The sequence below is a fragment of the Miscanthus floridulus genome, chromosome 19, assembly GCF_019320115.1.
Source record: "Miscanthus floridulus cultivar M001 chromosome 19, ASM1932011v1, whole genome shotgun sequence".
Classification (NCBI taxonomy): domain Eukaryota; kingdom Viridiplantae; phylum Streptophyta; class Magnoliopsida; order Poales; family Poaceae; genus Miscanthus; species Miscanthus floridulus.
The window spans coordinates 94,385,354-94,450,150 of NC_089598.1; the positions used below are offsets into that span (position 1 = coordinate 94,385,354).

Here is a 64,797-nt window from a genome sequence, read left to right on the forward strand (position 1 = left end):
GAAGGAAGAATATCATTCTTAACTAGTCATTTTTTTAAGTTACTATAGTATTTGGTAATTCGTCAATATGTAGCAGGGTATTTTAATTTTATTTTCTCTGATTAATGTGGAGGCCTTTTTTGTTGGTCAAATATTAAGATGGCATATTGTGCAAATTTTTGGGAAGCATAACATCGTTTGAACATCTAGATTAGGTACACTGAGTCCATTTTTAACAAAGTCATCTCTAATACAGAACCAAGGTTCGGGCAGACCCGCTATCCACGTCATCCGATAACCCGCGATCCGTCAGATCGAGCGAACTCACGATACGAACTGTCCGATTGTGGATCGGTTCGGGTCTCATCCATTAAGTGGCAAGCACAGGCGGTCAGGAATCATCGAAACCCACTCGTCCATTGCGCCTGCTCAACTTGCCACGGGGCGCGCGTCTCCATCCTCCCGCTGCCCTCCGCTGTCCCGCGGCCGAGCTCCTCCCTAGATGGCACGATGCGGCGCCGGCCACCGACGACGGCAACTGGTGTAGCTGTCAGCTGCCTATCTCCTTGCAACCTTAGCCGCCGATATGAGTGCAGCCCCCGACGCGATGAGCTTCGACTAAACGGTGGTGAGCGAGTCGCGGCGACGGGAGGAGGCAGGCAGGCAGCTCATAGGTGAGCGCGGTGGATGCATGCTCGAGCTTGCTACTGTGGCCGTAGCGACGCCTTGTCTCCAGGCAGTGGGCCGCAAACCCGCAACCGCCGCAGCTATCTCCTCCTCATTTGATCTCTTCTCCAGCACAGAATATTGTATGCTCCAGCTATCTTCTCCATGTACTACCACTACCACCTTAACGCTTCCCCAAGAGGCCATGGCCATCTTCACCACTGCCGACATAGAGAGCAGCGCAGGTAGAGGCGAGGCGAGGTACAGAGTGAAGCGCTGGCCGCGAACACAGCAGCGCGCAGCGCCGACGGATGCCAGTGAGGTTAGGGGGCAGCAGCGATGGAGACAACGCGCAGGGTACAGTTGATGTATTTGCTCCATGGTCGCCATGTACAGTTGATGTCTCTGCTTCATAAATGCTCCCATAGTGTTCGAGGAAATGCCTATTCGGAACGCCCGAGTTAAGCTCACGCTTCTCCCACGCCTAGCGTGTTAGATAAGTTGATACAGATCATGTAATCTTTCATTCAGTTGGTGTCTAGGGGTGAGTCGGTTAGGATCGGTCGTGGTTGGAGTCATGCCTAGCTACGACACGGTCCGGTGGAGTTTGTCATGTTCGCGCCATGACGTGCCGGGCGCACGGGATAGGCATCGCAGAAACGGTGTTTGTACCCGATACGGCATGGCGTGGGATGAGGTCGTGTTCCTCAGGTGTCTTATATAAACATGAACAAAGGACTCAAAGGGCCGTTACATTGGCAGTACCTAATTCCCATCTTCCTCGCAAGTTTTACATCTGTCTCAGCCCTAGCTCTCGCCGTGGTCACCGCGCCGTCGTCGGTGTTCGCGTTCTAGGCCGCGTAGCTGCGTCGAGTTCCAACAAGTGGTATCAGAGCCGTAAGGTTGCCGGAGGAGACGTGTTCGGCAGAGTAGAGAGACAGGAGGAGCAGCCGGGCGAGTTAGATCGTTGTGTTCAAGCAGATCAAGCCGTGAACACTTGCCGTCGTGATGGGCACCAACAGCGAGAAGGAGAAGGAGCTGATGGAGCGAGCATGGAATCAGGCTTTAGGAAATCTGGTATGGCCGATGCTTTCCCGATCCAATTACCAAGAGTGGTCGACTCATGTGCAATGCAATCTCGAAGCCATGTTCCTGTGGGACGCAGTTGAATCTGACAAGGTCGAGCGACGTCGTGATCGGCTCGCTCTGGGCGCCATGATCCGTGGTGTTCCCCCCGAGATGCACTCGATGTTGCTGAACAAAAAGTCAGCCAAGGAGGCCTGGGAGGCGATCAAGTCAATGTGTTTGGGTGCAGATAGGGTTAAGGAGGTGAATGCGCATAAACTTCTAGCCGAGTTTGAAGCAATCTCTTTCAAATCTGGTGAAACAATTGAAGACTTCGCTGTGAGAATTGGTAAGATTGCGACCGATCTCAAGGGCCTAGGGGAGACGAGTGTCGATGATGCTCGTGTCATGAAAAAGTTGCTCAGAGTCGTGCCACCAAGATATAATCAAGTGGCAGTTATAATTGAGATGTTCTGTGATTTAAAAACCTTGTCTGTGGAAGAACTCGTTGGACGTCTGCGTGCTGCAGAAGATCGATTCGAGCCCATGGTGAAGGAGGTCACCAATAAGCAGGGACAACTCATGATGACGGAGGATGATTGGGCTACGAAGCACAAAGCGAGGATGATGACAGATTCGTCCTCAGCCGGGGGCAAGGGTGGTGGTGGCTATGGCCACCATCAGAAGAAGAGCAAGAACGGGGCGCGCAGTGCAAGAGGCGGTGGTAACCGTGACTCATGTGACTCGGGAGGCAAGGAGGCCAACAACACTGGTGCACCACGCCGCAAAGGCCGCTGTAATAAGTGCAAGGTTTATGGCCATTGGGCCAGGGAGTGCAAGAAGTACCCGTGGGATCAGGCAGAGGCAGCTCATCATGCCAATACCGATGCCAATCCACAACCTGCTCTTCTAGTGGCACAAGTTTGCAACGTGGTTAGAACTGCAGGAGTTGCAGTAGCACCCCATGTGTTTCTAAACCAGGAACGGGTCAATCCATCCAAGTATGAAGAAGGCTCATGGGTTTTGGATACAGGAGCTACAAACCACATGACTGGCTGCAGAGCTTCATTGTCCAATTTGGATGAATCTATGCGAGGGGCCATGAGGTTTGGAGATGGGTCCAAGGTTGAGATTTGCGGGATCGGGGCTGTGACGATCGCCGGCAAGAACCAAGAACACAGGGTGCTATCTGAGGTATATTACATACCATCTTTGAAGTGTAATATCGTGAGCCTAGGCCAGCTAGAAGAAGGTGGGTGTCGTGTCGAAATCGACAATGGCGTCATGGTGGTCATGGAGCGTCAGAACACAGGCAGCAAGAGCCGGAGCATTCTCATTCGAGCAGAATGCAGGAACTGGCTGTACATAATGCAGGTGAAGATCACGTCACCTGCTTGCCTATTGTCGAAGATGGACGACATCTCGTGGTTATGGCATGCCAGATACGGGCATCTGAACTTCAGAGCCCTTCGTGAGCTAGCAGCAAGGGAGATGGTTGAAGGCATGCCGATGGTGAAGACTGTCGAGCAGGTTTGCAATGGATGTGCGCTTGGAAAGCAGCACAGGACGCCATTTCCCAGGGCCTCGGCGTATCATGCATTAGGTTGTTTGGAGTTGGTGCATGCATATCTTTGTGGCCATGTCACACCGCCCACCCCGGGCAGGAAGCTATACTTCCTACTCATTGTGGACGACCACAGTCATTACATGTGGCTTGAGCTAATGGCCACGAAGGACGAAGCCCTCAGACACTTCAAGAGATTCAAGGCTACAGCAGAACTTGAGTTGAGTTGCAAACTGAAAGCTTTCAGGTCAGATCGCGGAGGCGAGTTCAATTCGGGTGCGTTTGTGGAATTTTGTCAGGAACATGGCATCAAGCACAACACCACAACAGCATATACGCCGCAGCAGAATGGGGTTGTCGAGAGGCGCAACCAAACGATGGTTGAGATGGCACGGTGCTTACTCAAGAGCATGGGCGTCCTGGCTCGGTTCTGGGGAGAAGCAGTTAAGACGGCGGTGTACTTGCTTAATCGCGCACTGACCAAGAGTCTGAGTGACCAGACGCCGTTTGAAGCATGGTTTGGGAGAAAGCCGGGTGTCAAACATCTTAGAACATTTGGATGCAAGGCATATGTCAAGCGTGTTGGTCCAGGGATCAGTAAGTTGTCTGACCGATCGGTGCTAGGAGTTTTCCTTGGTTACGAACCAGGAACTAAAGGGTATCGAATCTATGATCCCATGAAGGATAAGCTGATGATCAGTCGTGATGTGATTTTTGATGAGAAGGTGGTTTGGAATTGGGAGGGGACAGGAACAGCAGGTAGGTCGCATGGTGGTGATGCAGCAGCAACAGAGCCTGAACCTAAAACGTTTCAGGTTCAGTGTCTTGACAACACTATTCATGGTCCGACGATAGGTGCCGATGCAGATGATGGCCCCGTTTCTGAACCTGGAGATTGGGAACCAGTTTCGCCTGCAGTTTCAATTCCATCCACAGGAAGCGTGGCATCTCCACACACACCACCACATCAACAGATCCAATGGGCTACTCTGCCTTCGCATGACAGTGATTTTTCAGATGGTGCTCCACTCAGATACAGAACCATCCCCAACTTACTTGACACAACTGATGAGGTGCAGGACTTCGAGTATAGCGGCATTTGCTTGGTTGTTGCAGAAGAGCCGAAGTCGATTCAGGAGGCACTGTAAGAGCAGTGTTGGAGGAAGGCAATGGAGGAGGAGATGAAGGCCATTGAGGATAATAAGACATGGGTTTCTTGTGATCTTCCACCCAAGCAGAAGGCCATCGGCCTCAAGTGGGTATTTAAAGTCAAGAAGGACCTAGAAGGCAAAATTGTCAAGTATAAGGCACGTTTAGTGGCTAAAGGCTATGCTCAGCGTCAGGGAATTGACTTTGATGAAGTTTATGCCCCTATTGCCAGAATAGAGACTATAAGGGTTTTGCTTGCACTAGCAGCACACGGTGGTTGGGAGGTTCACCATATGGACGTCAAGTCTGCATTTTTAAATGGTGATCTGTCAGAGACAGTGTTTGTGCAGCAGCCTCCAGGTTTCATCATTGGCGATTCACATAAGGTGTTGAAGTTGAAAAAGGCTCTGTATGGTCTTAGACAGGCACCTCGAGCATGGAATGCTAAGTTAGACAAGGAGTTGACTGCTCTCGGTTTTGTGAGAAGCAAGTTAGAGCATGCTGTTTATAAGAGGAGCAGCAGTAAATCCTTTCTCATTGTTGGAGTTTATGTTGATGATCTTATAATCTCTAGACCTTCAGTTGGAGATATTCTAAAGTTCAAGGCAGAGATGAGAAGGAAATTCAGCATGAGTGATTTGGGACTCCTTAGTTACTATCTAGGTATTGAAGTTAAGCAAGGAGGTGGTGAAATCACTCTGAGCCAAAGTGCATATGCTCTGAAGATTTTAGAGAATGCTAACATGAAGAATTGCAACTCATGTGATACTCCAATGGAGTGCAGGCTCAAACTCTGCAAGTTGAAAGGAGAAGATGCAGTAGACCCAACAACCTACAGGAGTCTAATCGGCAGTCTAAGATACATTGTAAACACAAGACCAGACTTGGCCTATGCTGTTGGGGTGGTAAGCAGATACATGGAGGCGCCAGGAAAGAAGCACTGGCTTGCTGTTAAGCGTATTCTGAGATACATAAAGGGAACTGTTGGGTATGGATGCATATACACAAGAGGAGGAGAGCTTCAGCCGATGTTGTTGGGATATAGCGACGGTGATTATGCTGGGGATGTAGAAGACCGCAGAAGTACATCTGGTGCTGTCTATTTTCTCGGCAAGAGTTTAGTGACATGGTCGTCACAGAAGCAGAAGATCGTCGCACTCTCATCTTGTGAAGCAGAATACGTCGCGGCAGCAGCAGCAGCGTGCCAAGGAATCTGGCTAAGCCGACTCATAGCTGACATGTTGGGAACGAAAGAGGCGACGGTGAAGCTACTCATGGACAATATGTCTGCAATTGCTCTCAGCAGGAATCCGGTGCACCACGAACGAAGTAAACACATCGATACAAAGTATCATTTTCTTCGTGAATGCATAGAGGATGGAAAGGTGGAGGTGGATCACATTGGGACAACAGATCAATTGGCTGACATCTTCACCAAATCGCTGGGACGAGTTAAGTTCATAGAACTGAGGAGTGCTTTAGGAGTCGTAGAAGTGCATCAAGCTTAGGTGGTGATTTGTTAGATAAGTTGATGCAGATCATGTAATCTTTCATTCAGTTGGTGTCTAGGGGTGAGTCGGTTAGGATCGGCCGTGGTTGGAGTCGTGCCTGGCTACGACACGGTCCGGTGGAGTTTGTCATGTTCGCGCCATGACGTGTCGGGCGCACGGGACAGGCATCGCGGAAACGGTGTTTGTACCCGATACGGCATGGCGTGGGATGAGGTCGTGTTCCTCAGGTGTCTTATATAAACATGAACAAAGGACTCAAATGGCTGTTACGTTGGCAGTACCTAATTCCCATCTTCCTCGCAAGTTTTACATCTGTCTCAGCCCTAGCTCTCGCCACGGTCACCACGCCGTCGTCGGTGTTCGCATTCCAGGCCGCGCAGCTGCGTCGAGTTCCAACATAGCGCAGCTCTCGCTCAGCGGCGATGCAAAGTGATGGTGGTAACGCCGTAACTGTCGTGCCGTGCCATCCTTTGGCTGCCGCAGGCAAGGGCCCCTCCGGCTCCCCTCTCCTTGCACATCATGTCTTCTTCAGGCCCCAGATGCGGCTGCCTCGCCTTCGTCAATCAGTTCATCTCCATCTTTGCCTTCAAGAACTGCAACTTCAGTTACTCTTTTTGCTACCACCACCAAGTCCCAAGCCGATTTTGGAGAATGATATGCTTTCCTGTACATCTGAGGTCTTCAGGATGTTAGAAAACAGGGCAGCTGAGCTTGATACAAGCGATGAAGGCACACGCTTTCCTACCACTTCTCTGCGACCATGAAGATGTAAAAGTAGGATATATCCCTGCTGTAAGCCTGTAATTATTTCCTCGAGAGGCTATGACAACTCAGTGCTCAAATCTCTTGATGCAAACAGACTGCTAAGACCTAATTACCATTTCATTAATAAATTTCCTCCAAATTTTCTATATAGCTGCTACGAAATTGAGAGGCGAAAGAGACAATGGACTAATTAACTGCTTTGTCCATTCATTTGTTTTTATTATTTTTCAGTTTGCCTAACACTTCACAACGTGCTGTCCATCAATAGCTTGAAATAGATATGTGAAAAATCCAAGAATTTTATTTTTGCAGCAATTTCTAAATGTGAGGAATTTGATTTAAGAGTATGGTAACCGAAACATCATATGTAATGCAATACAGATGATCCTTGAAATTCTCTAAATGCTTCCTTTACCTACATTTTCTTATCCAAATAATACCTAATTATGCTATAAAAAGCTAAAATGTCGAGATCATATGATCTGAAGTATCTGATATGTCCACTCATGGTCTTCAATGTTCTCTGAATATTATTTCATCTACCTAAGTGCTATGCCATATTACTTCATACTTAATCATGTCGATCTTGAGTTTTTTTTTATAAACTGACTATAGCAATTACAGATCCGTTTCATGTAATATGTAGCCATTTACATCTTAATGGTAGAGTTATGTATCCCTATATTTAAGTGTAATTACAACAGCTTTTGTATTCTCTCCATATAAAGATAATACTGCCATAGCCTATATCTATATTAGTTCATACTGACCATCTTGATTTCAATATAATCTCTGCACAAAACAAGAACATGGCAAGGTTCATGCCTAATATATTTTTCAGGACCTCATGCCGAGCAACTAACCCGATTTTCATTATGTTGCAGGTTTCTATCTTTGCATATCAAAGATGCTAATGAGACTAATTACTCAATGAGCTTTAATAATAACAGAACTCTGTCCTATACCTTTATCAATATCAGCTAAAACTAAATATTACTGATTAGTACATCTTATGTTCAGAACAACATCACTCAACATAGTAGTCTATACACGAGATCAGTTAATAGCATTTCCATGTATTGTAGTATTGTATAATAATGTATACTATTGCAGTATCTAAAGTTTAAACTCTCTCAATATGTATCTGTCATTCATTATGTCATTTGAGGTTGTCAAGTTCCAGGCGCATGGTATATATATTGTACTAACGTAGGACCGTACGAATTTACTTATGTGATCTCTTAGTTTTTACACAAAGTTTTTTGCACATTCTTACCAGCATTGGGCACATAGATAAATAAACATGAAGTCAATTTTGAATTTATTTTTTTATACTAAGCTTCCTTACCAAGTATCCCTGTATAGTAACATACCTCATAGGCCACCAAATATATAATCAAACGGTTCCTTTCAATTTCAAATCTATCAGCGGTCATTTCCTCAGTATTTTATAACGTGCTTGTACTCTTCTACTATAGATAGATACCTTGGTTAGCTATTGCCATGTTAGCTGTTAAACAAATGGCTCCCTAACAAATTCATGCCTTGTGTTTACAAGGCAGTTTCATACACAATTAATGTGATGATGATCCAACAAAGTACAATCAACTACTACATCCACTAATATTCTTCCATGACGAATTGCCTGCTACCAGTTCTATTACAGTGCTAAAATTCACAAACTGTGCATCGATGATTTATAAAAAAAGAAGCAACCAATGAGATCACAACAACGCTATGCATCAGTCAACTGGCTCAAAAGAGGATGGACTCTACGGCGCATGCGCGCGGCAACGCCGCGCGTTGCTTTCTAGTTACGTTTCTATCCGTCAGATTCTTTTTGTGAGAGGAATGGTATCCGTCAGATACTCCTTTGTTGTCCATAATTTGGGCCGAGGCCTTCCCAAACCTACCATGCAATTATGGGCTCAATAAACTCAACTTTACGCGGGTGGGGGGAAAAACCAAAGAACACCCTTTTAGGCCCAAAATGGGAGTGTCCAATTGCAGCAGTGGGTCCATTTAGGCAGAGAGGTGTGGGCTTGAAAGTTCAATGGACAAATTCAAAATAATCTTCAGCTTGCACCGTGGCAAGAAAAGAAGGAAATGTTGCGATGAATTAGAGCTTTTTAGGAATCATTTCTTTTTTTTAAATACAGAAACATGAAAAATCCTCTCTCCAACAAAAAAAAAATAAAGACTTAGCTTAAACATGGCAAAATAATGGTGCAGTTTCAGCTCATGCTCCGCCAGCAGCTCGGCTCCGGATTGGAAGGAGTCGCACCAAACGACCGCGGACGGAGAAATACTCTGGTTTCTTGCCACTTACAGAGGTGGAAGCCTTGGGTACTCAGGCCCCACCGACGGAGCCCATATGCAGAGCAAAGGCGCTCTATAGACGGGAGTACTGGACGCTGCTACTTGAATCAACGTATGCTCTGTTCGCTATGATATACTAAAAAATTACGGTTTATAAACCGAGCGAACATGAGAGTACTAGCAGTATGATCACCCAACTACACTTGCCTGCGCTGCTGCAGTGCGGCCTCGGCGCCTCGCCATTGATCGGTGCATGCATCATCTCGTGGGGCACGCGGGGCAGTCTTCTTGGATGCGAAGAATCACGGTGGTGCAGCGCAGCGCAGCGGCGGTGACCGTGACTGCGGCGAGTCAGCAGGGGCAGCGAGCAAGCAATAATTGTACTGCCACCAACAACTCACTGGATGCAATCAAACGTTGCCAGCCTCGCCTCGCCCCCATCTCGCAGCTAGCTTCCGTCATCCCGGTCGCCACCAGCCCACCATGCCCATGCTGCTGCCCCATCTCGCCGTGCATCACTCACTGCGTCAGTCACTGCACTCGACTGGAGTAGCAAACTGTCCTGTGCTACTGTTGCAGACCAGCAGATCAGAGATCACTGACAATTAGCTTTTTTTTTATCCGGTTTACTAAAATTTAGACGGTGTTATGTGTCGCATTGGGTATTTGAATACTAATAAAAAAATAAATTACAGAATATGTCGGTACTTCATAAGACGATTTATTAAGCCTAATTAATCCGTCATTAGCATATGTTTATGGTAGCAATACATCGTCAAATCATAGACTAATTGGGCTTAAAAAATTCATCTCGTAAATTAGTCGTAAACTATACAATTAGTTTCGTAATTAGTCTATATTTAATACTTCACGCATGTATCAAACATTCGCTGGAACAACGACTACAACCGATGGGACAACGACTAAAATTTAGGACGAAGAACCAAACACCCCCTTAACACGGACCAAGAAGCTAATCCGGAAAAAGGGCCAAGGATCTGCACTTCTGCAGCATGCCAATTGCCATCTCGTCCACAGCTTTGCAAAAGTATGGTGTAAAACAAATTTCATAACTCACGAGAAAACTCAAGAGCCGGTTGATGGAGAGGGATGTAGACGAAGCAGCATTAAGCGTGTAATCTTTCGAAATTACTTAAGACATTTCCACTTGGCCGATTCCTCTCTGACTCTGTCGACCACAGGAAGAGGAGTCAGGGGACGGCGGGAAATTTTTACAACCATCACCATTCACCACCTCTCAGCATATAAACACATTCACAAGCTACAACACAAGATTAATAATTGTACAAGAACACCGCGCCTGCCTAACTCTCTACCACCACCACCTAGCTATCAGCTACCGCCAATGGCTGACGCGCCACCAGTGCTTGCAGCCCCCTAGATAGCTAGCTAGCTAGCTCCCGATCGAACCGGGAACGAGTCTGATTCTGATCTACTGCGGCTGCCGCGCGGCGGTGGAGGCGGCGAGCACGAAGCGGGAGGCGAAGGAGCAGGCCTCGTTGCCGTCCAGCGCGGTGCCGAAGTCGAAGTTGCGCGAGTAGCTGAGCGGGTCGTACTGGTGGCAGCACCGCGCGGACGACGACGCGGCGGCGTGGCGCGCCGCGCACAGCAGCCTGCTCTGCCGCCGCAGCTTCCGCACGAGCCGCCCCAGCGCCGGCGCGCACCCGCGCGAGGACGACGACGACGACGACGACGGGCCCCTCCTCGCGGCGGCGGCGCTGCTGCCGGCATCCGCCATCGCAGTCGTCACTGACTCACTGGTTCGTGCCGAACGGGATCTTGGAGACGCGGAGTTGCAGCGGTGGAAACTGGAGATGGTGGGTGGTGGAATGGTGGTGCCGCGGTAGAGTGAGTGACCGTGTGATTTATAGGGAGTTGAGTGGTGGAGTGAGTGGAACGAAGCGGGGAGCGGGTGGTGGGTGGTTCGCCCGGTACGTCGTGACAGTGGGCAGCGCGCGGTTTCCCGTTCGTGCCCATGTGGTCCGGACGTGGTTGCGCGGATAAAATACGGCGCGGCGAGTCGGGGGCAGCGTAGAGTGTAGAGCAGAGCAGACTAGGTGTGGTGTTTTCTGCTTCTTTTTGGGTAGGATAACGCACGAAATATATATAATGGCTGGCTCCAATCCAACAACTCTTCGTGGCTACTCGACCTAGTAGCTTTTGCCTCCAAAGGGGATGAACTCATGATTAGCGATGGATGGAGCAGCTCGCTAGCTCCTCCCCGGCGGCGCCAAAACAAGATGCGCTGCCTCCAGGAATCAAGGGAGCTTGTTGGCTACTCGTCCTACTCCTGCTGGTGCTGACAAGATTACTCTATTTGTGTGTTTGGGACTTTGGATGCTGTTCCGTTGGGTTTTGTGTGTGCGGGGATCAACTGTCAGCTGGCGGATCGGCCGGCCGTTGTGAAGCGGAGTACGCGTCCCGACGAGCTAGTCGGCAACGATGGTTTTTGGGAGTACCGAGGCCGCGCGGGGACGAGGAGGAGAAGGAACATGAACCTCGGCAGCCGCCGTTGGACGGTGCGGTGCGGTGCTCGCCGGCCTCGGAGCCGGACTCGCTGGCCGGCACGCCGTGTTCCGCGGGGCCCTGCGTCCGGAAGAACAACCACCTTTCAGCGATGCCGTTCGAGGTGATGCGTACCAAGTCCATGTCAAGTCAGCAGTCTGCTTTCACTACCGTCACAGGCTCACAGCACTGTCAACACACATCATGAGCTGATACTGATTGTTTTTGCCTTGTCATACTCATCATAATGTGTCTGTACACCAGACACCAGTCCATGTGAATGTGCTGCCGGAACGTTAGTACTGTATGTGTACTGCTGTTCTTAAAAATACTGCCACAACGGTCGGAAAACAACGTTGGATGAGATGCATGCATCACTTTCACTTTGGCTTCTCTGTTGGTTGTGCTGTTTCCACCAGAAATCCCCCGAAAAATGGAGAATCAAATCTCGCGTAGTCTAAGAGCAAGGAGCATGCGTGATCTTGGCAATCTAGATTAAGCCACGCTTAATAAAATTCAAAGAGTATGGAGATTGTTCTTAGCTTATGCAAGTGCATCCAGAACTAGTTTCAGAGAGATATACTACTACCAGAATTCCTGCTCACATCATCCACAAGAGGGAAGACTGAAACTGTCAATGCCAAATTGCCAATGTCGTCGTGGATCGGTCAGTGGTCAGTGAGAAGCAAGCACCAAGATTCCAGCCGACGCTGACACCAAGCAACTTACACGAGTTAAACAACAATATGTCCTGCAGTGTGCAAGCTCAAGGTACCCACGCAGCTCCTGCTGTCCTGCGAAAATTCTACTCCATCATCGTACAATTTGACCGGTCAGCGCGACATGCCGCTTGGTCGCCAGTTGCCACAGAATATGCGGCGTTCAACAGTGTATCTCCATCAGCATCTCACATTCTCATGCTCGTGGCTCATCAGTCATCAGAGGCTTTCAACTTGGTGCTAGCTCACTGCTCACCATGTGGGAACACTGGATGCACACATGGTGTTGGTCTGTAGGAGATTCTAAAAGCTCTCATCACATGCTTCCGCAGATGAAGACTGGTGACCCTAGTCAACATTCTCATCCGCTTTCTGTACACTTTATTTTCCTTTGGTTATTTACCCCTCTAAATTTGATTTCCCCCATCATATTTTAATTTGTTTTTCATGAGGATTCCTTGTCTGGTTTTGGTGTGATATTGCATAGTACAGTCTTCTATTAGCGTGTGTTTGGTTTGGTTGGAGGCGTAGTGGAATGGGATCAATCTGTCTTTGCTTTTTAAGGATAAGGCTGTCGTAGCTCTTGCTGTTGAACAGATGGCATCGTCCCAGTTTATTGTTTGATTGGAGGATTGGACTACATGGGATGGATGATGTTTTCAACACCGTTAGTAACTATATTAGTCAAGGGGATCACATGTCACCCATTGCCCACACCATTTTCTTCTTCCTTTCTCCCTTGCTGTATTCACCATCACATCGTCGCTGTCACAAGCACCACGTGCGTCGGGCCGTCCTCTTCCCACACCGGCGTCGCTCAAGCCCCATGGGTCTTGCGCCGCATGGTGTTGTCATGGCCCCAGGAGCGGAGCTGAGCAAATTTGAGAGGGGTGTGCCCGCCTTGTGAGTGTAAGGATTTTCAATGTGTTTGTGTATATATGGTAAAAATTCGGTTCTAACTATTTTTTTCATTTTTATGTGGGTGCGACCGTAGCCCCTAAAGTAAATATGGATCCGCCCCTGGCCGTACCACGCCCTCACCGCGTAGCTGCGCCCTACTCAGGCCCTGTTTAGTTCCAAAAAATTTTGCGCAGTACCCGTCACATCGAATCTTACGGCACATGCATGGAGTACTAAATGTAGACGAAAAAAAACTAATTGCACAGTTAGGTGAGAAATCGCGAGACGAAACTTTCGAACCTAATTAGTCCATAAATAGACACTAATTGCCAAATACAAACAAACGGGCTACAGTACCCAAAAACAAAAAAATTTGGCTTCTAAACGCGGCCTCAGTGCGACCGTAATTGCCACGAGCCGTGCTGCCCTTGGCCACCGGTCGCCCTCGCCGCAACCCACGCTGCCATCAGCCAGGTCATGCCCAATGCCACCCTCGTAAGTTCAATTTGTTTTTTTCATGAGTATTCCTCGTTTGATTTTAATTCGGTGTGCATATTGCATAGTACAGTTTGAAATGGTATATGATGTCTTCTCTAAGATAGAGTGGAAGGATATCTAGGCTGTCATGGTAGGATAGCACTACTAGTTCCCATCCATATCACTAGGATCATTGGCGGATCCACGGGGGGCTGCAGCCCCCCCTGTGAGCCTTAATTCTCGTTTAAATTACTGTAGCATCAAGCATAAATCATCATTAAATCTTCATTATCAATCAACATGTCCATTACTTAGCCCCCTCCTTGATCCCATCCTGAATCCGCCACTGACTATATATAACCGCAATGTGCTATAGACAGCTCATGGGGCTCCAGAGACCATCCAATATATTCATATTTTCATCATTCCTTTATCAAGAAAATGATGCACAACTTTTGTACTCCCTACGTTTTAAATTATATAAGCCAGATTGACTTTTCTAAATACATAGTTTTTACTATTACATAGACAAAGGGAGTACATGTTAGTGAAACAAGTTTGTTCCTAGGTTTTCTCGGTAAATAATGTCTTCCCTAGTATCATTCACTACTACAAAAACTTTAATGGAGGTGGGCACTTTAGATTAATGGAGGCGGGCATTACAATTGCCTGCAATCAAAGGTCACGGTTAATGCCAGATTCATGGAGGCGGTTGCTTTGCCCGCCTCCGTAAATCATATAGGAAATACAATAAAAATGAAAAACCATGGACAGGCCCGTCAAGCCCATCCACAGGCCCAACGAGCCCATCCACGGCCCGCCGCCGTAGCCGCTCGCTAGTGCCTGAACCGCGCGCGCGCACCGCGGGGATCTGGCCGCCCACTGCCAGATCCGGCCGCAGCCGTCGCATGCACCCTCTCCCGCGCGCATCCGGAGGTGGTGGAGGGGGAGCAGGCCACTGCCGCCGCGAGGAGGAGGAGTGCGCGCCGGATCCGCGTGCTGGGAGGGAGACTGAGCCCGCCGTGGTGGAGAGGAGGAGGAGCGCGCGTCGGATCCAACCTCCCCGACCACGCCACCGCCGGATCTCAGAAGGGTCGAGGAGGAGCGCTCGCGCCGTGGTGGATCCGCGGCTTGGGGGGAGAGGGAGCCCACCGTAGTGGAGAGGAGGAGCACGCGCCGGATCCGGCCTCCCCGGCCGCGCAGTAGGAGGAGATGGGGAGGGCCCTCCGCCCGGGGGGGGGCGACCACCGCGGCCAGGCCTTGCGCCGCTGGGAGGGAGGGCCGAAGGGAGGAGAGCGACGACGCGTGAGGGAGAGAGGGCGCCGCATCTGACTCGGTAGGGAGAGGGAGAGAGTGGAGGGGAACCGAAACCCCAACTCACCATATATATATATATATATATATATATATATATATATATATATATATATATATATATATATATATATATATATATATATGATGATGATGATGAGTGCGATATCAGGCCGAGGTATGAGCTGTTTGGACCACTATTTTTGGAGGCGGGCCATATTGCACGCCTGTCTCCGAAAATGTACCGAAAATAGATTATTTTGACGACCGTCTCCGTAAATAAAAAATGTCTACCTCCGTTAATCGCAGGCATTAACCGAGACGGTTGGATTTTGTGACCGCCTCCATTTATAAAAGAGCATCATCTTGCAAAATTATTTGTGTGGTAGTGATCGTTTTCTCACAAACATACTGTTAGATCTATCTTTGCGACAAGGGAAACGACTAATGTCCTATCTGATACACCCCACCTCACATTATGCGTTTGCACGATCCACCGACAACTCCATTGGCGTGTGTGATCAATTGATGCAGCAGGGTGGCGCCCCGGTTGCTCCCTCAGATCCTACACCATAACAGTAGATGGTGACTTAATTTCCATTGGACCAGTTCATCTCCACCTATATATTATTGTACATCTCTCCCTCCATAACTGCATGTTGGATCGGTGGATCCGTATCCACGTATAGCCATATTTGGATAAACTCAAATACATCTCAATTTACATGTGAATTGAGGTCAAAATTAGTTATTTTTACTCTAATATAGTTCAATACACGTGGATTAAAGTGGATACGAGTGTAGTAAAACAAGGTCTATATTGGACGAGAGGATGTTCGTCCTTCGTAGTTAGCAAACGTGGATCATTGGATCAACACGATCAATGGCCGAGACCACACGTAGAAACGCCGTCACATTTTTTTTTCTTGGCAATGGATTAAGCATCATGTAGTACTATATAAAACAAGCACTTACGTACTACTACCAAGTACCGCTAAAGTTGTAGGCTAGTCTCTGATCGAAAAGCAGTAGGTGATGGCAGTGCAAGAGGCCACGGCAAGTTGGTGCCATCACACATGGATGCAGACAATGCTGCATGTGAGATCTACCTAGTGGCCAAGAGTCTAAACGACCTAAAACGCTTAAAACTAGTCGACGCCTACGGCCTACGGGATAAAAAATCAGATACCAACCAGGGCCTGGTTTAGATCACCTCCAAATTCCAAGTTTTTTCACTCTCTTTCTATCACATCAATTTTTGGACGTATGCATGGAGCATTAAATGTAGGTAAAAAAAATAACTAATTACACAGTTTGGTTGTAAATCACGAGACAAATCTTTTGAGCCTAGTTAGTCCATGATCGAACAAAGTTTGTCAAATACAAACGAAACGTGCTACAGTGTCCAGATTACAAAAATTTGCAATCTAAACAAGGCCAGGGAGAAAAAGTATGGCTTACACTATCTCCAATAATAACACCCAAAATATAAGATCCATTTAATATTTAGGTAGTGATACAGTCAAAGGATTAAATATACATTCGACATCTTCTCCCACGACAGGACCTAAAAGAGAATCTTTTGTGCAAATGAGTTTTCAGGAGAGAGAATACTCATATTTGGGTTGTGCCTCCCGAACAATCCAAAATAAATTTCTCATATAAGTACTCTGTTAGAGACTAATTTTAAGTCTTCTGTTACCCATTTTGAGTTTAAATACCCAGACCGTCTGGTAGGTAGAGGCTGCGTCGTTAGGTAAATTATCTGAGAAAGCCCCCATCACGGCACCACCACCGCAAGCTAACAAAAGCAGCAGGCCATGTCAATTCACAGGCTCAAACCTTCAGTTTTCCAACGCAGCCCTCGTTTAGTTGGCCCGAGTCGACGCCGGCAAATACTGTAGCGCACATTTCGTTTGTGTTTGGTAATAATTATTCAAACGTTGATTAATTAGGCTTAAAACGTTCGTCTCGCAAAGTACAACCAAACTGTGCAATTAGTTTTTGATTTCGTCAACATTTAGTACTCCACGCACTGTAGCATTCGTTTGTGTTGGGTAATAATTGTCCAAACGTTGACTAATTAGGCTCAAAACGTTCGTCTCGTAAAGTACAACCAAACTGTGCAATTAGTTTTTGATTTCGTCAACATTTAGTACTCCATGCATATACCGCAAGTTTGATGTGATGAGAAATCTTCTTTTTACACCGTGCCAAAGTTTAGATTTTGGTGAAACTAAACATGCCCGCAAGCCACGGCACTCTGTCCTCTGTGCTCTTCACAGTAAAAGAGCAACTGTAGCTTTTGGCAGGGTAGTACATGCGCAAGGGTGTGGTCCAAACGAAAAAAGCAAGCTCGTCTGAAGTTCCAACGCCTACAGTTCGGTTGGCTGGTTCATATCGTTGCTGGTTTATGAAGAAGTACTACTGGCTGGTTTATGTAAGAGAAAAATACTATTCCAATTAGAAATTTACGATCGTTTACGACAAGCCACAGCCAAACGAACAGGCTGCTAGCTCAGCGAGTGCTCTGGCTTTTTGTCAGATGGGGCACTGAGCTCCTCTGCAAGATGCTATGACAACCTGCAGCGTATTTTTTTCACATCAAATCAGCTAACCGTATTTTCAGTTACGACTTATCCCTCAAACACGTCCAAATGAACCTGACGAATAACTCATCGGTAGGTACTCTGAAGAGTTTGCCAAATCAACGGATACAGCATTTTGTAGCCTTTTTTGCAGTACAGTGTTACACATGGGTTTACCACTTTTGGTGCCTTGTAATTGCAGGGTCAGTGGTCCTCAAACCACGCCTACGCATATGCATGTGACGCCAAAAAACGCTCTAGCCTTCACAGATCACAAAAAGTGCCGGTACGTATACTCGAGAGTAGTTCGGCTCCTACAGTACTCATGTGAGTAACATACAGTCATACACACATAGGAGTGTACTAGCTGAGTATGTTTGTTTGTTAATGATCAGGTCAGGTCAAAGAGCTGAGTATGCTTTGGACTTGACCGGCAGATTCGTCAGTTAAGAGTAAGGACGACGACGACCCAAATTTGGTTGCCCTGTCTTTGGCCTTGCAGTCATCTGAATCCGTAACATGCCGGCATGGTTTATACACTCAGGACATGCTTTGATTCGCATGTCAGCTTGCCTTTCCACGATTCGCTTCGGCAAGGTGAGGCGGAGCCGACAGAATCAAACAGAGTTTTTTTTTTTATGAATAGTCACCGAATAATTTGTTCGGTATAGTCGGCTGTGAAATCCGTGAAACGATCTTCTGGGCCCTGAATTATAGTCGCCCCGGAACGGATTGATGTCCACGGGCTCGTGAAATGCAGGATTCGAGGCCCATTAAACGGCAGCGACAGGGGTTCTTCGCATTCGGGCCGGCTGGTTAGGCTGGTCTAGGCTAGAAGCTTTCCGGCGGACGCGCCTGGCCCATGACTACACGTGACGGGCACGGACAAAAAAAAAAAAGTCCACATTATCTCATCAACTTTTGTGAAAATCTGTTTTTCCGCTTTGAACTCGAAAACCGGTTAAATCTTCTCCCTGAACTTTAAAACCGTTCATTTTACCCAAGGATGACAACGGGGCGGTTTCGGGTCGGATATCCGCGGGTTTCGGGTCTTGCGGGTTCGGGGATAATTTCTCACCCACGGTTTTTTGGTTCGGGCCCCGAAACCAATCGGGTTCGGTTTCGGGTTTTGTTTTCCACCCGTGGATATCCAATGAATATCCGAAATAAATCATTTGGAATTAAAACTCATGTTTTATAATATGCTAATAATAATTTATTTACTTATATTATTAAATTTATTCTAATTTGACTCATGAAAATATTCATTATTTGTTGCCTCTTGTTTATACATGTGAATATGTGTATATATATCATGCATATATTTATAGAAAGTCCTTATTTCTCTTACTATGTTGCCATACAAAGCGGGTTTCGGGTATCCGCGGGTTTGGTTTTAGGGACGGATTATCACCCGAATCTGTGTTCGGTGCGGTTTTGGGTTTCGATTTCGGGTTTCGGGTTCGGGTGCACAGAGACTCCACCCGATCCGAATCCGTCCCGTTGCCATCCCTAGTTTTACCTCCCTGGCCGGTTATAAAAAGTTTTAAAAGCTGGTTTTGTTTTTTTCTTTTTTATTTATTTTGGTTGAATCTTTGAAAATCATAGTAAATCAGAGAAAAATCATAAAATAGAAAATCTAATTTTGTTGGACTCTACATGAGTTGATATATATGGTGAATATATAATATGGTATGTTTTAGTATAATTTTTTGTAGCTTTAGATCTATGCTTTTTTTAATTAATTCATAGCTACAGTTTTTATGATCCAATTATGGTAAAATTGTTATGGTGGACTAATTATTGTATGCTTGAATTGTAGTAAAAATTTCATACTCATTGGATCGTGTATAACTTAGTTATAGATTTATTTTCTTTTTTTGCTTTTCTTTTCTTTTCTCTTTTTTTTTCTTATTCTTCTCATTTATTTTAATTTTTTCCTTTTGTTTTCTTTTCTATTTTTTCCTATATTTTTTTTGCTTTTTTCTTTTTCTTTTCTCTTTTCTTTTTCTTTTCTTTTGTTTTTCTTTACTTTTCTCTTTTCTTTTTCCTTTTCGTGCTTCATTTTTTATTTAAATTTCTATTTTATTTTATGTGAATTTTTATTATTCTTTTCTTTTTTCTTTTTTTATGTTTTTTCTTTTTTCTTATTTTTTTACGTTTCTCTGATTTTTTTTTTGTTTTTTGCTTCATTTGGGTTTTCATTATTTTTCATTTTTATATTATTATTTATTTTATTTCTTTTTTTCTTTACTATCATTAATTATTTTGTTTGTTTTATTTTATTTTATTTTTATATTGTATTCTTTTTTGTATTCATTTTTCCTTTTCTCTTTTCTCTTTTTGTTTTTCTATAGATTTTTTTATTATTTTTCTACTTTACCTTACTTAATTTTTTTTAATGTTTAACTTTTTATTTTCTATATTCTATGAGATGTGATGTTTTATGATGCTTTTTTGCGATGTTCACGTGTATATAATGTCATGTTCTATGATGTTTTATGCGATGTTCATGTAGTATGCATTTGATGTTCTATAATTTTTTATGATGTTCACTTGTTATACATGTGGTGTTCTATGATGTTTTTTTTATGATGTTTATATAGTATACATATGATGTTCTATATTATTTTTGTGATGTTCACGTGTTGTACATGTGATGTTCTATGATGTTTTTTGTGATGTTCACGTGGTATACATATGATGTTCACATAGTGTACAATGATGTTCTATGATGTACTTTATGATGTTCACGTAGTATACATGGGATGTTCTGTATTATATTTTATGATGTTCGCATAATATACATGTGATGTTCTAGATGTATTTTTATGATGTTCACATAGTATACATGTGATGTTCTATGTTGTATTCTTGTGATGTTCTTAAAGGCATACATGTGATGTTCTACGATATTATCGGTGTTTTCGGACCACCGACGAGTAAATTTGTATTTACACATCTAGCTCGGATGGTGTGCTTAGAGGACATGAGGTTTATATTGGTTCGGACAGAAAGTCTCTACGTCCAGTTCATCGCTGCTGGTCATGTTACTAGTACTGAAAGTTTGTAGTAAGGGTTACAAACAAGTGAGAGAGAGAAAAGAATCCTAAGTCTCTGGTGGAAGGAGTGAACGGTGGCTGAGAGCTCGAGCGCTGCTCAGCCGTGTGTTCATGTCGTGCTTTTGTGCAGATCTGGATCTGATCGATTTTCGATGGGTCGATCCCCTTAATGAGGCGTTCTGCTTTACCTTTTATAGACCAAGGGAAAGCGCGGGTTACAGTAGAGAAAAAAGAGAAGAACAAGAGAGAAGAAGGCTGCTAGGACTGCTGGGTCCTTCTCCTTCATGCGGGTCCCACCGATCCTATAGACGTCAACAGAGATAGCTCTACGTCGTGGCCATGTTCATCACTAACGCCATGCGCAAACGTCATCTGTCGGTCATGGCGTCCCATTCTATCCCAGCGGGCGTCGTGGTGAACTAACGCGTTTATCAGCGTTCGTATGAGGGTTAGGCAGAACAGCACTGGCACGCCCGACGTTGTTCTTGATGTGAATCTTTAGGTATGGCCCGTTATAGCCACGGGTTACATCGGGGCATACCGGTCTCTTCCTTGGTGTCAGAGTTTTGACCTAGGCCTATACACTTGGACTTGAAGTGGTTGGCGGTGGTATGGGTCCCTGTCGGGTGAGACGAAGCCCACGGCCTTGGGGTCGAGCGAGGTAGAGCCCGCCCCCAAAGGTCGGGCAAGGCGGAGATCGTGGCCTTGGGGTTAGGCGAGGCGGAGCCCGCACCCAAGGGGTCAGGTGAGGCAGAGATCACGGCCTCGAGGTTAGACGAGGCAGAGCTCACGGCCTCGAGGTCGAGTGAGGCAGAGCCCGCACTCAGAGGTCAGGCGAGGTGGAGCCCGCACACCTTGGGTCAGTTGGAGCTATAGTCACACTCTTGACTGCTCGGATGAATCAATGTTGATGACCATTAGCTCCTCCTTTTTGGATACCATAGTATTAGTCCCCGATAGTAGCCCCTGAGCCTGCGGAGGAGTAGAATACTCCTCCAGAGGCTTTTCTGAACATGAGGACTCTGAGGGCCTTGGTCTTCTTTTGTTGCCCACATCATGTCCTAGGGACGGCGATTCCCTTTTGTTGTGATCAGACCCCTCGGGGGTATAGCCATGAGGTTTGGTGGGTCAAAAAAGGTCTTTTCTGATTCTGACCGCTACGGGGGTCTATCGTTCTATGACCACGCGTTCGGTCTCCTTATGAGTCCAACTTTCCTCGAGGCCCCACCCGTAGCAGGGGTCCGGTCGAGGGTTGGTTCGTCTTTGTGATCGTCTTTCCTCAAGTATTTTTTTCAATAAAAATGGAGGGGCTGGGCCGTGCCATGATTTTCCTCTTTGGATGAATCATGGTGCTCGGTGAACTATTAACGGGCTAGTCTGAGTGGGGCCCTGGCATCCCATTCGTGGGGGCCCGACTTAGGTCAGCTGGTGACCGACTCTAGATTCTCAGCGATCAATCCATATAGTTCTCGGGTTCGTTCTACCGGTCCTGAGGGCTCTCTGCCTTTCTTCGAGGAAAAACAATGGATCGTATCCGGCCGAGACTCGAACGTGGGCTAAGATGCCCATGAGGCTCGTGCGCCTAGGTACTGACCGCTAGTGGGCCCATCCTTTTCAACCCCTCACTCTAAAGGTGCCCGGAGCGGTTGTCGAACCCGTCAGTGGGCCAACCTTCGAACTCCTAGGCCTAGACGGGCCGTAGGAGTGTTTTTAGCTCTGTATCCCTCTTACCTGTGATGGGTCATGGCCCGTTTGGGGAGGTGAAATGTCCGGCGCATTTTCTGAGGGGATGGCCATAGGTTGCGTGCGCATGCCCCGCGATGAGACGTGATGATAGGTCGTGGTAGGCACAGAGATCTAGGTGGGTGGTTGGTTTCCTCGCACCTATCGCCCCTATAAAATCAAAGGGTTATCCTTCCATGTTTCATACATACGCCTGCATCCTTACCTCCATAGCCACGCCGCCGCCAACGCTTAGGTTTCCTGCCTCTGCATCTCCGCCACCGTTGAGCTCGCCTGCATCCTTTCCTCCGTAGGATCCGTCGTCGATGTTTTTTACCCTTGACGACGCCACAGAGAGCATGGAGTGGGAGAGCCTCGACGTAGGGATCGTGTTCGTGCTCGAGGCCGTGGAACACACCATGGGCGCATTGCGCGACGTTGTTGTTCCCTTCGGGCGGGTATTGCTTGGTCCTGCTTCTTGCATTTTTTTCTTCCTCTATATACTTTTTGTATTCTGACCATCGTCTCCCTGTAGTCCCTTATAGCTCATAGCCGGGGAAAATCTTGGTTCCTTCGTCAATAGAAGGAAGCCTAGGACTGCCTCATTGGGGAGGCACGGCTACGTGAGGAGATGACAGCTCAGCTCATTGTCGCTTAGTATAGGGTGGTCGAGCTGACTCCCCTCGCCGAGGAGGCGACCAATCTTCGATCGCGGGTGGCCGAGGCTCATCGAGATGCGGACGAGGCTGAGAAGGCATTCGAGGCCCTATCGGCGAGGTCCCAGAAGGATGACAAAGAAGCCTCTAGGGTTAGGAAGGAGCGGGATGAGTTGCTCTAGAAGGACACCGAAACCCGCCAGCAGACCCTTGACCTTCTGGGCGAGGTTGAGAAAGAAAGGGATCTGAGGCTGGGGGTCAAGGAGAAGCTCACAACCCTAGAGAAAAGGGCGAGCATGGATGCCGTGGCAGTCATTCGGCTACGCAAGGAGCAGGATGAGTTGATCCAAACCATAGAGAGGCTCCGCTTGAAACATGGCGGGGCTCGCGAGGAGCGCGACCAGGCTTTCCGAGAGAGTGACTGGGCCTGCCAAGAGCACGACAATGCACAACCGAAGGTCGGCTTCCTCCATGCCGAGCTCAAAAGGGAGATGACCCAGAAGCTAGAGGCTAAGAGCGTTTCTGCCGAGCTAGCTGTGGATCTCACCGAGGTGAGGAGAAATCTTTAGGCAGAGAGTGATGAGCTCGGTACCCTGAGCGCCGCCCTTAGAGTGGTCTACGACGACCTTGAGGTGGTGCGGTCGAAGGAGACCCGCTCACTCACGGCTCGTGCCGTCGAGATCACGGCCTAGGTGTGCCAACTCGAGAGTGAAAGCTCTAGTTTGGTTTTGGTGAATTGATGAAACCCTAAGTGCTAACCTAGTTTATCAAGTGATCATGAGATAGGTAGCACACTCCAAGTGGTGAAGCAAATGAAGATCATAGCATGATGATAATGATGGCATGGTGATGATCAAGTGCTTCGACTTGGAAAGAGGAAAGAGAAAAACAAAAAGCTCAAGGCAAAGATATATTTTGTAGGAGCTATTTTGTTTTGGTGATCAAGACACTTAGAGAGTGTGATCACATTTAGGTTTGATAGCCATACTATTAAGAGGGGTGAAACTCGTATCGGAATGCGGTTATCAAAGTACCACTAGATGCTCTAACTCATTGCATATGCATTTAGCATCTAGTGGAGTGCTAACTCACTTGAAAATATTTGTGAAAATACGCTAACACATGTGCACAAAGTGATACACTTGGTGGTTGGCACATTTGATCAAGGGTGGTGAAGTTTGGGTGCAAGGGTAAGAAACTCCACTGGTGAAGTGTCCGCCCGTAGAGTGCGGATAGTCCGACGGTGCCACCGGCGCCCTAGACAGAAAAGACGGAGGTCACTGTGTGTGACCGGACGCTGGACTCGGTTGGACCAAAGCGTCCGGTCAGTGGCAGCAGAGGACACGCGTTCCGGTCAAGTGACCGGACGCTGGATCCAAAAGCACCGAACGCTGACTGCCTATGTCCGGTCACGCTGACTTGGCGGTACAATGGCTAGGGTTTACCACCGGACGCTGGGCTATGTCCGGTCGAGGTGGACCGGACGCGTCCGATTGAGGAAAACCGGTTTTAGACCCTTACTGTACTCGACCGGACGCTGAGGCTCCAGCGTCCGGTCAGTTTTGCCGGAGCGTCCGGTCAGCTTTGTAGCCATTGAAATATGACGAACAGCATTTGAAGCTAGTGACATGTGGCGTCCATTAGTGGACCAAACGCTGAGTCTAGGGTCTAGTCAGTTGGACCGGTGCGTCCGGTCAGAGCGCAGTATGCCCAGTGAAGGGGTATAACGGCTCTATTTCATGGGGGCTTCTATTTAAACCCCATGGCCGGCTATGGCTCATATCTTTGGCCATTTTCATTGACATAGCAACCTTGTGAGCCTAGCCAAAGCCCTCCCACTCATCTCCATCATTGATTCATCATCATAGTGAGATTGGGAGTGATCCAAGTGCATTGCTTGAGTGATTGCATCTAGAGACACTTGGTGTTTGTGTTTCGCTGCAGATTTCACTTGTTACTCTTGGTGGTTGCCGCCACCTAGACGGCTTGGAGCAGCGAGGATCGTTGAGTGGAGGGTGGTGATTGTCTCCGGCTCCGATCGTGGTGATTGTGAGGGGTTCTTGACCTTTCCCCAGCGGAGCGCCAAAAGGTACTCTAGTGGATTGCTCGTGGCTTGTGTGATCCTCATCTTGTGTTGGTTGTGCAGCACCCTATTGCAGGTTTGGCGTGTGATGCCAATTAGCGCGTGAACCTCCAAGTGAGTGAATCGCCACAACGAGGACTAGCTTGCCGACAAGCAAGTGAACCTCGGTAAAAATTATTGTGTTCATCATTGATTCCGAGGTGATTGGTCTTCATTGTTGTTTATCTTTGTGATTGATTGGTTCTTCATCTACACGGCGGTATAACCCTCTTGATCACTCTCTTTACTTTACCGCAAACTAGTTGACAAGCTCTTTAGTGTAGCTAGTTGTGAGAGCTTGCATGCTTGGTTGGTGTGGCTCTTTAGTTAGCCTTTGAGAGCACACTAACATAGGTTAGTGTCATTACTCTTGTGTGAATTGATACTATCTAAACTAGAATTGTGGTAGGTGGCTTACATTTTGAGTAGGCTAGCGCAACACTTGCTTCGCCTCATAATTGTCTAACCATTTTGTTAAGTATTGTTGTAGAAATTTTATTAGGCTATTCACCCCCCTCTAGCCATTAGGACCTTTCAAGTGGTATCGGAGCTGATGTCACCGTTATTTGAGGCTTAACAACTTTCAGTGTTAAAATGGCTCAAATCAACAATACCAAGAAGCCACCCTAATTTGATGGTATAAATTATCCTTATTGGAAGTTAAAAATGACCACACATATCAAGTCAATCAACAGAAAGGTGTGGAAGGTGGTAGAAACCAAAATTGAGATTAGTGATCCGGAGAATCCCACCGCGGCCGAAGAAGTACTTTTCCAAAACAATGATATTGCTCTAAGTGCTATTCATGATGCAATTGATGAAAGAACATTTGAGCAAATCAAGAATATTGAGATGGCACATGAAGCTTGGAAGAAGTTGAAAGAATCATTTGAGGGCACTCAAGCCGTGAAGGGTGCAAAGGCATACATCCTCAAAGAAAAATTTGCAAGCTTCAAGATGAAGGAGGATGAAAGTGTGCCGGAGATGTTCCATAGGCTTCAAGTGCTTATCAATGATCTCAAAGCACTTGGGGAAGAGGTGAAGGACAAAGACTTCTCCCACATATTCTTGAGATACTTGCCTTCAAGATTTGGTACATTGGTCACCATTCTAGTGAGAAGTGGTTTGAACACCATGACACCAAACCAAGTATTAGGAGATATAATGACCGATGATACCTATAGAGATGATGATAAGAAGGAAGAAAAGAAGGAGAAGAAAGATGAGAAGAAAGATGAGAAGAAGAAGAGCGTGGCATTCAAAGCCACATCATCCAAGGGTAAAGCTAAGCAAGAAACATCAAGTGAAGAAGATGAATCATGGGATGATGATGATGATGAGAAGATGGCTCTATTTGTTAAGAGATTTGGTAAGTTCATGGTGAAGAATGGTTACCATGCTAGAAGAAAGAAGTCTTCATCCAAGAACAAAGAAGAGTCAAGAAGATGCTTCAAGTGTGGAAGCAAAGATCATCTTGTTGCTCAATGCCTATACAATAGTGACAATGATGATGACAACAAGAAGAACAAAAAGGACAAGAAGGAAAAGAAAGAGAAAAAGGACAATATGGCCTTCAAGAAGAAGAAGGGTGGTTCATATGTAGTCACTTGGGATAGTGATGCTTCCTCAAGTGATGATGATGATAGTGATGATCACAAGACCACCAAGAAGAAGGTTCTTGCAAGCATTGCCATCAATGAGAAGCATTCTCTCTTCAAATCTTCATCATGCTTCATGGCTAAGGCCACTAAGGTACAATCTTGTGATGATGAAAGTGATGAAGAACATGATGATGATAATGAACATGAAAATGAAAATGATAGTGATAGTGATGATGATGAACCTACCAAGAATGAATTATTTGATATGCTAGAGGATGCTAAAGAACACTTTGACATTAAAAGAAGGGAATGCAAGAGCTTGAATAAGGAGGTAAAAGCCCTTAAGCAAGCCCTTGATGAGCTCAAAGCAACTCATGAGAAGCTAGAGGTAGCCTATGAGAAGCTTGGCAAGGCTCATAAAAAGCTTGAAAAAACTCATTCCACTTTGCTTAATGAACAAGATAAAAAGAAGCATATTGAAACTTGTGATGTAGGTGTAACTTGTGATTTAATTGATACATCACTATCTATGCCTATCATTGTTGCTACTACTAACCCTTCTTGTAGCACTTCCACTTCCACATCATCTAGTAGTGATGGTCTCACTTGTGATACCTCACTAGTGGTTGAGAATGAGAACCTCAAGAAGGAGATAACTAAGCTCACTCACACCTTGGCTAAGGCTTATAGTGGTGAGGACCGCTTGCTTATGATCTTGGGTAGCCAAAGAGCTTCTCTCTACAAAGAGAGATTGGGCTATACCCCCAAGAAAGGCAAGGCGACCTTTGCTCCTCACAAGACAAGTTTTGTGAAGAACAATGGTCGGTTTTGCACTAGTTGCAAGTAAGTTGGTCATAGAGAGCATAAATGCACCAACAAAAGCAAAAATACTAATGTATCCTCCATTAAGCTTAATTCTTCCTATATGCTTGTTAAGGGTACAAATGGTGTGAAGGCTAAGTTCATTGACAAACCATGGATGGGCTCAAAGAAGAAAGCCATTTGGGTGCCAAAGAGCTTGGTTACTAACCTTCAAGGACCCAAGCAAGTTTGGGTACCTAAAAAGAATTAATCTTCTTTTATAGGTCAATTACAAAGCCGGAGGAAGGCATTGGGTTCTTGATAGTGGGTGCACTCAACACATGACCGGAGATGCAAGAATATTCAACTCAATCAACGCCAATGGTAATGATGGTTATGATAGTATCATATTTGGTGACAATGGCAAAGGCAAGGTCAAAGGGCTTGGTAAGATTACAATATCCAATGACTTGAGCATATCCAATGTGTTGCTAGTAGAGAGCTTAAATTTCAACTTGCTATCCGTGGCTCAATTATGTGATCTTGGATTCAAATGCATATTTAAAGTAGATGATGTAGAGATCATAAGTGTAGATGGCTCTAACTTGATCTTCAAAGGCTTTAGATATGAGAATCTATACTTTGTTGATTTCAATGCTAGTGAAGCTAGATTGTCCACATGCTTGTTCACTAAGTCTAGCATAGGTTGGTTATGTCATAGAAGACTTAGTCATGTTGGAATAAAACAATTGAATAGATTGATTAAGCATGACTTAGTTAAAGGCTTGAAAGATGTTGTGTTTGAAAAGGATAAGCTTTGTAGCTCTTGTCAAGCCAGCAAACAAGTTAGAAATACTCATCCTAAGAAAAGCATGATGAGCACTAGCAAAGCATTTGAGTTATTGCACATAGATTTGTTTGGGCCAACACAATACACTAGTATCGGTGGAAATAAATATAGATTTGTGATAGTGGATGACTACACTAGATACACATGGGTATTCTTTCTAGTAGACAAAAGTGATGTGTTTGCAACGTTTAAATCATTTGTCAAGGGCATTCACAATGAGTTTGAAACAACCATCAAGAGAGTTAGAAGTGACAATGGTAGTGAGTTCAAGAACACTAGAATTGATGAGTTATGTGATGAATTTAGAGTTAGACATCAATTCTTGGCCAAGTACACACCCCAATCAAATGGCCTTATTGAGAGAAAGAATAGAACACCCATTGATATGGTAAGGTTTATGCTTAGTGAGTACAATGTGAGTCAATCTTTTTGGGCCAAAGCTATCAGTACGGTTTGCTATTGTAGCAACCGCCTCTATTGTCACCGATTGAAAGAGAAGACACCATATGAGCTCTTGAATGGTAGAAAGCCCAACATTGCATATTTTTGGGTCTTTGGTTGCAAATGCTATATCTTGAAGAAAGGCACAAGATTGGGCAAGTTTGATAAGAAATGTGATGAAGGATTCCTACTTGGTTATTCCACTACAAGCAAAGCATATAGAGTTTGGAATTTGGATAGTGGTACTCTTGAGGAAGTTCATGATGTTGAATTTGATGAAACCAAGGGTTCACAAGAAGAGAATGAGAACTTGGAAGATGTTAGAGGCATTCAACTTTCAAATGTCATGAAGAACATGAATATTGGTGAATTGAGGCCTAGGCAAGTGATTGATGATGAAGATGATCAAGTGCAAGTGCTCTCCAACTCAAATGTGCAAGATGATACAAATCAAGCTAGTGCAAGTGACTCTCATGACATTTATCAAGATCAAGTGGCTAGTACATCATCTCAACCCAATGATTAAGCAAGTGCAAGCAATCAACTTCCAATCCTTCAACCAACCAATGTTGCAAGAGATCATCCTTTGGATACAATCATTGGTGATATTTCAAGAGGTGTACAAACAAGATCAAGATTGGTATCATTTTGTGAACACTTCTCATTTGTGTCATCCATTGAACCGAAGAAGATAGATGAAGCTTTGAGGGATATTGATTGGGTGAATGCTATGCATGAAGAATTGAACAACTTCATAAGAAATCAAGTATGGGAGTTAGTAGAAAGACCAAAGGGACATAATGTGATTGGAACCAAATGGGTCTTTAGAAATAAGCAAGATCAAGATGGGATAGTAGTAAGGAACAAAGCAAGATTGGTAGCACAAGGCTATACACAAGTTGAAGGTCTTGACTTTGGAGAAACATATGCCCCGGTTGCTAGATTGGAAGCAATAAGAATCTTGCTAGCCTATGCTTGTGCCCACAACATCAAGCTCTATCAAATGGATGTCAAGAGTGCATTTCTCAATGGTTATATCAATAAAGAAGTATATATTGAGCAACCTCCTAGTTTTGAAGATGACAAGAAGCCCAACCATGTGTACAAGTTAAAGAAAGTATTGTATGGCTTGAAGCAAGCACCTAGAGCATGGTATGAGAGATTGAGGGATTTCCTACTCTCTAAAGGGTTGACAATGGGCAAGGTTGACACTACTCTTTTCATCAAGAAGATTGGAAAAGATCTATTTGTATTGCAAATCTATGTAGATGACATCATATTTGGATAAACCAATCAAGATTTTTGTGATGAGTTTAGAAAGATGATGGCTAATGAGTTTTAGATGTCCATAATTGGAGTGTTGAGTTACTTCCTTGGTCTTCAAATCAAGCAATTGAAGAATGATACTTTTATGAGTCAAGGCAAGTACATCAAGGACATGATCAAGAAGTTTGGCATGATTGATAGCAAAGTCATTAGCACACCAATGGGAACCAATGACAACTTGAATAGTGATGCAAGTGGAAATATGGTAGATCAAAAGTTGTATCGGTCTATGATTGGGAGCCTACTCTATGTGACCGCATCAAGGCCAGATGTCATGTTTAGTGTATGCATGTGTACAAGATTTCAAGCCTCACCAAGAGAAAGTCATTTGAAGGCTACAAAGAGGATATTGAGGTACTTGAAGCATATACCAAATATTGGTTTGTGGTATCCCAAAGGAGCAAAGTTTGAGCTAGTTGGTTACTCCGACTCGGATGATGCGGGATGCAAGGTTGAAAGGAAGAGCACCTCGGGCACATGTCAATTGTTGGGAAGATCACTTGTTTCATGGTCATCAAAAAAGCAAAATAGTGTTGCATTATCAACCACCGAAGCCGAATACATATCCGCCGGTAGTTGTTGTGCACAAATACTTTGGATGAAGGCCACTTTGAGTGATTTTGGAATCAAGTTCAAGAAAGTGTCATTGCTATGTGACAATGAGAGTGCAATCAAGTTAACCAACAATCTGGTTCAACATGCAAGAATAAAGCACATTGATGTCCACCACCATTTCATAAGAGATCACCAACAAAAAGGAGACATTTGTATTGAGAGTGTAGGCACCGAAGATCAACTTGCCGACATATTCACCAAGCCATTGGATGAGAAAAGGTTTTGCAAGATAAGGAATGAGTTGAATATATTGGATTTCTCAAATATGTGTTGATGCACCCCCCACTCATATGACATGCCTCTCCTTCGAGTAATCCAAGGTAAAAGTTGATTGGCATGGCATACATCCTTGCTAAGGACATGTTTAGTGCATCTAGTCATATTTTCAATCTTATTAGGACCTTTCAAGTGGTTCTATTTTATTAGACTCATTCATGAAAATCAAATAAATTTGATGTTTATATGGTATCACTATTGCTTCTATGCTTGACATGATCTAGTGATAGCATATGACATGTTTGTGGGCTTGTAAACCTAGTGTTTAATCTAGAAAATGAGCTATAAGTGTTTAACTCAACATGGTACAAGATAACCCTTATTTGGAGGTGTGAAGAAGCTTGTCCTTAGATCAAACCGAGTTAAATATCTTTGGTAAATGATCTAGACTACACCAAATTTGGGAAAATGATCCTCACCCCATTGATTGACATTGATAATCTCGACCCTACAAGTAATACTATCTATATTTAGAACCTTTATGGTCATTGATGACAAAGGGGGAGAGAAACAAAGATGTGGGGGAGAGAAACAAAGATAGTGAAAAGGGAAAGAAACATAGATTTCTCTTGACATATGACATAGGGGGAGAAATATGAAAAAGGAAAGAGATCAACTAAAATTTTGAGCACACAAGTAGGGGGGGCAAGCTCATGAACTTGTATGATGTATTTGAATATGCATTTCTTATGTTTGCTTGCATGACACAAGTTCTAAAATTCAAAATATCCATACTTGTGTGATATATGCTAGTTGTAAGATTGAATGATGAAATGAAATCACTAGACAACTTTCATTTCCAAGTAAGTCTTTACAAGTGGTATCTTTCTAAAGTATATTTCCAAGTGGTATTAAGCTAACAATGGTGCTAAGGATGATATATTGGTGCACTCCAATTAGTATCACGCTTCAAAGGTCCATCTTTTATACCTTAGCATCATTTGGTAGACATTGACTCCTATATTTCCTATCTAAGCATATGTGCAAGCTTCAATCTAAACTCTTAGCACATATGTAGGGGGAGCAATTGCTACCATTTGGGGTTCATGAAACTTGTCCATATCCTTTTACACATGGTAAATATGCTTGGACAAGCAACATGGATTCAATTGAATTTTAATTCATATCTTTGTATAAGGGTTGTCATCAATTACCAAAAAGGGAGAGATTAAAAGCTCTAGTTTGGTTTTGGTGAATTGATGAAACCCTAAGTGCTAACCTAGTTTATCAAGTGATCATGAGATAGATAGCACACTCCAAGTGGTGAAGCAAATGAAGATCATAGCATGATGATGATGATGGCATGATGATGATCAAGTGCTTCGACTTGGAAAGAGTAAAGAGAAAAACAAAAAGCTCAAGGCAAAGGTATATTTTGTAGAAGTTATTTTGTTTTGGTGATCAAGACACTTAGAGAGTGTGATCACATTTAGGTTTGATAGCCGTACTATTAAGAGGGGTGAAACTCGTATCGGAATACGGTTATCAAAGTGCCACTAGATGCTCTAACTCATTGCATATGCATTTAGGATCTAGTAGAGTGCTAACTCACTTGAAAATATTTGTGAAAATACGCTAACACATGTGCACAAGGTGATACACTTGGTGGTTGGCACATTTGATCAAGGGTGGTGAAGTTTGGATGCAAGGGTAAGAAACTCCACCGGCGGAGTGTCCGCCCATAGAGTGCGGACAGTCCGACGGTACCACCGGCGCCCTAGACAGAAAAGACAGAGGTCACTGTGTGTGACCGGACGCTGGACTAGGTTGGACCGGAGCATTCGGTCAGTGGCAGCAGAGGACACGCGTTTTGGTCAAGTGATCGGACGCTGGATCCAAAAGCATCGGACGCTGACTGCCTGCGTCCGGTCGCGCTGACTTGGCGGTACAGTGGCTAGGGTTTACCATCGGACGCTGGGCTGTGTCCGGTCGAGGTGGACCGGATGCGTCCGATCGAGGAAAACCAGTTTTAGACCCTTACTGTACTCGACCGGACACTGAGGCTCCAGCGTCCGGTCAGTTTTGCTGGAGAGTCCGGTCAGCTTTGTAGCCGTTGAAATCTGACGAACAGCATTTGAAGCTAGTGACACGTGGCATCCATCAGTGGACCGGACGCTGAGTCTAGGGTCCAGTCAGTTGGACCGGTGCGTCCGGTCAGAGCGCAGTATGCCCAGTGAAGGGGTATAACGGCTCTATTTCGTGGGGGCTTCTATTTAAGCCCCATGGCCGGCTATGGCTCATATCTTTGGCCATTTTCATTGACATAGCAACCTTGTGAGCCTAGCCAAAGCCCTCCCACTCATCTCCATCATTGATTCATCATCATAGTGAGATTGGGAGTGATCCAAGTGCATTGCTTGAGTGATTGCATCTAGAGGCACTTGGTGTTCGTGTTTCGCTACGGATTTCGCTTGTTACTCTTGGTGGTTGCCACCACCTAGACGGCTTGGAGCAGCGAGGATCGTTGAGCGGAGTGTGGTGATTGTCTCTGGCTCCGATCGTGGTGATTGTGAGGGGTTCTTGACCTTTCCCCGACGGAGCGCCAAAAGGTACTCTAGTGGATTGCTCGTGGCTTGTGTGATCCTCATCTTGTGTTGGTTGTGCGGCACCCTATTGCGGGTTTGACGTGTGATGCCAATTAGCGCGTGAATCTCCAAGTGAGTGAATCGCCACAACGAGGACTAGCTTGCCGACAAGCAAGTGAACCTCGGTAAAAATCATTGTGTTCATCATTGATTCCGAGGTGATTGGTCTTCATTGTTGTTCATCTTTGTGATTGATTGGTTCTTCATCTACACGGCGGTATAACCCTCTTGATCACTCTCTTTACTTTACCGCAAACTAGTTGACAAGCTCTTTAGTGTAGCTAGTTGTGAGAGCTTGCATGCTTGGTTGGTGTGGCTATTTAGTTAGCCTTTGAGAGCACACTAACATAGGTTAGTGTCATTGCTCTTGTGTGAATTGACACTATCTAAACTAGAATTGTGGTAGGTGGCTTGCATTTTGAGTAGGCTAGCGCAACACTTGCTTCGCCTCATAATTGTCTAACCATTTTGTTAAGTGTTGTTGTAGAAATTTTATTAGGCTATTCACCCCCCTCTAGCCATTAGGACCTTTCAGAGAGGAATACCCTTCGCGTCGGGGTCAATCAGTCCTTCACGATTGCTCATTCTTATTAAGGGGACAACATCGATCTGGAGGCGATGAGCCACGGCTACGCGGCCGGTTATGAAGTCCACGAGCTGGAGGAGATAGAGACAGCGGTGGATCCCCTTTCGCAGGACCTGGCGGACAGGATAGAAGGCATAGTTGTCCCCTGAAGGGGCTACTTAGTTAAATAGGTCGAGCAGTCGTTTTTGTAATAAGCGAACAAGTTCCGACCCTTTTGTTTAAACAAGCTTGTTATTTTGTTTCGTTTGAACAAATTTGTTCTTTCTTCCTTTTTATGTGTAAAAAATGGGTTAATGCGTTCTGACCCTTCCTATTGTTAAGATCGTAGAGTTCGAGGTGTGGGCGGGAAACTCTGGTCACGCTGGTAAGCAAGAGTGCCATAGCCGCTGGGGCGTAGGTTTCTCGCAGGCCGGGCGAGGTGGAGCGCAGACCCAAGGATCGGGCGAGGCGGAGCGTAGACCCAAAGGTCGGGCGAGGCGGAGCCCGTGGCCTTGGGGTTGGGCGAGGCGGAGTCCTCCCTCAGAGGCCGGGCGAGGTAGAGCGCAGACCCAAGGGTCGGGCGAGGCGGAGCTTGCGGCCTTGCGGTCGGGCGAGGCAGAGTCCTCCCCCAGAGGCTGGGCGAGGCGGAGCGCGGACCCAAGGGTCGGGCGAGGTGGAGCGCAGACCCAAAGGTCGGGCGAGGCGGAGTCCTCCCCTAGAGGCCGGGCGAGGCGGAACCAGCCCTTTAATGTCGGACGAGGCGGAGCTTGCGCACCTGGGGGTCGGTTGGAGCTGTAGTCGCGCTCTTGACCGCTCGGACATATTGACGTTGATGATTATTAGCTCCTTCTCTTCGGGTACCCTAGTATCGGTCCCCGACAGATACGATCTTCTCTGCACCTATTGTTAAGTGATCAATTTAATTTGGTAGTGTTGTCCAAGCATGTCACACGCATATATTGACATACTGTAACTGCAAAATGATAGAAGATACAAGTCCTTCGTACTTAATGTCCACTGGTATAAGGCAACAGCTATACACATAGGTTGTAAATTTGTAACCCAAGGTTTTCTCTGGGATATGGTGACATACTTCTCTTGTGATCACGTCACTCATGCCAACTTTGCATAACTCTTTTCTCCCCTGATGATTTTGTTGTATGGACTTGAATCATCCATTTCAGAGACCCCTCAGACATCCCTTGGGGTAGCTATGGAGCTGAATATGTTGTTGAATCGTCTGGAGTTTTCACAACTATTGAGAAAGCATCAGCACATTTGAAGGTTTGCTTACTGCCTTATACAAACCATTCTATGAACTACCCCAAGTGACTAAATAATCGTGTGTTCACTTGTCTATCTCTCTCTGATATAATGAGATTATATCTTCTATAGTGATGATTGGTTTTATTTTGGTTTTTTTCCTTACCATTTCGGTTTCTAAAAAGTTGCTAGCGACATAGAATGCCAGATTTAATAATTAGGATCCAGCAAAATGTGGTCTGGATTTTTCCTCTTCTTTTTTTGGGTGGGAATTCATAGCATACTTTTTGTTTCTTTGGTACATCAGCTAAGAAATATCTGCCATCATATTTTACATGCATCATAATTCTGAGATTTCCACTGTTGGTTAATAGGGTGGTGCAAAGAAAGTGGTGATATCTGCTCCATCAGCAGATGCTCCTATGTTTGTGGTTGGAGTAAACGAGAAGAATTACAACCCCAGCATGAATGTTGTCTCTAATGCAAGTTGTACCACGAACTGCCTTGCTCCCCTTGCCAAGGTTGTTTTCCTATTTCCCTAAATCGCCTCTCTTTTTTCTGGATTTGCGTGGAATATGCTAGGTACGAATCATAGCTATTTCAGTAAGCTGTTTTTTAGTGTTCCATGCCCTTTGGATGCCGAGTATCTTCCAGTTCTGCCACTGCAGTATCACTGCTCATCACTTGACATGCTAATATACATCCATGCTCTGCATGTTGTCAACGGGGATTTTGGCATTGTTGAGGGACTCATGACGACTGTCCATGCTACAACAGGTTCCATTCTCCTCTTCAGGATTTGTCATAAGAGACATGGGAGACTGCTGAGTTGTAAGTTACAATTACCATAATTTTGTTTTGCATGTGTTCAGCCACCCAAAAGACTGTTGATGGTCCTTCAACGAAAGATTGGAGGGGAGGACGTGGTGCTGGTCAAAACATCGGCCCTGTTCGCTTGTCTTATGAGCCGTACTATTTCAGTGAACGAATAGTGTTTTTCTCTCACAACAAATCAACGAATAGTACTTTCAGCCATGGCTTTTCAGCAAAGCGAACAGGGCCATCATCCCTAGCTCTACTGGTGCAGCAAAGGTTTATCTCTACTCAAAGGAAGAGACCGGAAACTTCTTTTGTACGGGGTTCTTAGGCCCTCCACAGCGTGGTGCTTGAGTGGTGCTAGAATAGGAGAGAGATGATTGAAGAGTTACTCCGCACGCTGCAGCCAGTGGTGCCAGTTCCAGAAAAATGAGGAGCGACGCAACTACTTGCTCCAGTGCCCAAACTGTAAAAAATCATTTCGTTGGCCTGCTAAACACACCAAAGCAGCTCGTGAGTCTTCGTCCTGGCAGCTTTTGAGTACTTTTTTTCTTACAACGTGGGTCCCAGAGTGATGCCTCCAACTCTCTACACATTGCAACAATTGGGAAGCGCTGCTAGTTGTACATGTGGGACCCGATTTTGTTGCTGGCTCCACTCCCACGCTGTGGAGGGCCTTATGTTCTATCTCCTTCCTATGTTCCAGGCTGTTGGGAAGGTCCTTCCTGCATTAAATGGGAAACTCACTGGTATGGCCTTCCGAGTGCCAACACCGAATGTATCTATTGTCGACTTGACTTGCCGGATTGAGAAAAGTGCTTCCTATAGATGTGAAAGCAGCTATCAAGTATGCAAACTGAATTTATTTTGTTCTTGCACCTTGCGATACTCAATTGATGATTACACTCTTTATTTGAGCAGTATGCCTTTGCTACATTCTTTGTAACCAAGTTTGGCTGGACTCACGTGCTCTCCACTGTGCCTTAGAAGCCTTTTAATCAATTAGGATTTAGCTATGCAATCGGTGAAACTAACAGACTTCACATTATTGATAAATTCAACTTTTCTAGACAAGTTGCTCTTCTATGCAAGGAAGATATTCAACATCAGTTGGCGACGAATCCTATTGTGGTGGACAATTAGGGCTAGGCCTTTTTTTTCAGTCTTGTTTGGGTATTGCTATTTAGGTGTCAGTGGGCGTTTCGAAGTCGGAGTTGTATTTTCCTTTGGAAGTCGGAGTGGATCAGAGGGGTGCGCTGTTTCGACGGCTGCCCCCTCCGACAGTCGTTGTTGTAAAACGTTTTTTTGTAACTTTCTCTCTCTTTTTCATCGTCTAATAAAAATCTGCCAAAGCTCTTGCCGCCTTTCTAAAAAAAATATAAAGATATAGGAGAGATACAATTTGTTTGACATAATTTTTTTTTTTGAGGAAACAGAGGGGCTTGCCCCTATTGGATTGTTTGAGGACATAATTTCTCTAGCTTACATACCACAGAAGATACAAGGAATAAGCAAAGGTATGGAGAAAACAAAAACGTGCAAACAAACCAGTAGCACGGGACGAGGATAATTACCCTGCTTTACACCCTCCTTGGGAAGACACTTTAGCAACCTCCTTGGGAAGACGAGTTGCGGACATGCTGTATATCAGAAAAGCTGTTGACTCTGCCACAGCACAGAGAGCCAAATACTTATATTTCTCCATCCATTGAGTGGTCACAGTTCTTGAAAACACTAGAATCAGAGCCAACACAACATGTTTTGCCACCGCGCCCAGGCCAAGTATGAAAAAGAACATTTTTTGATGTTTTTCCCAATTTTCTAGGGAGCTGGCCACATCAAAGAAGGGAGAAGATAGCAGTGGTATGTAAGCTAGAGAAATATAGAGCAATGCCGCGGCACTGAACTCCATAGGAAGTTTAGTGGCATTTGCCATATCTGATACATGGAAAAACTCATAGAAAAAATGCAGCAACTTCCATGATAGATATGACATGTAGAAGTCTTTGGTAGAAATAACTTCACCCACAGTACTCGACTCTCCAACTAGGTCCAGGTATACAATGTTGTATCTATCTGACCACACCATATCAGTAACCACAGCCCTTCTGCCAGCAACAATCCCAGTAGATTTGGGTATGTTTTTATTTCCCAGGTCTGATTGTCTGTATTCATGCCTCCTCACTTTAGAAATGTCAACCAGTACACAATAATCTTGACCAAACTCAGTAAATATCTGAACTGTCACCTCTTTAACTTCAGTAGCAAAAAGGCCACCACCAAAAGCAGCCCGTTCGGCAGGCTGGCTGGTGCTGGGGCTGGACCAGCCAGCCCAGCCAGCCAATTCCAGCCTCCAGCCGTAGCCAGCATCCTCCGGCCAGTAGCTAGTGTGCAAGCGTTCAAAAATTGGCGCCAACCAATTGTTACTCATGCTGATTTTAAACTTTCAAATTCAAACTACCATGCATTTCTAGATCATGCTGTTTTACAGTTTCAACCAAGAATTTGAACCAATAATTTACAGTTTGCAACTCAAACGTTATAACAGTTTCTCACGTAATGAGGCTACATGCCCGTCAGGTCCAATGTTTAAACATATGAAAAGGGACTGAGGTTTATGATCCATCCGAGACAACAGATGAAAAAATTATTTGTTCTGGGAACAAAGGCCACCAAAGATAGATTTTACATCGGCTACAATAAATACAAATGCTGGGGCGAGCTCAATCTTCCTCCTCATGAATCAGTGCGAAGGAGAATGGGGCGAACTTGTAACCATCGCCTTCATAGAACTTGTTCTAGAACTCCACCCAGTGAAGCCGCGGCGCGTGAAGGAATGCACTCTGGGTCTCCATAACAAGTAAGACACCCACCATGGCAAAGACGAAGACGACGCCACCAATAATAAGGGCGAAAATATTGTTAAGCCTACAAGAAACAATTGCATTTCAGAAAGTGCCAAAATGTAAATACGAAATAAATATATTGGTTAAATTAGCATTACCTTAGAGCCCAAAGGTATGAAGCTGTGTTTGAGACTGCACCAAGAACAAATTCGATCGTGTGAATCAGTTGGTGAACAAAAACTTCACTGAACTCAAACTCCCCGTGGTCATGTGCGTCCTCATGATGTTCCCCCAACTCTGCTCCCACTGATTCATCAGTGCCCTGAAGCATAGCGTACTGGTGACCTTGGTGCGTCTGATTGAAAAAAAATACAAAAACAGTCATTATAAAAGTAAACTGCAGCCACAAATCATCAAGTCACCGATAGAATAATACTATATAAACATGCTTGATGTTGTTGCATCTTTAATAAAAGAGGTTTTGGAATCAACATCCAAGGTACAGGCACCAAAGCAAGCAGAAGTAAAACAAGCTGCATTTCAAAAGGCGAATGGTTAGGCATGATAGACCACTAAACAACTGGTTCTCCGCAAGGTCATCTATTGGCCACAAAGAAATTTTTAACAAAACTAAGTACTGTCATATCCCAGATTCTTAAGTTTTTTAAATAAAAACAAACTCTTGGGGACTACAGCAAGGTTCCAACTCCAAACCATGTCATAGAATTGTAGTACTACAGATACACAGATAAGTGAAGCAAAATGCAATCAGGACTAGTGCACAAACCTGTGAAGCTAGTTTCTTCTCCCGGAATATCAGATAAAGCATTGCAAGTAACAAACAAATTCCATGGCCCCAATCACCAAACCTGACAGCAAATAAGAAAGGGAAAGTCACAATGGTGAATACTCCAGGATTTGCTTCTTGATATTTGGCCACATTGTACCACATGGAACACAGCATTAGCACTCATCCACCTTACAGTATTGAGCCAAACCTCATATATTGAGCCAACTTCGGATTTGCTAACAACAGTAGCACGCTGAAGAGTATTAAGACAAAGTCATTCCAAATAGATGAGCTTAAATCTTTCTTCATAATCTTGATAAGACAATTACTCACATGCTCTTTAGTTGTGTCAGACAAAAATTATCAAGACAAATCCTTCCACTTTAACAACCATGCCAGTAGCACCTTATGGTCCTACTGAAGCAGTGCTTGAAACTGATGACGACAAATCACAGTAAAGTAAAGTACAGGCTTGAAAAGAGGTGAAGAAAATTCATAGAAGGTGCACTGCTGTCCAGTTAAAAGGAGTTGGAAGCAGTTAAAAAAAGTTGGAAGCAGTTGCAAGCAGTTGGAAGGAGTTGCTGCTGGTGGCTTGGGAGCGCTGCTGCTGGGCCACTGCTGTGCTAGCGCTGGCCACATGGCCTTTGGGGGCTACTGGCACGCAGGCCTGTTGCCGCTGCTGCTGGCCACTTGGGCTAGCCCGTCGACGCCGTGGCCCATGTCTTGTCGCGTAGGCCCAGGTAAGCAGAGAAAGGGGCGTCTGGCTCCCGTGCTCGAGAGAGAGAGACGTGGGGTCCGCCGTCTGTACAAGAGCCTCCCGTTGTTGCTCGGCTTTCTGCCCATTGGTGCGCTGCCCATTGGGGGGCCTGGAGGCCTGGCCGAAGGGATAAGGGCAGTGCCTCCCTCTCCCTTTCTGCTCTCTGGTTCCTATTTGTATTCTTGCATCCTGTGAACCAAGAATAGAGAACATGCTCTCTTCCACCTCTCTCACTCCCAAGCATTTGTGCTCCGTTCAAGTGAGAGGTCCAGATCCAGTGATTGATCTTGAGAGCTTCAAGAGCGTCTCCTCCCTCTCCTCTCCTTCCTCAAGCGTGGTGCTCATTCTTGAGAGGATTTGAGGGAAACCCTAGTGTGTGCATTTGTGATTGCATATTTGGTGGAACTAGGTGGTGATTGCGACTGTGGATTTCTTGTTACTCTGGGCGATTGTCATCACCTAGACGGTTGGTGATTCAGTGATTGGTGAGGGGATTTGGTGATTGTATCCGCCCCCAATCAAGGATTATATTTGTGAGGGGTTATTGACCTTTTCTCCGGCGAAGAGCCTAAAGGTACTCTAGTGGATTGCGCGTGGCTTGTGTAATCCCCATCTTGTGTTGGCTGTGCGGCACCCGATTGCGGGTTAGGTGTGTGATGCCTATTAGCGCATGAACCTCTAAGTGGGTGAATCGCCACAACGGTGACTAGCTTGCCGGCAAGCAAGTGAACCTCGGAGAAAAAATCTTTGTGTCATCTTGTCTCCAAGGTTTTCATTGATATATTGATTAATTATCACTTACCACGACGGTATATATTTTTACCTCACTTGTATTATAATTCATTGATATACTTGTCCTGTGGTAGCTGCGAGTTTCTTTGCCTAGTTTTTTTTAACCTACTGTAACAAGTTGTAGCTTGCTAAAACCAGTAGCAACTAGTTGTAACTAGCTGCAGTCAGTTTTCTCTCTAGTTGTTAAACTTAGTCGAAAACCAGTTGCAGCTTGTTGTAACCGGTAGCAACTAGTTGTATCCAATTTTCTCGCTGGTTGTTTAACTTAGTTGAAACCAGTTGCAGTTAGTTGGAGCCTGTTGTACCCAGTCGCAACCAGTTTTCTTGCTAGTTGTTTAGGACAGCTGTAACTAGTTGTTTTATTCTTTACTAGCTTGCTCACTAGTTGTAGAGAGTAGCAACTTAGCTTTTGTGTGACATAGAGATTGTACCAACTAGAATTATGGATATGTGGCTTGCATTTTTAGTCGGCTAGCGCAATACTCGTTTCGCCACTTATTTGTCTAACCTCTTGTCTTAAGTGTTGTTGTAGAATTCTAAAATAGGCTATTCACACCCCTGTAGCCATTTCGGACCTTTCAACATGCTCCCAAGCGCTGACCCACGAAAAGGACGGGTGCTACCGTCTGACTGCAACTGCACGCGCCTCTTTTTTCTTTGTTTTCATGCCACGCGGGTCGGGGTCCGTCTAGACGGACGGATGTCCTCAACCAAGTATTACCGATTTTTTTAGGTTAAGTTTGAAAATATGAAAATGATGGAAGTAGATTCATCTCGAAATGTAAAAGTTTTATAAAAATATATATTGACTATATTTTATAAATATTTTATTGAAGAAAGTAACCATCAAAGTTATTTTTGAAGACCGTGTTAATATCCAAACGACTTCTTTAGGGATGTGGAGAGAGTAAGATACAATAATTACAATTAATATAGTTAGAAAACATATTTTTGTTAAAGTATTCTATCTTTTTTATAGTCGCTAAGTCAAACTATCCTAGTTTTGCTCAATTTTATATAAAAGGATAACAACATCTATTACATGAAATAAGTATGTTATGAAAATCTATTTTATAATATATTTAGAGATACTAAATTGGTGTCACAGATATCAATGGTATTTTGTATAAATTATTTAAATTTATAATAATTCAACTTAGAATAACTCTATAAGTTGATTTAACTAAAACGAGGAATAATAACTAATGAAGTATACCGTTCGAATACACGGACATATGGTGCCTGCAAATAGAAGCAGTATGAATAGCTATTCAAAGCGAATGAATATGCCTCCAGCTCATCATAGGTCCCAGGGTCGAGTGACAAATTAAATTACTATTCCTTTTGTTCTAAATTACAAGCCATTCTGTCTGTTTTTGTTATATGGCTTTTGCGGCACATATAAATATATATTATTATATCTAAGATACTCTCTTTGTCTCTCAATAAATATATTACTAGAGTTGTCTTAAGTCAAACTCTTTAATTTTGACCGATTTTAAAAAAAACGTTAAAGACTTATGGTATCAAATTAGTATTATTAGATTTACCATAGAATATATATTTTATAAGGTGTTCATTTTATGGCATAAATCTTTTTCTATAAAGTTAGTCAAAACTTAAAAGATTTGAGTGACACAAATTCTATAAATTGATTTATTTGGGGACGGAATGAGTATATAATAAAAGCTACATATCTAAAAAAGTTAAAATAGCTTATAATTTAGAATCGAGAGAGCAGTACATATGCTTATGATATATCGGTAAATTTTAATGATAGCAACAAAAAAAAACAAAAAAAAAGCCTTGATAACTTTGGAGACAACTCCGGCACCAGCAATTCTCCCTCCTTCCCTTAGTTCAAATATTTGCCCTGCATCACATGAAACAAGAAAATATATAAGGCAAAAGGGTAAATTTGTCCTCCAAATCTTTGACAAACGTGTACCACTCGGTCCCTTCTTTTACTCCATCTGTCCATAAAAAATGTAATTATGGGATCTGTGCTGGTCAAGCTAGCTCAAGTTTAACCAAGTTTATAGCAAATAGTATTAGCATTTATGCCTCCTAATAAATTTATTATGAAAATATATTCTATAACTAAGCTAATGGTACTTATTTTGTATCATGAGTGTTAGTACTTTTCTATATAAATTTAGTCAAAGTTCTACTTGTATGACTTCTCGAAAAACGAGAATCACATTCTTTTATGGATGGAGGGAGTACCAAATCACTAGCCGTGATTGACTGATTGTACACCAACATAAGCATTTAGGGGTGACCAAAATGCATGATACCCAATCTCTGAACCCGAATTACCCGAACCCGAAGTAACCGATCACAATTTCAGATAGTGACCATAAAAAAACTAAATTAGTTCGGGTTTGTTCCTTGGTACCCGAATTACCTGAAATATCTCAAATCTTTGCTCTCCTATTCCTAATATGAAGACACGAAGTGGTTCAATACAGTGTAAATATATTACCTAGTATGGTTCATTGTAGATCTATGCTAGCTTGATAATTGATTTGTGTTAATTGATATGAAGACATGACGAGATTTGAAGAACTATTGTTTATTCTTTTAAAATACTACTAGAATTCTGTTAAAATTAAGTGTTTTTGTCAATTTCAGTTATATTGGGTAAAACCTGAACCCGAACCCGAATTATCGAGTGCCCGAATTTATATTTTAGGTAATGCCTTTTAGGGGATGAAACCTAAATTTCCAGTTACCGAACCTGAATTTTTCAGGTTACCCGAATACCCAAATATCATTAGATTCTTCATTGATTATATTTTCATAGTATACCTATTTGATGTCATAAATCTTTATAATTCTTTGTAATTATCTCTATAATTCTAGTCAAACTTGAGATGTTTTGACTCTCTAAGAAAGTTGGGAATGACTTATAATTTAGAATGGAGGGGGTAACATATATAATAATGTTTCTAAAAACAAGAACAATACAGAAGTGGTTCTATCAGAATAGTGACTAAAAACTATTTTGTGACCAATCCATAGAATTGTGTAATTGCATGGCAAAAGTTTGCATTAAAAAAATCAGTGGTACTGTACAAATTTATAACAATATGTTGAAGCATTCATGTGCCGGTCCATTTTATATCACAACTATATGTATTCCAACACGCACAGGACAGCACGGGCACACGGCACGGCACACCACCAACAGTTGCGCTCCGACACCTGGCACGAGTCGAGCACGGAGCCCATCACCGTCGCCGGGGTCGGGCCGGGACGGACTAGACGAGCAGCCTCAGGCCGACGACGGGTCCGTACGTATTCTTTCCGAGTCGGCTACAGGAGGTGTTAACCCATCGGAACATAGTACAACACATATTTCCTCCCTATATTACTCCGTCTCCCTCACCAGGCGGCAGGCAGGTAATAAGTGGAGGCGTAGCCGGAGACTTGGAGGCTGGAGCGAAGCCAACATCGACGATTCGACGCAACAAACGCTGTTCGCTTAATCCTGTGCCGCTGCCCGCTGTCCCCTTGTTCACGATTTCCAAATTCACGACTTCGATTTCTGACGAATTGCAATCTCGCACACGGTACGTACGATCGACCAGCTTCCACCTTATTATCTATACTCCTAAGTCCGATTGTGTTAGATTTCCAATAGTTTTGAGGTAAGCTAGCCAACTAAAGTGGCACATGTAGGATTTTGGCAATGTATACCAAAACATCGTTGTGTGGAAAAGGTGACAGATTAAATAATAATAATAATAATAATAATAATAATAATAATAATAATAATAATAATAATAACATTCAATAGCAAACACATGCATGTATGATATTTCATTCAATTGCGAACATTTTCTTGAAATTCAAGGAATGAATGGAGAAAAATGGCTGCACGTCAACCATATCTACATATTACATTATTGTTCTTCGACCTTATATTTGTATAGTTGGGCTTTAATTTGTCTACTATATAATGATCCTTTGTTTTGTTTGTTACTTAATATTTGTTCTGATATTGTTAAACTAATGGCAGTACTACCCATTTTGCAGATGACAATGGTGTTCCGAATTATGGTTGCAATGTGTCTGATACTTTGGTTTATAAATTTTATGATGGAACTATACAAGATACTTTGTCCCAAAGATTGTTGGCTTTTCAAATTAGGTGTCATAGAAGTAGTAGTAGTAATGACCGGATGTGTTATTTATCTTGCCTAATGTAAAGGTAAGGTTTCAAATTCAAGTGGAAAATGGCAGTCATTGGATCTTGCCTGGCGTGAAGAGAAGAGTAGAGATTATTTAAGTCTGATCGTCTCTCTCTCTCTCTCTCTCTCTCTCTCTCTCTCTCTCTCTCTCTCTCTCTCTCTCTCTCTCTCTCTCTCTCTGGCTCTCTGGCTCTGCATAGTTGGATGTTTTGAGATAGACCAGGAAAAAAAGTTATGCACTTTGGTTTTGGGAAAGAAATAATATGAGATTTTGTTGGACGAAGGTTAGCTGTATGGAATGATCTACAACAGTTCAAGCTAGATGTTTGGTTGTGCGATGACATTGATGATGATTAGTATTTTTCATGATTGGTAGTATTTTTGTTGTCCCGTCTTTGGGCTCTCAAGGCCGACAAAGCAACAGTTTCAGAAAAAAATAGGCCGACAGAGCAAAATGCGTAGTGGGCCTCATTGATTCGGTCTGACTCAGGAATGCCAGAAACTATCCCGTCTGGATGACCTGGGATTCGTCTGTGAATCTTGATCAAAACTGGCTGAAAAATATTATTCTGACTGAATCGTTGTGAGAGAAAAATATTATTCCGACTAAAAAATAAAGTGAATAAGCTAAATATAGGGTAAGCCGAACGAGGCCTAAAAATCCAAATTATCTCACAGATGTGACTTCGAGAATCTCCCGTTTGGATGATTCACAGAATTTTTTTATTAGAATCCCAGAATCTTCCGTGGATTCAGACGGGACCTAACTTCATTCGTTATTCTTTCCCTGTTTGGCTCTTCGGCTCTTGGCTAGTTTTTTTCTTCTTTATTAGAGAGGGAAAAAAATGAATATGCAACTCTCTTGAGCTATGATCAAACGGCGTTGTAACATTACATCACTTGAACGCTACAGATGAGGTAAATGAGATGGAGGTGACCAATTCCTCCGGCCGAGTTTCAAAGAGACTAATGAGCATACATTAGGGTGCAATCTAAGTTTTTTTCTAAAAACATTTCAAATCCAGTGTCTCTCTATAAATGCTCAAATGGATTCACTTGACAAGAAATAGCAAAATCTCATTTAGGCCATTGATCTAGATTCTTCTTGAAATGAACTAGAATCACTGCAAAACATCTATTTGGGTGATTCCAATTCCTAATTAAAAACAGAGAAATTTTTTTGGACGTTCCATGGAGAATCACTTCACTAAATAAAGTGTTTGGTAGGGATTCGCAAAATTCACTTGAGAATCCGAAACATTTTTGACATCCAAACACATCCTATGCTGAGTTTATATCTCACTTGTAACAAAGAAATAGAATAGTTTCCAGTAGTGCGGGAATGTTTAATCGAAAGCCAAATAAAATTACTTTGAAGACCCAAAAGCCATTTAACAGTAGTGTTGTGAGCCCCTTATAAATTCTATATTTATGAACAAGATGAGCAATGTTGGCCTCATGTATGAGGCCAGATTCTGTGGAAGTTCCGACGAGACTCTACGGCGCCACTGCAGAGTGATGGACGGCGGAGGTGGGGGGTCGCGCGCTCGCCCGACGGCGCGATGACTGACCGGTGCACGCTAACTTCCACATAATGCTTACAACTAGCAGAGAATTATGTACAACAACTCACTCCTGTGCTTCCGAGATACTCCAAAGTCCAAACTCCGATCATGTGATGGTGTCGTTGCTGTTTAAATCCAGAGACTAAAGTTGACAGGTGTCACATTAGATGTCATATGGGGGTGTCACATCGAGTGTTCGGATAGTAATAATAAAACAAATTACACAAGTCCTCAGTAATCCACTAGACGAATTTATTAAGCCTCATTAATCCGCCATTAGCACATGTTTACTGTAGCACCACATTGTCAAATCATGGACTAATTAGGATTAAAAAATTCGTCTCGCAAATTAGTCTCGTGTATTTAGTTTCATAATTAATCTATATTTAATACTGTATACATGTATCGAAACATCCGATGTGACAGATGCTAAAGTTGAAGAGGAAAAATAAACACAGCCCAGTTGACTCACCATCCACCCGTGCTCCTTATCTCACAGAGTGTTTCTTTTTTGTTTTGTGACTCCTCATCTCACATATTTCAGACTCTTCAGAGTCCAGATAGAACTATGCTACTCCCTCCGTCCTATGAGTGTCATTTTTTTACTTTTAGATATGTTATTTGATCATCCGTTTTATTTAAAAATTTTATATAAATATTATATATTTTGTTATAACTTATTTATTATTAGAGATATTTTAATAATAATTTATTTATTTTATAATTTAAACAAATTTTTTAAATAAGAAGAACGGTGAAAAACGTTCTAAAAATAAAAAAATACTTTTTTTTACGGAGGAGCAAGTACTACTAGCAGTAGCGTATAAACTCTCAGCATGACATATCTGACCTTGACCTCGCTCGGGTCAGCAGGACGTCACGCCTGCAAGGTGCATTGCACCTCGGTTACCGCGGGCCCCACCGGACCCCACGGCACAGGAACACGACGGGCCAGCGGCGCGGGCGCGCGGCAGCAGCGAAAACAACATGTGATCGGTGTGGCCACAGGCCCCCTGGGCTGGGCGGCCGGCGGCCGCCAGCCCGCCACGCCACGACCTTTGCTTCCGAAACCGGGCAACCGAACGCAATCGGAACGAGATATCAGATATGTTCGCCTCGCCGCCACCGAATCGATATCATCACAAACCATAAACACGTACGAAAGGTATGCAAATCTCGGAGGATAAGAGAGAGCAGTAATTCACCTCCATGGGAGTGACTAGATGAGCAAACCACATCATCATAAAAAACAAGATATTTACATCTCTGCAGCTAGCGGAGAAACAAACAAAGCTGCACGAATTAAGCAAGCTGTGGTGAAGAAAACTAATTGAACACAACCAAGAGAAACTTAATCGACTCTGCTGATTACCCTTTTTTCTTTTTTGCTGCTGCTGCTGCTAATCTTCACTTCCCCCCTTCCCTCTCCATGATCTCTAGCTTCCATTCCATGCATGTGGCATGGATGGCCGTAGCCGTCGTACCTTGATCACTGGTCAGCTACTTTACTTTACTTATTGCAAGCAAAGAAGCCATTAGTGCTGGTGTTAGCGGCGGACACCGGCGGCATGTGCGGCATCTGGGCCGCCTGGATGCTCTGCAGGAGCATCCTGTCCTCCGCCGACGCGGTGAACCCGTGGCCATGGGAGGCGAAGACGTCGCCGCCGCCGCCTTGCAGCAGGCCGCCGTTGCCGTAGCCGAATGGCGACGACGACGCGCCGGTGTACTGCTGCTGCTGCCTGCGGAGCTGCTCGTGGAGCGTCGGCGCCGGGTGGTGGCTGTGGCTCCGGTGGAGCTGGTGGTCGAAGGACATCACGGCCGAGGAAGCAGGCGGGAAGCCGTAGTCGGCGGCGAAGTTGATGACCGGCACGCCGGCCGGTGCCCCGAACGCGCCGGCGGGGGGTGCGGGGATGCCCGTAAACTGCTGCACCATGGCGCGGAAGTTGGCGGTGTCCGTGTTGAGCAGCGTCACGGGCGCGCGCCGCGACGCACGGGGACCGCCGCCGCGCCGCCGCCTGCTTCCCGATCCGGGGCCCCTCCACCCCGCGAAGCTGCTGCTGTGCCGCTGCCTTGGTGGGGCTCCCGCCGCTGGACCCGCCCGACGTCGGGCTCGCCACGGCCGCGGCAGGGGTGGTGCCGAGGACGTCCGCCGCGGCGTCGTCGGGCAGGACCGCAGCCGGTGGCGTCGTGGTGGTGGTGGTAGAGCGCGACCCACTGCGCGAAGCTCGACCCGGTGTCGCTCATCGCCATCGACGCGCGCAGATCGGAGCCGAGCAGCCGAGCGTGAGCGCTGCTCGTCGTGTGTGTCGGAAGAGGAGTTGGACAGTGAGGCCGCGGGGCTCGGCCATTTATAGTGACCCGGCCCGCGGTCCACCGGACGTTGCCATCCGTCGGATCGACGTGCTCCTCCAGTCAACGCCCGAGATTCGCCAACGTGTCGGGCTCGCTGGACGTAACCCGTTGGAGCTCTGCTCCCATCACCCACCTTCCGAGAAGCGGAACAGGTGGCGGCACGTCGTCGTCGCCGGGTGCTTGGGGTTGGCAGCCGGCCCATGCGCGGCTGCTTCCGGCTGGCACGTCGCTGCAGCACGGCGAGGCGTCTTTAATTCCGGATGGGGAATTTCGGCTGCCGCACCGCATCGCATCCCACCCAATACGGCCGTCCCATCCACTTCGCAGGCGGCCGTGCGTGCGCGCGACGCTTGTCTTTTCCTCTTGCGCAGCATGTGGAGGCGGGCTGCGTGCAGGCGGCGATCCAGCACTAGCTCGTGCTGCAGGGAAGCTTCGGCAGAAGCCCGCGGAGAAGATGGATGGTCACGCAACGCAACGCACAGCCGGAGATGGATGGAGGCGGGCGGGCGCCGGCGATTCCGATCCATCAGTGTCTCGTGTCAGTCTTGTGTGATTGGTAGAGTCGACGGCGACGGTGAATTCAGCACATGCCATTTCTGGAGAGACCGATCGATCGCCATGCCGCTCTCAGGATCCACCTCGAAGATCGTGTTTACATTTCCGTGGTCGACGGGTTTCAGGCAGTCTGTATCTTTTTCTCCGTTCTGCGCTTTTAAATTTGCCGCGCGCCGTGGTGCGCTCGTGGCGTTGAACTTTCTAATTTAAGGATCGCTCAGCTCGTGGCCACGTTAGCTTGAGTTTATTCAGAATTATTTTTCAACTATGAAATAGCGTTTTTCTCTCACAACATTTTAATATAAATATCAATATAAGCTAAATTTTAGCATCAGCAAACAGGGTGACTGACCCGCCTGGATCCGCCTATAGTTATTAGGATAAAGATTATTAGCTAAACAGATCTCAAACAAACCTTGTTAAGAGATCAACTTTCTTAACCGAGCTAATAGTCTCTCCGTCCTAAGATAAATCAACTTGGTTTGAATAGATTTACAAAAGAACATCAATATTTATTTATGAGACCAAATAGGTATCACTAGATACATTATAAAATATACTTTTATAATACACTTATTTGGTGTCATACTTTCGTATAAATAAAATTGATCAAATTTAAGATAGTTTGAGTTAGGTGGTTCAATATGTCGTGGGTTCGTAACCATGAGTGTTGATTAGTGATTGATTAGTTGTTGATGTGAGGGACTTTGGTGCTTAACACTCCAGAAACAAAGGGTTTATCCTGGTTTGAGTTTCGAAGACCTACATCCAGCGAGCGAGTTCTTTTGTGTTAGAGTGCTCAAGCGAGCTCTCTCAGAGAGAGAGAGAGAGAGGGGGGGGGGAGAGAAAGAAGGGTAGAAGGTCGCTAAGCTAGTTCTGATCTAGGGTAATTTTGGATTTGTCCCTTTCTACGGGAGCTCATGCCATATTCACCACTGAGTTAATCCAAGTCCATGTTGTCATATCCACCACTGAGTTGTTCGTCCAAATGTTTACGTTCAAAATTTAAACACTCATGTTGCCATGTCCGCCGATCCACATCCGATGGTTAGGAGAATTGATTAATATTTAGTTGGTTTATCCCTATTATCAACTTCGAGAGAACGAATCGTTAGATCTTGAGATTGATGAAGTCATCACAAACACGTATAAATCCTTCATTCTAAGATATCAACGCTTCGATCACTTCAAAATTCAGACACCAATGGCATCTGACATTCTAGATCTGTCATTGAGTTTAAACCTACGTCCAACGGTAGAAAATTTGGCTTTTTCTTTGTTACTCCCTCCGTTCCAAACTACAAGTCGCTCGCTCTAACTTTTTTGGTACACTCATTTTGCTATGTATCTAGTATAACGTATGCCTAGATACATAGCAAATTGGATATAAAAAAATCAAAATGACTTCTAATCTGGAACGGGTAGAGTAGTTTTTTTTTTTCCTTTGATTATGAAAAATGTCACTTTAACGTGTACGTGGTGTAACTGTGTAATGAAGTTAAAATATATATAGTGGGCATATGAACCCTCGCTCTATCCACAATGGCACAACGTGCAGACTACCACCTTAAAGAAATGACTGGAGAAACATTTTTTCTGGTCAACATGCCAAATAATTGGTGCACTGCCCTATGCTAGCCAGGATCCTATAGCTAGGGCCTTGCATCATTCATGTCCACCTACAAAGCTACATGTATTGGCTTGAAGAAGCACGCCTCCTTGCTGACCAACTACAAGTCAAGCTGATATCGACTAGGCTGAACACATGAAGGCCTCAACGCTGGTGACCAACAACCCGAACAAAAAAAATCGAAATTTTCTGCGAATAATTTGCTTTAGAATTTTCTTAGTACGTGTAATCAACTACACTGTCTTAGCTGCATAACTATAGTATAATATATAGTACTATAAAGATCGTCATATGCACGCAGTGACGCACATCTTGTTGACGAGTATGCAGGTCGAGGCTTGCCTAAACCAGACTTTGGACTGTGCAAGTCGAAGTGTGCTGCTAAATAAACTCAACGTTCTTCAGAAAAGTACTCAACGTTCCAAACCAGTGCAAACGTTTTGGAAGACAGTGATTATTGATGAGATATTGGGATAATTAATAGGGATTATATTCATCTACGTTACGAACCTGGTTCTGATTTCTAAACACATTCATCTCGCTTTGGTCGGTTGTGCTCCCTGCTGGGAGAGAAAGCAGAGCGTTAAGCGTCGTCAGTGATCTTGAGCTTCAGCTAACCTCTTGCTTCTTCCTTCGTCCTGGACTTCACTGATTTTTTTTTTTTTGGGGGGGGGGGGGGGGGGTAGCAGCCTGTTCGTTTGGCTGTGGCTTATCGTAAACGATCGTAAATTTTCAACCGAAACAGTATTTTTCTCTCACACAAACCAGTCAACAGTACTTCTTCACGAACCAGCAATGATATAAACCAGCCAAACTAACAGCCGTAGACTTCAGTGATTTGCTCGATCGGTTTCGTCAGTAAGCAGAGCGACCCAGCAGCCAGCAACCACAGGAAGAGGGTCCCACATCTAGAAACAGAAACGGACCCCCCCGGGCGTGACGTGCGGGCTGACGCTTAGAAAACAGGAAAAAAATTGCATGCAGTCTGGCTACAGCCTACCAGCGTGCGGACCCAACGTGGACGAAGGCCACGTGTCCCAACAAATACTTCACAGGTGCTCTAAAAAAATATTTGAAAACTCCTCTGGATAGTCTAAAAATAGACAACTAAAAACTTCACCTTCTAATCATGTGATGTATTTCCTGAGACACGTGGCCTTCATCACGTTGGGTCTGCACGATGGTAGGCTGCAACCGGACTGCAAGCAAATTTTTTTCCAGAAAACATGCATGAGACCATGAGTCGTCGGCCAGGCATTGACCGTATCATGCATGCATCTTCGTCTTCTTTCATTCACGTGCTCTGTTGCTACCGTCCCCAGCTCAGCCTATTCGTTTAGCTGTGGCGTGTCGTAAACGATCGTAAATTTTTAACCAGAATAGTATTTTTTTCTGACACAAATCAGCCAGCAGTACTTCTTCACGAACCAGCAACGATACGAACTAGCCAACCGATGAAGCTGGGTATGCATGGTATGGTGCGGCACATCCACAAATTTTATGCCGAGCAAGATCGTGTTCCATGAGGAAATCGCTTGCTCTTGCACTATGTAGTAGTGTACCGATGCAAGGTGGGTTCAACAAGGATTCAACAGGGACTCACTTAGACCCTGAAAAAAATTCATTTGGAACCGCTACCTTAATTTATATAAGCAGGTAAACCTGGAATGATTCCTGGCCCTGGAATCAGCTAACTGAGGCCTTAGGTTTGCTTGCCTCAATTCCTAAAACCACGTCAGTCCTCCAGCCTCAATTACCGGCCACTATAATAATGTAAAACAAATCTTATTGTTACCGATTAGAATCCTCAAAAGAGTTTTTACATTCACTTGCTGGTCCGTAACCTATGGTTTTGCGCTTCGGCGGGGACGAGGAACTTCATCACCACCAGTTTTTAACTGACGAGAGAGGGGCAAGGCCACCGCGCCTCGCGCAGATTCAGGCTGAGGCTCTCAGGAGGGGTTGGGCTGCCGCGCCTTCAAATTGGCCGTCGCCACATCCTTGCCCAGCACACTTAACAAGCCCTTAGGTACACAAGAAGTTTGCTTAGGAAACATTTACCACAAATTTGTCAAGTTGCAGGAATTCAGTTGAGTTTCCCCTCCAACTTTAAGTTCGGAGCCGTTGTCTCTGCTCGTCTAAACAAGCTCGCGGGATGACCTCTACTTCTCCTAGACTCCTACAAGCGCGCGTGCATAGTTTTGCTATCGATTTTCAACTACTGCTTGGCTCCGAAGCAAATTGATTGCTTTTTTTACTACACGCGTCTCTATCTGAAAACGACACCTACGTTTGGTGTCTAGTACTGTGCACTTTGCACTTTGCAGGGTACTGGCACTTGCGATTAGTAGTAGCGCTATAGTTTTTACCAGCAAGGCATAAATTAAAGTACTGTACATTACTCCAATAGTCCAATGACCACACATGGCAATATGGTAAGTAAGACGAAGCCACGAAGGAAGAAGCTAGCTAAGGATAAAGCTCGCAGTTGAATGGAACATGCATGCATGCAACATGACGTGGACAGGGGCACCCACCGAGAGTTTGAGCTGTGGACCCTCGATTGGCGGCAAGGGAGCAGCGAATTGGTCAATCCATATCAGCGCCTTTGCTGACGATTACTACTGCGGCTGTACAGGATCAGCGTCGTTTTAACTGTTCTACTGGAACTGTGTGTGAAAACAGGACAGTCAGGACTGGTCGACCGTCGAATGCGTTAGTGTGGGTTCAGATAGGAAATAGCTTGGCAACTCAGATAGGTATTGATTTCTTGGCTAGAGTGATGGTATCACGAATGCATGTAAATCAAATTTCATATCCTAGTCTAGATGATACTCCTAATCTCGTATGTTATGTAAGCGTTCTCGAAGGCTGACACGATTAGTCGATGGTGGAATCCGATGACTAGGCACGGATCGATGGCACGCCGCAAGGACTCATTCATCGCACGCGGCCACGCGGGCGCCGCACGGACTCATTCATATCCGGCTTTTGCCCTAGGCCCCTAGCTGCCCTGCACGGGCGCACAGCACCGGTAACCGTACCAAAGCACACAATGATATCTGAGTTTACGATTTCGTTGTGTTTGCACCAAAATGATTACAAAAAGTTCAAGAAAAACGGTATAAATTCATGATGTAGAAATAAGTATTTTATCAAGTAGCTTATTGTAGCATGTTTGCTCAAGTGAAATATAGAGTTTCTTAACAAACCACTTTCTCAAAATTAGTGTTTTAAAATTATATTTAAAAGCATTCATAACAAGCTCAAACTTTTTAGCAACCATAAATAAAAAATTTAAGTTGTTTTGAATGCTCGTAATAAATCTCTTCAACAAAACACATGCTCAAAAAATTAGGTTTCTATTTTGAAACTAAATTTCAAAATTGAAAGGATTTAAAATAAGCTCAAAACAATTGTCAAGAAAATAAGCATGATCCATTCTGTTCCGGATTCTAAAGAAACTAAGCTCAAATCATTTTACTGACATAAGATTTTACCTACAGGCTATGGTCACTCTGTACGGGAACAATTTTTGGAAGCCTTTCCACCAGGAAATGGCATATTATTTTTGAATTCAGCAGATGCAGGATCATTTCTATAATTAACATATTACATGGCGTATATGATGATATTGTTAATCTCAAGATCTATCGGCTTTGGCTATGCATGTGTTTGTCAGAGTGGGTATACACACACATGTATACAAGCGTTCACGTGAAATATTTGCACATTCTGGGCCGGCCTCGGGGTGATCCCATTAGCCGCGCGGCCAGACTGAGGGGCCGTCCTGGTTTGACTTGCAGTCGGCCTACTCGTGAAGGCTGGCCCAGAAGCGTCTTACCTCCATGGGCCGACCGTTCTCGCGCTGGGTGAGGGTCCGTTCGGTTACGACGTTCCCGGTGCTTTTCGGCCGAAAACGGTTCCGGACCTGTAGAAATTAACCGAACCAGGCCTCCAAGGGCCCAGATTATCAAAATCACAACCGAGGTCCGGGCTGAATTCCCTTTCGACGCGATTAAGCCAACTTTTGAATCAGCCGAGCCGACGTCCCGAACTCCTAATCCACATCAGTGGAAGTAATGGGTGCGCGGACAAAGCAAACCCGACGCATTTGGTCCCGGCGCCCGGGGGACGACCGGACCAGACGAAAGATGCTGCATTGCTCTTGCACTGCACCGCACGCATCACGGTGCAGTACGGAATGGTCAATTGAGGTAGGGGAGTGACCAGCGAGGGACCAACGGTCAAAGGGGCGGACAATGATTCGGGGACCTGGTGTGGCCGTGTGGGGGTGACGGACGGACGGAGGATCTGAGTGCACCGCAGCGGCAGCGGCAGCGCCCGCTGCCTCCCTTTCCCCTGCGGTGGCGTTTGGGTTAGGGATAGGGAAATGGGCAGGGATAGGAAGAGGTGGGTGTGGGATAGGAATATAAGACTTTAAACCTATACCTTTGTTTGGCATGAGTGGGATAGGGAGTGGAAATAAAAATTTTAGTGACCATAAGACCCTTATTCAGGACAAAAAAAAAACCATCACAAAGCTATAGCTCACTTCTGATCAATCGCTTGACATGTACATAAATAAAAGCGCAAAGGCTAAAACAAGTTTTTGAAGCATCGATTCGTTAAGACATACTACATGCATACACTCCATCTGTACATATTCCAGTGCCAATAAATTTCCACCATGATGCCAAGTCTCTAGAAGTCATCTTCTGACTTTAGCAGCAAAGTATACAGCTTAACAAAATATACAAACTTCCAGCAAGACTCCTAGTAACTGGAAGTCACCTTTGCTTCTGACTTCACAACACCAAAATATACTTCATTGGATTCCAAGTGATTGCAACTTACTTGGAATTTTTTACTACACATATCAAAATATACAGATGACCACCATCCAAAAGGAATGTAACAGAACCGACCAAATTATAAGAACGTAAGTACAAAAACAATCACCGAAGTGATCAAATTCTTGTACTTAAGCTCCCATAATCTCGGTAGTCCGGAAATCACGAAGGATTTCAAACAACTCTCGACATACAAACCAAGATCGTAGTGATTCAACACAACACATCATTCGTTACAACATTTCGCAAGTGGCATTCGGATTACATCCATCAGAGTTCAAATAAAATATTACAAACCAAGTTCAAATTTGCGGAAGCAACATAGTTTAGTACATAACTTCATAGTTTCAAATACATTGCCAGATCTTAGTCATGTCCCACCAAAAGCATCTTCAGGTACGAGAACTAGGAGAGACCGCGCCCAACGGTCTAGTCTTCATCCCCAGCCGGGAGAAGACAATACTTGCAGCAACCAAAGTAGAACTGGTCATCTGCAACAGGTGGGAGATAAACCCTGAGTACGAGAAGGTTCTCAGCTAGACTTACCCGTCAAAACCAGAAATAAAGGACACCAAGGGTCATGCAAGGCTTATGAGGTGGGCTAGCTAGACACAGTTGCATAAAAGAGCTTATGAATATAGTGACCAATTTAAACTTCGCATCAAGTTTATCATCATTTACCTGTCCACTAAATTTGCACCTGTACTAGAGCACTCACTTATTAGGAGCAATCAATATTAACCATAGCAGGTATAATAAGGCTGTCATCATCATATCATCTTTCCTGAACCATTATGTTATTTAGTGTATCTACTTTAGAGATAAGCCCGTCAAGTTCTCACTAACCGGTGAGAGACGGCGACTCGAATCGAATTACAACTCAGCTGAGGGGGTATTCCTAACTCTCACCCTGGCATACTTTGCAAGGGTAGCCGTGGGTCACCTTTGGGACAACTCAGGAACCAAATTCGCGGGTTCGATCAGCGCCAGCACTCTACTGAGGGCTGCACCTCCTGAACCTCCGGTGTTGGCTGCTGCTGCTCCCCGCTCGGTTCCTCGAATTCCAGCAGTGTCACTCCTTCCGATACACCTATTGCATGCCGATGCACAAGATAAATATCATGGATGCATAAGGAATGACATGATACTCATGATGAATGGATCACAGTAAGTGTTTAACGAAAACATCATTGGACACCCGTTTACCGATTAAGAATAGCTCTATTCAAATCACTTTAAAACATGTATCTACATAACTCGAAGAACAAGATCAGCTTACCTAACTTGCATAACCTAAGATAAAGATGCTCATCTTCAGTTAAAGGCCTAACACCTAGGAACATTACCACAAGCTTAGGAATAGTAAAGGCATACTTAAATCAAAAGTTGAGGTTTCATATGCAAACGAGCAGTTCCTTAATTCGATCACAACAAGAGTTCTACAATTTCAAATGACTTGCAAGAGGACATTCTGGAAAGCTTATTAAATTCTCTACAAATCATTTATAAACATCAAAGCATGATTCTTACGTTAACCAATTCGAATTCAAGTAAACATAGAATCTATCCAGAAATGGCAGGTTTACTAAATTAAATATTTAGTGATGATGCAAAAGCATAATTGAACCAAACCAAGTTTACCAACTTGTTGTGCATACCAGAGGAACATCAGAAAGTATAGTGCCAACTTCTAAATAAATTATTTAATGTCCTTTTCTAATTTATTTAGTTAATTAGGTGATTAAAGCAACATATAGTAAAACTATACAGAAAAATCTACAAAAATTACAGTAGCTACCTCATGCTTCACATAGACTACCATAAAATTTTCAAAGCAATTGGACAAGCAGAACTTGCTGTATCAAAAATAACAGATGGCAGGTCTATTTCTAGCATAATTAGGAAACCCTATTGAAAAGTGTCAAGCAATAGATTTCACATTTTTCCTAGTATCATTCTAGCATAAGAATAACACTCACCAAATTTTACCTTTACTGGATCTATAGAAAAATTATGAAAATTCACACAAGATCCATCCATGCAAACAAGAGAATTACCTAACTCCTACATATAGTGTCTAAAGTATATGAAAATTTAACTACAAGCTATTCATAATATGAGCAGTACACCATAAAAAATTCATGCCATTTGGAGCTACACAGAAAAAGATATAATTACCCCTATTTCCCACATGATTAAAAGAGATAATTAGCAACTCCATTTTTCATAACAGAACATGGCATAAATTATATTTTTAATATAAACCAGACATTACCAGGGACTCAACAAAATTGGAACCACATCATTTGGATCTACCAACCAAGAGATATACAATTTTGAATCTGTACCCAAATCTGTGAAAAAGAATAAAACAAAACAAAATGGAACCTTAACCAGCTACTGGTGGGCCGGCCCGGAAAAACACGGCGGCCCACGACGCGCGTGCGTCAGCACTCAGCGCGGCCCAGAAACACGGCGCGGCCCACGGCCGGCTCCCGCCTGCGCGCGGCTGCTGACGAGCGGGCCCCGCTAGTCAGAGAGACAGACATGGGAGGGGAGAAGAACGACGGCGGTAGCTCGTCGCCGGTTGCAGCTCCGGTGAGGCCATCGGTACCAGCGTGTTCACCTCACCCGTGCGCACCTAGGGGTACCATCAATTGAAGCAATTTCAGCAGCTAGGGGAAATGGCGACGGCCATGGCGGCGCACGGCCGCGGGTTGGCCAGCTCCGGCCAGCCGACGGCGTCACGGCCCTAGTGGTCGACCCTACGAGCATCAGCATCACTAACAGGACCTAAAGGAAGGGGAAAAGGGGGCAGTAAGAGGCTCGAGCGGCACAGCCACGTGCGAGCTCGGCCGACGGCGGTCATGGCGACCCGGTGGAGCCGCCTTCACGGTGAGTTCTACCTGAGCGAAAACAAGATTACGGTGAGGTCGAGGACGTGGAGGGGCTCACGGTGGTGCTGTGGTTCAGGGGAATCGGACAATGGTGCTCGGTTAGGTGTTTTGGCTCGGCGGCGTCACGGTGTTCCCTATCGCCGCGCTCGCGTGGAAGAGGATGGCAGAGAGGAAATGGTGAGATGAAGAGGGAGTGAGCGAGGCGCTGGCTTTCATCTGGGAGCACGGCGCGCGACGTGGAGGCACTAGCAGAGCATGCACGCCACGCGGTGGCCAGCCCCTAAACCGGTCGGCCACGGCGTTCTCTGAAGATTTTCTGAAACGCCTGAATCGGAGTCCGGTGGCACGACTGACTGCGTGAGTTGACGACGTGTGATCTCTTAAACCGTGATGAGTTAGTGGAAGAAACGTACATGAAAGTTGTAGAGTTAAGATAGGGCTCCAACAATGCTTGAGACACCAACAGCTAATTCTCCATGGATCATGAGTTGTATCAAGCCAAAGTTGGCTCAATCAAACTGAAACTGCATTAGGACTTAGGAAATTTTTCTAAGTCTGAAATCAGCAGGGAAACCTGACTTGTGGGCCCTGTTTGAACATGTTCTAGCCATTTTCATGAGATGGTCATATTGAGACTTTTGTTCCTTGATAAATTGGCTACAACTTTGGTAAAGGGTGCACATCCATGCAAGATCTCTAGGTTGGACTTTTTAATCAGTCAAACAAAGTCACTCTATAGGTCATCCTAAGTCAAACCTCCACCTAGAGGGCAATTTAGTCATTTTGGTCCACATGAACAATATCCCATCAATTGCCCTAAGTGTAGTTAAGGTGTATTAGACCATAATTAACCACTCTACACAAGTGCTACACCAACTTCTAAGGATCACATGTGATGAAACAACAAAACACTCAATTTACCCTAATGTTGCAATTCCATGTTTCACATGTTTCATGACTTTGTTGTAATTTTAACTTGTCATATTCCTACTATGTTGCCATGTTTCAAGGTATGAGAAACTCATGTTGCATTCACATGTTGCACTACTACCATTCACAAGCAATCAAGTATGAAACAAACATAATTGAGAATGTTGCATATACATGTTTCAGTACAATGGCATGATGAGATAGATGATGCACATGTTTATGAAATGAAATGCAATTTTGTGGGAGCCAAACACCTAGGGTGTTACAAGGAAGTTCATAGTTTTGGTCAACCATGGTTGACCACTTCCACTAACTGGGAGTTCAGCGTGCTACTTATATACTAAAAAGAGAGAGCACACGATCTCCACATGCATGACTAAATTATAGTTTCTTTTTAGATTTTTTCAGGACTTGCCGAACAAACTCAGGTAGACAAGACCAAAAGCATGCATATATCCTATATAAGATCAACGCACTAGGCTAATAAAGTAAGTAAGAGAGCACTAGTACTTATTATTAGTTAATCTAGAACGCATCTGGGAACAAACCGACCAACAATGATTCTTTCCCACCTAATTTTTCTATACATGAAACTTCAGATTCGTTGGACAGGATGCACAACCAATCATCAAGCATGGAGGAGAAAGCAGCCATCTATCAACAAAAGAAGTAAAATGGAGGGTAGGAACTAAGGCACTGTTTGATTACCCATCCTAAAAACTTTAGGAGCTAAAATCTAGATAAAATTTGCCTAAAGAACCAAACACCCCCTCCTAAAAGCTCCTAAAAACTTTAGGAGATTCTAAAAACTTTAGGAGCTCCACCCCCTCCTAAAAGCTCCTAAAGTCCATCCTGGACCTAGGGTACCCCTCCCGACTGCACGTTTCCCCACGCCCCCGCTCCCTCCCTCCTCCACGCCGGTGCCCGCCGGATCCGCCGCCCCCACTCCCTCACGCCTCGGTGGGTCCCCTGAGGGAGCGGCGGCGTGAGGTCAAGCTCCCGGGCGAGCGGCTGCTAGCGGCGGCGGCGCGATCGGGAGCACGCAGATCCGTCACCGGTGGAGGACTCAGCCACGGCCGGATCTGACTCCAGATGCCGATCCCGCCACTGCCGCCCCGCGCGCAGGGGCCCGCCTGCCATGGCGCAGGGCAAGGAGAGGTGGAGGAGGTAGCTGGGCAGGCGAGGCAGGTTTGGGCGGCGGTGATTTGGAAATGGCGGGGCAGGGGCGGTGGATTTGGCAGGCGGGTGGGAGGAGCTCGTTCGGTTCTTCTTGTGCCGGAGAAAGAAGAAAGACACAGAGAGGGAGAAAGAGAGCAGGGGTAGAAGGAAGAAGGGCATCATGGTCCTTTCCAACAGTATTTATTGCCTTTAGTCAGTTTGAGTCACTGAAACCTAACAATTTTTAGGAGCTTTTAGAAGGCTGCCTAGAACTTTTAGGAGCTAAAATTTTAACAGCCTGGAACCAAACGGGCCCTAAGACAGGATATAAGAATTAGAAAAATCACCTGCTCAAGCTGGTCGGCGGTCGCGTTGCTGGAGCCAAGTAGGATTCAGGCGGGAGATTTAGCGAGGGGCGACCGTGCTTGCGGACACGAGGCCGAGCGGCGATGACATTGCCGTCGAGGCGACAGGCGAAGGTTCGCCGAGGCACTCGGGTGCGCGTGGAGGCGCGGGGGCGGATAAGTCCGGCTGATGCTGGTTTATTGTGAGAGAAAAATATTATACCGTGGCTAATAAGCCCTGACCAAAACCAATAGACGATCAGTACGTGTACATGACCCTCGACACCTCGGATTCCTATATTATGTGCATATACTGTATACTCCATACATGTCGCGTGCTCTCAGGTCAGATCAAACAGCAGGACCGTAGCAGCAGATACGACTATCACCTCGTGATCATACGCCAGTTCAGTTCGGATGGGTGACTAAACAAAGCACAAGAAGACTTCGCAGCTGCTTCGAGAGCTTGCTGGTCTCTCCCTGACTGGAGGGAGACGACGACAGTGGACCGGGTTTCGACTTTCGACGCGCTACGCGTGAGCTTGTTGGCCGGACTGCGTGACCACTCTCCCGGCTGTCCGGCCTATGAGGCGCGGTCAAGCGCAGGATCCCCAGCGCGGAGACGGGGGCGGGCGACTGCATCTGCATGCGCGCGCGAGGCAGGGGAGACAGACACGGACACGGCCGGCCGTGCCCCCGGACTCCAGAAACCGCCACCACCCATGGTCCAGGCAGAGGCAGAGGCAGAGCCCCATGCATCTCTCCTCTCCACCGATCCCATGCTGCACGTACGCGGACGCGGCTCGCCATTATTTCCTTGGCCGCATCGCTCGGCGCTGCCCCGCGCGCGCGCCCCCGTCCACCGTGGTCCTCGTCCTCGACGTACGTACGCTGCGTGCCCGCGCGCGAGCGCAGCAACAGCAAAGCCTGCGCCGCCGGCCCCCGCCACCAAGACCGGCCTGCCTGTGCGGTGCAGTGGCGTGCAGCCAGCAACGCAACAAACAAAGGGATCGATCAAGGCCTGTGTGTGGTTTGTTTGGCCGGTAGGAGTTTTGGTCAAAATCGGTATGTATGCATGCGCATCCGCGATCGCTCCACGTACGAGGACGGCCCCGGGGGACCCTGACGGGTACGTACGTGTGTCAAAATGTCCAAGCATATGCAAACTGGGTCGCTATCTCGGTGTAACTTTTCTGCGGAAACCATGTGCATGTTCTGGATTAATCAAGCTACGGCCCGCTGATTATTCAGGTTCTGTCTTCCTGTAGCATTTGTATACGAGTGTTATGTACCATCTCTCTAGCAGTGTTAGCTCTTACTTATGACACTGCCCATGCAAATGCACCAAGCTTCCTTGAATTTATCACCGTTGAACTATAGTAGATGAGCTCTTTTTAAAATCATAAAAATTGCATATAGACCACTCTATAATTTGGTTTTACATCTAAGATGGACCACCCTCGCTACAGATCCTAGCTACGTCACTGGTCATTGAGGTCGACTAGTGTGGTTGCAGTAAGAAAGGAGCGAGCATGCTAATGCTAATGCTAATGCTGTTGCTGTTGCTATGCCCTGGTGGTGGTGGGTTTGGTTAGGTTGCATGTGGTAAAGCTGACAGGGGCTGTGTGTAGGGAAAAGCGGGGTCGGGACGAGACCATCACCAGCAGAGGGCGCAGGGCAGGAGGGTCAGTGCAGAGCGGGTGGTGTTTGTGATGGACGGAGATGGATGGATGGATAGATTCCTCAGGACCAGGCGGCGTCGTCGCGAGTGCGCAGCGCAGCACCCCGCACCCCGCACCACGCGCTCAATACGCTAGCGGGAGTAGTGGTGGTGGTTGCTGCTGCTCGCTGCGCTGCGTTGCCGCAGGGGTTGGTTGCTTACCGTTACGCCTGCCCGTCCAGGATTGGCAAAAGCCACAGTCAAGTCCAGTCCAGTCCAGGGCGTTTCATCGACCACCTTTAGGCTTTATCCATATACTCCACAGTCTGACGTTGCATGCTTTTCCCTCGTTGGGTCGGTGTAGACCTATGTTTCGGGTTCATGAAAAGTTGAAAAACGAACTCGAAAAGCTGTAGGGTAGAGGTACAAAAATAGGCGCAGCATGTGTGATTACCACTACAGCAAAGCAGCACCGGAGTACTATGCTTATACATTGCTCGAGGGTCCTTGGGTGCCCGGTGCCTGCTGTCCTAATAATTCCTAATCTGACAGCCATGCACGTTTGTTTCTGACGTAAAACCCTCAGTACCATATCACACGTGTGACAGTGAACGGGCCGGGCCAGGCCAGGGCAGCATCATCACATCACGCCGTGACCACCGCGAACGAACGACTGTCTCTGTGGCACAGCCATCTGCTCATCAATCACCCGGAATTGAATTTCGCGGTACAGCCCGTGGCTAGAGGCCGCGCCGGGCCGGTCAAACAGGTCCCAGATCTTGCTGGGCCATAAAGATGTCTCAGGCCGTGGCGGAGGCAAAGATGGGATGGGTAGAGGAGCCCCGGCAGGACAGAGCCAACAGTCACCGCGTGTATACGTGTGGAAAAGATGGGATGGGTACAGGAGCCCCGGCAGGACAGAGCCAACAGTCACCGCGTGTATACGTGTGAACAACACCCCCCCCCCCCCCCCCCCCCCCCCCCCCCCCCCCCACCCACCCACCCCCCCAGCGGCTTAATCACTCGCTCATGTGCCTCTTACGGCTTATCGGTGTAGATAGGCATCTGTGTGAACTACAACTAGTAAGTAAATAACATGGTGTGTCACCGGCAGCATGTCAATTTTGTGTGTGTGGTCACCGCTGGCTGCCCAGCGCTCAAATTTTTTTACATTTTATCCTTTTTTTAGTTTCTCGTAAATAGATTCCCTAGCGGAAAGAATTTAGAAA

The 64,797-nt window shown here is 45.2% G+C and overlaps 1 protein-coding gene and 4 pseudogenes across 1 annotated transcript; 2 read left to right on the forward strand and 3 right to left on the reverse strand.

Moving 5' to 3' along the window:
• Positions 1-7,160: 7,160 nt before the first annotated feature.
• LOC136530119 (small nucleolar RNA R160) lies at positions 7,161-7,231 on the forward strand (annotated as a pseudogene).
• Positions 7,232-10,141: 2,910 nt separating this feature from the next.
• LOC136527617 (uncharacterized) lies at positions 10,142-11,048 on the reverse strand. The gene has a single exon (XM_066520405.1). It carries the CDS (start codon positions 10,775-10,777, stop codon positions 10,472-10,474), a length of 306 nt encoding a protein of 101 aa, XP_066376502.1. The 5' UTR covers positions 10,778-11,048; the 3' UTR covers positions 10,142-10,471.
• Positions 11,049-32,648: 21,600 nt separating this feature from the next.
• Positions 32,649-37,386, forward strand: LOC136526406 (glyceraldehyde-3-phosphate dehydrogenase GAPCP2, chloroplastic-like; annotated as a pseudogene).
• A 1,580-nt stretch (positions 37,387-38,966) lies between these two features.
• On the reverse strand, positions 38,967-40,599 carry LOC136526407 (V-type proton ATPase subunit a2-like; annotated as a pseudogene).
• A 7,769-nt stretch (positions 40,600-48,368) lies between these two features.
• LOC136527611 (VQ motif-containing protein 22-like) lies at positions 48,369-49,454 on the reverse strand (annotated as a pseudogene).
• Positions 49,455-64,797: the final 15,343 nt, after the last annotated feature.

Coding starts and splice junctions, on each gene's coding strand:
- LOC136527617 (XM_066520405.1), bottom strand. CDS start 10,777: ATGGCGGATGCCGGCAGCAGCGCCGCCGCCGCGAGGAGGGGCCCGTCG.